The 72,089-nt window shown below is 44.4% G+C and overlaps 1 protein-coding gene across 2 annotated transcripts; it reads right to left on the bottom strand.

The window, feature by feature from the left end:
- Nucleotides 1–17,056: 17,056 nt before the first annotated feature.
- Nucleotides 17,057–49,014, bottom strand: LOC146868249 (keratin, type I cytoskeletal 12-like). 2 transcript variants are annotated; one of them, XM_085609563.1, is made up of 8 exons: nucleotides 48,325–49,014; nucleotides 47,253–47,335; nucleotides 44,507–44,663; nucleotides 28,715–28,876; nucleotides 27,204–27,329; nucleotides 25,001–25,218; nucleotides 23,871–23,920; nucleotides 17,057–17,476 (listed from the first exon to the last, which is right to left on the bottom strand). In XM_085609563.1, exons 1-8 carry the CDS (start codon nucleotides 48,952–48,954, stop codon nucleotides 17,373–17,375), a joined length of 1,530 nt encoding a protein of 509 aa, XP_085465689.1. In that variant the 5' UTR covers nucleotides 48,955–49,014; the 3' UTR covers nucleotides 17,057–17,372. The 2 variants fall into 2 exon arrangements, with proteins under 2 accessions (XP_085465689.1, XP_085465692.1); XM_085609566.1 differs by lacking the exon at nucleotides 23,871–23,920.
- Between the last annotated feature and the right edge of the window lie 23,075 nt (nucleotides 49,015–72,089).

Here is a 72,089-nt window from a genome sequence, read left to right as displayed (position 1 = left end):
AGAGACTACATCAAGAGCCTTCTTCATTTGGGATTCATAAACAAAAGGTATTAATCTATCCCTTCACTGCTTCTACTTTGACATCCCTACTTAACTTATTTCCCCAGGCAAGTCCCCAGAAAGGTGTCAGCGCGTGAAGACTTCCTAAGACGTGCACTCACGTTAAATGGGTTTAGTAGCATGAAGCTACGGAGCACAATCTAAGATGCTCTCTAGGTAAGGCAGAAGATTCCATACTCTGTCCCTAATCCCAATACAAGAATAGAAAATCACACCCCCAAATAGATCACATGACCACCTCATCTAACTAGGCACCTACTTGTAGGTAATTTTCCATGAAGCAATAGTATAACCAGGTTCTTGCTCGATGACCTTGGTTCCCAGGCCTTTTCCTGCCACAAAATCATCCTCCTACTTTAACAGCGCCGCTTGTTTAAAAGCATCCTTTGCTCCCTGTAAGTCTGGCTCCTAAAACAATGACATTATTCTTACTAATGGGGACAAATCCTTGCACCTGCAACAGAAATGTGAATAGAGGAAAATTCCAAAAGCACATGAATTCTTATTAATAAGCTTCAACAAAAGAGCAAACAGGGAGAGATGAAAGTTAGGCCTACCAATTCAGCTAACATAAGTATAATATATATGATTAAACACATGCATATATGAACCAGTAATATCCATACATTATATGAGCATTAATATCGAAAACGTTCATTAGTCATGAATACACTTTTACACGATTATGTTTCATCTAAACACGTAAAATGACTGTTATTGCTTTGGTTACATGAAATAAAATGTCTAACACCTCACTTACACATTATTACAATTCACGTTCTAATAACCTAATGTAAATACAACAACAGATTATATGTGGATGCGAACTAACTGTGATTATAAAGCACTCCTACAAATGGAAGAGCAAAATTGTGCTCTATCACTCTCGACAAGATTTTTGCAGGGAATTAAAAAAGTTTTTTTGAGTCTCGGCTTGGTTCGAAAAGCCAGAAAAAGAAGAGGCATTATTAAAGTTGACTATTAATAGGCTAGACAAATTAGTGAATTTCAGCAAAATAGCTGCCAAATAAGATGAACCAGTCAAAATCAAAGATCTAGTTCACACTCATTTTAATGAAACCAAGATAAGAAGTCCGCCTCTTGCCCTCCAATGACTCGAGTGAATAGCTGGTACAGAAAAAGAAGGAAAACAAACCATTTCAATAAAGATCCGAAGTAGTATCGATTGTCTACTGCAAGTACACACTATACAATTTAGATAAAATATCGAAAAAAGCCTTGTTTTCCAATGAGTTTGCAGTACCTGCAACGTTCCGGCTAAGTATCATTAAGGTATCAGAATTACCAGAGCTCTGTCGAGGATCACCAGGATTGGAGGGCAAACTCTTAGCAGCGAAACTGGGTAGATAATTATTGCTACCAAGAGAGCTAAAAGGGGCAAAACGATTAAAGGTATGAACATTTCCATCAGACAAAGACCGTGCAAAGGCAGCTGACGGAGCAACAGCGAGGTTGGCTGAATTAACACTGTACCCCTCCTGCCAGGGGGGGGGGAGGTTTATAAAAGAAAAGCCAAGAAAACACAGTAATACCAGTATATTGCTCACTACTAGGGGACAAATTACATATTAGGAATCCAGCACAGATTGTCAAAATTCCCAACGATGCAATCGCCCACTAGGGCCTTGGGTTGAGGCACTACCCATGCAGATGGTCAAAATTTTCAACTGTATTGTGGACCAACCCTGGAACATGAACCAGAACAATCACATATGGTGTAGTGGCGGGTGGAAAACTGAGGGGCACACCAGATGAACAATATTGATTATCAGCTGTAGGGGGCAATTTGCATGACTTCCATAAGTTTGAGTCAACAATTGTTGGAGCAAACTGACTGCCCCTTACAGAAGTAGATCCCAAGGTGCCAGGGCATGCAGATAACCTACTGGCCATGGTAAAAAGAATTGTGTTTAACAAAGGAAGACCCAGGCTGAAAGGATGTGCCTTGCCCCACAACTAAAGTGGCAGGGGAGCCAGAGTTGACCATCTTCAGAGTAGAATGAGTGGTTAGGGCACCCCGCCTCGGCGAGACATTATAAGAAGAAACGACAAGTTGATCCCCCAGCTTGTTTAAAATTTGTTCAATTTTAGTAAGTCTACGCTCACAAGATGAAAAAGAAGAGGCAATCAAGGCTTAAGAAATGAGAGGACGGATCTCACTAACGTCAGGGTAACAGTCCTGCAGACATGGAGAAGGAACTCCAATGTTAGAAACATGCACCTGGGTGACTGACTCAGAACCATTGCTAACTACTGTCTGTAATTGGGCCAGAGACCCTAGACCATGCTCCACCTCTATGGCACTGATTCTGTATGTTTATAGCCCACACTGCTAAAATGAGAAATGTCATAATGTTAGCCCCAGTGCGTGGGAGTTTAACATCGCCCAATGCAGAACTGAGTTTGTGCTAGCCCATGAAAAATCAGGATAACATCCGAAGACAAACAAGAGAAATAATTAAACCACACAGCCAAGAGGGAGGGCCTGGTCCCAATAGGGTGCAGATGGGCCGGCTTTTGGCCCAGTATACGCATTGGCATGCACCGCGGGTAATACAGAGCACTTATATGCACTGTGTTTGGCGTGTGCATGGCCCCTGGTCAAGAAGAACAGCAATAGATGCTGGGGGATGAAGTCCCACCCCAGCCAGGTAAGTTCAAAGCTACTGTGCAGAGGAGAATCCAGAGCACTTTAATGTGCTGTGTTCGGCGTGAGGGCGGCTTCTCAGCAAGAAGAACAGCAATGGACGCTGGGGGCCTAAGTCCCATCCCAGTCTGGGAAGTTCAAGGCTCCTGCACCACAGGGAAGGCAGAGCGCTTCAGTCTTGACCCTTGACCCGGTCACTCCACTCCGCACGGCCCCCGTGTGCCCAGATTCTGCTGCTGCTGCCTTCTTGGCCTCTCTTGCTGCCGCCTCTCCTTAAGGCCCCTGCTCTCCAGGCTTGCCCAGGCTTGCCCTCGCTCTCCCGCTCCGTCTTCCCGCTCTTTCCACCCCCCCTTCCGCTCCCCGCCGCTGCTCTCCTGCAGCCCCACCCCCTTCTCTTGGCACCCGCTCCCCATTCGCCACCCGCTCCCGCCTCCCAGCTGCTCCTCCCTCCCACTTGGCCATATATGGCGGGGACCGCGCGGCAGTGAGCAGTGACCCTTGACCCGGTCACTCCACTCCGCACGGCCCCCGTGTGCCCAGAGTCTGCTGCTGCTGCCTTCTTGGCCTCTCTTGCTGCCGCCTCTCCTTAAGGCCCCTGCTCTCCAGGCTTGCCCAGGCTTGCCCTCGCTCTCCCGCTCCGTCTTCCCGCTCTTTCCACCCCCCCCCTTCCGCTCCCCGCCGCTGCTCTCCTGCGGCCCGACCCCTTCTCTTGGCACCCGCTCCCCATTCGCCACCCCGCTCCCGCCTCCCAGCTGCTCCTCCCTCCCCCATGGCCATATATGGCGGGGACCGTGCATACGCGCAGCGGGAACGCGCAGCGGGCGCGCCGATTGCGCGCCGAAGGTGCGCCAAAGGCAAGCCCGTCTACGCCTGTCCACACCTGGACCGCGCCCAGCGCCAGAACCCCTGGACCCCGCCGGGGCCAGCCAACCCGACAGAGATACGACGCCGCCACCCTCCACGCTCTCAACACCGGCCGACTGCCAGCCTGCTAACAAGCCAACCCGAAACGCACCCACGGAGCAGTCACCTGCCACGCCTGCAACTTCACCTGCACCCGATCCTGCACCGCACCCACCAAGCCAGGCTCCAGCAACAACCACCTCAAGTGTATCTTGCTCAACACCCGCTCGATCCACAGGCACGCCGTCGAACTCTGGAACCTTCTCGACACAACATTACCAGACGTCGCCTTCCTCACAGAAACATGGATGAACGCCTCCTCAGCTCCCGACATCGCCATAGCCATCCCGGATGGCTACAAGATCGCCCGGAAGGACCGCGTCAACCAAGCCGGAGGAGGCATCGCCATCGTCCACAGAAACACCATCCGAATCACGAACAACTCCGACGACACCCTCACCGCCGCCGAACACCTTCACTTCCAGATACACACCGACCCCAAGACCACCCTCAGAGGCACCCTTGTCTACAGACCCCCGGGACCACGCACACAATTCAGCGAAGCCATCGCAGACTTCGTCAGCCCGCACGCCCTTACCTCCTCAGACTACATCCTCCTAGGAGACCTCAACTTCCACCTGGAGAACAACAATTACAGCAACACCGCCACCCTGCTGGACAACCTCCCCAACCTTGGACTCAAGCAACTGGAGAAAAAACACCCCCACCCACATCGCCGGCCACACGCTTGACCCCATCTTCTCCTCCAGCAAGCACATCTCCTTCAGCCACTCCACCGGACTGCACTGGACAGACCACAGCTGCGTCCACTTCAACTTCAGGAGAACCACGACCCACAACCACCCTCAACAGGTTCCCCGCAGAAGCTGGAGCAAGATCACCGCCGACCAGCTCACCACCTCCCTCAGCCAGAACCCCCCCACCAACACAACGGACCCCAACGAAGCAGCCCGCAACCTCACACAGTGGCTCACCAACTGCGCCGATGACCTCGCACCACTGAAGAACCCCCCCAGCAGACACGGCAGCAAGAAAGCCTCCTGGTTCACCAACGACCTCAAAAACTCCAAGAAAACCTGCCGTACCCTCGAGAAAGCCTGGCGCCATGACCAGACTACAGAAAACATGACAGCCCTCAAGAACGCCACCCGCAAACACCACCAACTGATCCGCACCACCAAAAGGACCACATTCAAAGAACGACTGGACAACAACTCCCACAACAGCAAGGAACTCTTCAGCATCGTCAAAGAGCTCTCCAGCCCCAGCGCCTGCAACAACGACATCACACCCTCGCAGGACCTCTGCAACTCACTCGCCTCGTTCTTTTACTGCAAGATTGCCGACATACACAACAGTTTCGGCGCACAGACCGCGCACCCTACCACCGATCCGGCGCCCCCCACCACCACCCTTCGCACCTGGACGACGGTCAGCACCTAAGATACCACCCACACGATGAACACCATCCACTCCGGCTGCCCAACCGACCCCTGCCCACACCACATCTTCAACAAAGCCGACTCCATCATCGCACCCCAACTCCGGAACATCATCAACAGCTCCTTCGCATCCGCCACCTTCCCAGAGAGCTGGAAACACGCCGAGCTCAGCGCCCCCCTGAAGAAACCCACCGCGTACCCAACGGACCTCAAGAACTTCCGCCCCATCTCGCTCCTCCCCTTTCCGGCCAAAGTCATCAAGAAGATCGTCAACAAACAACTCTCCGCCTTCCTCGAGACCAACGGATCCCTCGACCCCTCGCAGTCCGGCTTCTGAGCAAACCACAGCACCGAGAACGCCCTCATCGCAGCCACCGACGACATCAGGTCCCTGCTCGACAACGGGGAAACAGCTGCCCTCATCCTCCTGGACCTCTCGGCAGCCTTCGACACCGTATTCCACCGCACCCTGATACAGCGCCTCAGCAACATCTGAATCCAAGGAAAGGCCTTGGAATGGATCATCTCGTTCCTCGCCGGCAGAGCCCAGAGAGTCCGCCTTACCCCATTCCGGTCCGCAGCCACCGAAGTCATCTGCAGCGTCCCGCAAGGATCCTCGCTCAGCCCCACCCTCTTCAACGTCTACATGAGCCCCCTCGCAGCCATCGCACGCCAACACAACCTCAACATCATCTCCTACGCCGACGACACCCAGCTGATCCTCTCCCTCACCAACGACCCCGCCACAGCCAGAGCCAACCTCCAGGAAGGAATGAAAGACGTCGCGGAATGGATGAAGCTCAGCCGGCTGAAACTGAACTCAGATAAGATGAAAGTCCTTCCTGGGAACATCCCCCTCCGCCTGGGACGACTCCTGGTGGCCCCCTGCCCTGGGCTCCGCTCCAAAGCCAACGGACCATGCTCGCAACCTGGGCTTCATCCTGGACTCCTCCCTCACGATGACCAAGCAAGTCAACGCCGTCTCATCATCCTGCTTCAACACCCTGCGCATGCTCCAAAAGATCTTCCGATGGATCCCCACCGACACCAGGAAGACGGCCACCCAGGCCCTCGTCACCAGCCGACTGGACTACGGAAACACCCTCTATGCTGGAACCACAGCCAAACTACAGAAAAGACTCCAGCGCATACAGAACGCCTCTGCACAACTTATCCTGGACACCCCCTGCTTCAGCCACATCTCTCCCCAGCTGAGAGACCTGCACTGGCTCCCCATCAGCAAGAGGATCACGTTCAGACTCCTCACCCACGCACACAAGGCTCTCCACGACATGGGACCCACATACCTCAACAACCGCCTCACATTCTACACACCCACCCGCCACCTCCGCTCCGCCAGCCTCGCCCTCGCCACCATCCCGCGCATCCGCAAGACCACCGCCGGAGGAAGATCCTTCTCCTACCTGGCGGCCAAGACATGGAACTCCCTCCCCACCCACCTACGACTGACCCAGAACCATCTCTCCTTCAGGAAACAACTCAAGACCTGGCTCTTCGAGCAGTAGCGGATCCCCCTCCCCCAGCGCCTTGAGACCCTACGGGTGAGTAGCGCGCTTTACAAATTGATTGATTGATTGATTGATTGATTGCCTCATGGGAACAATCCAGCCCAAACTGCCAAGCCAGATTCTCCCTGGACCGGAAACACGCATCCTGGGACTGGTTTGAGGGCATCACCCTCATCAGCCAGGCTAGCTTGAATAGTGTGCTGGCAGCCCCTCAGCAAGAAGAACAGCAATGGATGCTGAGAGATGAAGTCTCACCCCAGCCAGATAAGCTCAAATCCCTGCAAACAACTAAAACACATGAAGGAGCCGGTTTCCACGTTCTAGATTTACTAGAACCCTAGGCCGATGTCTCTTTTTCTCTGTATGAAAGTGTGGAGGGGAGGAAAATCGTTAGCCAATCAATCATTACTGTTCCAATGAACTATGACTCAGAAGAATCAATTAAGTTTAGTTAATTTATTACAAGGCCAAGAACAATTAAACATACAGGCACCTCAAGATGAGGGTGTAGAAATACATTGGAACTGATAGAAAGCCAAACCTACGGGTGAAAATAATGCGGTGCAGCATGCACAGAATAACCAGTTCCAGAATCAGTATAAAGAAAATGATGGCTCCAACATCCAGAATCCCCTTCATTGGAGGTTTGCTAGTAAAAAGCATTAGGCTGTCTCTACACTACCACTAACATGACATCCCTACTTAGCCTTTCCCTAAGGCAAGTTCCAAAAAGGTGTCAGCACGTGAAGGCTTCCTAGAAAATCCACTCACGTTGGATGGGACAAGTACCATAAAGCTACAGAGCTCGTTCTGAGATGCTCTCTCTCTAAAGGCAAAGCAGAAGTCCCGGTGACACTGTCCCTACTTCAAAACATGGACTTGCATGTAGCATCCCAAGATGCAACGCAACCTCACACGATCCAAGCAAGCCACCTCCTTGTAGGTAACTTTCCATGCGGCGGAGATGCTCCCATACCTTGGCTCGACGCCCCTGATTCCCAGGATCTCTCTGATGGGAAAGTACAGCCATTCTGTATTATCAGCATCGCCATTCAATGTATCTTCTCCTCCCTAAGCCTAACTCCTAAAACAAAGACATTATTCTAACTAACAAGGATGAATTTCTCCACCTGCAACAGAAACATGAGAAAGAACAAATCCCACATGCACATGAAATTTACTACCGATTCTAATGCGAGAGCATCCAGGTGAAAAATACAATTCAGGCCTACAGAATTCTGTCAACATAAGAGATAGCGCATAATTTCATAAAAGCACACGTATAAATGAACATTATTACTGAACACCCCCAAATTAACATGTTACATAAGCACATTAATTGTGAGAATATTCATTAGCTGCAAAATACAAATTTTACACAGCAAGGTTTTCGTCTGACCACATATAATTGCAATGTTAATTTCTTCACGTTTACATTGAAATATACCTAACACTTTACTTTTCACGTTATTACAGTACACATTCTAATGACTTACTGTTAACAAAGTAATTGATTATATGTGGCGCAAACTACCCATGATTATAATGCACCCCTATGAATGGAAGAGCGAAATCGCGCTCCAACACACACTACTATAAAATACACATAAAATAACATGTAAAAACAAGATTATATACAACAATATTTTCTCTAATAATATTTTTACAACAATTTTAAAAGTTACACTTAATCCAATATTCTTACTTTCAATATTTCTGTTGACAATATTTTTGACATCCCGATATAATCACAATATTTTAATATCATAATATTTTTTTCTACATTTAGTCCAAACACACAGCACCACAGGTTAGGAAACGCGGAAAACAGCCACGTGCTGTAGAGCATGCAACAGTAACAGGCCCACTACTTTCCCCCAGAAAAACAATGCTCAGGGAGACACCCAGGTCTGTGAAGCCCATAATTGTTTGAGGCCACTCATATTTTATCAGCTATGCATGAATGTAAGGACCAAGGCAATTTGGGCAGAGCTATCTGGCCACTCCGAGCCATGTGTTTCTCTTTAGGGCTTAGCCTCTGTCTTCAAACAAGGTTGGTAACCAGCAGAACTCAAATGTCTTTATCCCGAGATTCTTCCAGCATGAGCTCTCAGTAGTCCCGCAATTTCCTCCTGACAATATGTTGAATTCTCCAGCCAGCAGCATATTATGGGGCAAGGCGTCTGCCCCAGTGTACGGCCACTTCGCGTTTAGCCAGAAACAATAGCATTATGGTCAGTTGTCTGGCCTCGGATGGAGGTAGAGGGACCTCTTTCAAGTAGCCTAGAAGGGCAACCTGGGGCGTCCGCTGTAGGCAATGACCGTAATCAGGGCAACAATTTTATAAACATCCATCCAAAATGCAATTTTTGCAGGGCAATTCCAGGCGAGGAGCAAAAAGGTGGCTGTAGGTGCTGTACATCTCAAACATCGCACATCTTCTGCGAGTCCTATCCTAAGTAGTTGGTCAGGTGTATGGTACGTTAGTTCAGTGTACAATTTAATTGAAACGTTGTCATATCCAAGAAAGATATGTGACTTTTTGGATCAAATAATATTGTCAGTTCAGATCATGTTCTCTCTACTATTGAAACCGTCTCCTGCATCCTTCAACCAAATCATCAGATCTGATGTTCATGTTTCTCAAAGGCATTTCCAAAATGCAAATGCCATGAAGTACATCTTTAAAACAATCTCAATCCACAGGTAAGAATGTACTATCTGTGATTGTCTCGAAGTAGGTTTCTATACATTGCTGGATTTGATCCCTAAAGGCGTCTTGCTGTACAAGAGGGCTGTCAAATCTCCATCGGGGGATTTTCCTCCCAGAAACACTAAACCTGATTTCTACTGACAATGATCAGAAAATACAGGAGGCTTACTATCAGCTGGGTTCATCCCTAATCCCTTTGTGACCACAAATTTCAGGCCTAGACTGTCCTGTGCTTGCCACTCCTGTAACTATATTAGCGCTTTAAAGGATGTTTCCCTTGCTATACAGCAATTAGTTTATAACCTCTCATTAGTTCACCTAGTTAGATCAAAACCAATTTTCCTAGAATTTCTATTCCAAATGCGGGACCTAGCTGAGTCTAGGTCTATTAAGATGACAAAGTCACTCCCAAAAATAATATTTGAAGGGTAAGAGGTAAGAGTAACTTTTAGCTGAATCAAGGATTGAGGATCAGTGGACTCTGCACCATATTAGGATAACAAGGTAAAAGATTGTCCTAGAATACATATGTGTGCCACTCGCCACCTACAAGCACCATCAGTCTCATATTTCACTATCTGCAAACCATGAAGCTGGCAAAATATAACTGCAGTTACTCTGAACTGTAATGGATACGACAAAAAAACTTTCTGGATCCAACTATAACTGATATTTCCATTTAAATCCTTCCTTACTAGCCATAATATACGTTTTTTATAACATAATTATTTATGCTTTAGAGTGTTTCAAACACTGAAAAAAAGCTCTATCTATATTTCCTTAAATTGGCCACGCCATTTACATTAAAAAAGGAAAATTTGCAAGCTAGAAATGTTTTCTTTGTAAGTCAAGGCAAGCATCTTTTGATTCTTTTTTTCCCGCTTTCTCCCATGGGATGACCCACCCATGGCATTCCTGCTTTCCCTTCGTTTGTTCTACCTTCACTGACTCCCAAGCAGTCAGAAGGAGATGAGACCTGAGACTTCCCACGATCACCTCATCATCTTCACTGTTTTTGTTTTTTGGGTTTGTCATTGGACTATAGTTTTTGATTGTAGTAACATTGCAGGAATAATACACTTAGCTATAGAGATAGTCTACCAGCTCTCTTTATCATTTGGTCTGTTATTGTGTCATTAACATGTTCCTCAACTCACTACAACAGATAACCTGAGCCAGTGGGTCAGCTCCATTCAGTCATTGGCTAACTTCACTGTAAGTGAAGAAGCACTTCCACACACAAACTAGTTTCCGTCAGTGCCTGGGACTACTATAGCAATGTGCAATTTCTGAGACCAAAAATATTTTTGCTTTTAGCCAATTTTTATTTTAGATTGATCAGGGCCAAGCAGCCTCCCCACCAATAAACATTTGCAAACATCATGGCCAAACAAACAGGCATAGGCAAATCCAAGAAGCTATCTGCCAGCCAATGCCAGACTGATTGGCTTCTCCAATGCTTGTTTTTATTATGCCCAGCTGGGCTTCGCTTGGTGCAGGATGCTGCCAAGAATAATCTGCGACCAGTCAGTGCCCCAAGAATGCAAATCAAAAATGTTCAAGCTTTTTGTACTTGCTGTAACATTTCAAATGAGCCCTGCCAACACCGATTAAGGTTGGAGATTGCAATGATAAAAGCTGCAGATTTCCCATCTTTACTCAGAATCAAAAGTACTCTAATTTCCTTACGTTTCTGGTCAGTGCACAAGGGAAATCAAGAAATATTGGGAAAGTATACCTGGATGTAGTCATGATACATCATTTTCCTGGCACAATATTTCCTTAAGTAAGAAGTGCTGAAAGAAAACCACAACATTTCTTGGAGGCCTTTCTGATTTTGAGATAATGAGTCAATGAGCATTGGCACTAGACAGATGTTCACGTGTAAATAAAGTCTCCTCTCCAAAAACATGCGGCTCTGTGTGTGGGTTGGGCCTTCAGACCCATCTATTATGACCACTATTTGCAACTTCTTGTGGTGATATCGATTTTGAAACTACTATAATTTTTTATCTAATACTGTGCTTCGGCGTTCCTGACGCAATTTCAGAATCAGCATTTTCTTCAAATTTAGTAACTTGGTCATCAATAGCCCCTCGGCTTTCAAAAAAGGCACTAATTTCAATGACAAATCATCTACTTTGTTGTTTACTTTTTTCGAATTTGCCATATGCGCTGTGTATGTGGACTTTATTTCTAACACGTCTATTAAGATCCTCTCTAGCAGACTCTTAGCTGAGGTTTGGCCTTAGGATTTTCATAGACCAGGACCGGTCTCTCTGCTTGATTCAACATGTGTTCTCTTTGCTCAAACCTAGTGCTTCATTTTCACAACTGGATTCTTCTATCCCAATTGTAGGTAAAGAGTGAGGACAATGCCTCCTTCTTTCTTGTAGAACATATATTTTAAGAAATTGGGTTATTAGTTGAGGCAGCTAACTACCCACCTAATTAATAATCACAACCCTTGTCAGGGTGAACCACTAAAGTCACTAAATAAACCTGAGCGCAACCCCCGGTAGCCATGGCACAGAGGAGACAGGCTTCACTAAGAGGCAATGTATAAAGTATTTATGCAGTACCATAACGGTAATAAAGTCGAAATGCAAAACAATACAAATCCCAAAATGACAAATATCCAATAGGGGTAAGCAAATGTACGCTTTTAAAAAGTTTTAAGTAGAAATAGCGCCAAAAAGCACAAAGTGCCAATTATAGTCAATGGCCGTGGTAGAACAGAATCTAGGCACAATTTGATGCTGACCTCGATGGAGCACGGGGCAGATACACTAAACAGAATCAATCAATCAATCAATCAAACAGAATTTGTGTAGTGCTGCACTGTCAGCTCTAAGGGTATCTGGGCGCTGAAGGTGCCATGTCTCAGTCGAAAAAGCAGGTTTTGAGTTTCTTTATGAAGTCTGCCAGGGAGGGTGCTGTTCGGAGGTGGAGGGGCAGGTCATTCCAGGTCTTAGCAGCGATGTAGGAGAAGGAGCAATCCCCATTGCAGCTGCGATGGAAGCGGGAGGGTGTGCAAGGTTGAGTGAGGAGGAGAGCAGGTGTCTCAAGGGCAGATGGAAGTTTAGTCAATGGTTGATGTAGGACAGTCCTTGATCATGTAGAGCTTTGTAGGCATGCATGAGGATCTTTAACTGGCATCTCTTCTGGATGGGGAGCCTGTGGAGGTTTCTGAGGTGGGGGTGATGTGGGTTTGTTTTTGGAGGTCCAGGATGAGTCTGGCTGCAGTGGTCTGTATGGTCTGGAGTCTTCTGAGGAGCTGGGTGGAAATTAGGGCATAGAGACCGTTGGGATCGTCCTGGTCAAAGATTTTACCTTCAGACTTTAGTCGTCTAGGTCCCAGTCAACCCCAGGATTACGCTTCTCAAGCCCTCCGCGTCACAAGGGAGGCACCTAAAGACTCTCAGTGTCACAGGCAGAGGCCAAAAAAAGAATTTAGTCCAGTTATAGTTGCTACTGCTTAGCTGGGCAGTTGCAGGAAAAGCTCTCTTTTAGCTGGTTGTGTTCCTCTAACTTTAACACAAGTTGAGCCTTATGAACATTGGAGTCTACTTCTTAGTCCTGGGGACAAGAGGGAAAGCAGGCCCAGTCCTCTAGGCTCTTCTCGGGTCTCAGGTGGTAGGTTTATTCCTCTTCTGATCTTCCACAGGTCCAGGAGTGTTTTGAAGTGGGTGTCTGGAGATGCCACATGTATGCCTGACACATGCTAGTGGGTGGGAATGACCCCTGGGGACACCATAATGAATGGGGTAAAGGTTAACGGGCTAACCCTACCCTCTTTGGGCATCTTTGGGATGGCCAAAGTCTTTGGCCACACTAAACAGGACTTTGAGGAATGGGTGTGTGTGGGTAGTGTACTTTGGCAATGCGAGTATCCACCCACATCTAACACTAAAATCCAGTCTTAGGCAGTCCCTATACCCCCAACAAACTCATAGACAGAAGTCTGGTAGAACATAGCTGAGTTTTTAGCAACCAGACAACGGATTTAAGCAAATTGTTTTGCCATCATGTTTCTCCCCTTTGAGAAACTCCAAGTATTGTATATAAACCCATCAGACCTGACAGACAGGCTCTGATACTGTAATATCAGAAGAGGCCTGCTGTCATTTAGTCCTTGACTGGCTTGGGGTATAAATGAAGGGCCATGCCCGAGTGTTGGCTAACATTTGCTTTGACAGGAAAGGCCTCTTTGAAATGAGCTGCAAATGTTCTATGGAAAGCTTCTGCAGTCGTGTCAAGCATTATGTGACATTCAAGTTGTAATTGAGTGTCAAAAATGAGTCTCTCAGTTTCCCCTGCATATTTATCTCTGCCCATTCAGCTCACCCTATTTTTTGCTTTTTGGAAGCAAGTTCACACTTCACTTGCCTATCTTAAATGCTAATTACTGGCTGGCCTAAACAGGACAGCAAAATGCAGATTTAGCTTCCAGAGACATCTGACAGGGCAAAGGCTGTTACTTTTCCGTAATATATAAAAAAAATCCAACTTCATCATTGAATTGGATTTTTAGTAAATATTAAAAATTGTTGTTTCATTATTTTCCTAGCTAGACCCATTGCAGAGATACAGGTTAGTACGTAATATTGCATCCCAGTGTTTTCCTACGCAACAGTCAGCCTTGCTGAAAATAGTAACTATAAGGACATGAGTAACATTAAACCTTTGTCCTACTTCTAAATACCATGCACACTGTCTTATGGACAAAAGGGCCTTCTTAGGGGTGACATAAATATTTAAAAGGATGGTTTTGGCATGTCAAAAGGGGATATTTTGACATGTTACATTTGCAATTAAAGCCTGCACAGCCAGGCAACTGCTGGCAGGCCTACAGTCATGTTTACATTATTGTAGTTGGATGACACAAATGGCGCTGAAGTCCACTTGTGGCATTTAACTTACAGACCCTGGATACACCTTGGTATCATAAGGACTTCTATGTACATTAAATATATCAATCAAGTAAACTGCAATTTAAATACTATGTTGAAAGGAGGAGCACAAGTACTTTACTACTGGTTAGCAAATATATTTAGATATATTTCCTGAAAAAACACAAAGATTAAAGTGACATTGGAGTTTGGTGTTGAAATGAGATAAGAACTAATGCTTAAAAAGCTAAAATCTCCTGAAATTTGCCAGTTATGGTTTAGTGAACAGACTATAGTTTGTGCCCCCATCATGCACTGCTTATGACCTCATATATTACATCACTCATGACATGTTAAATAACATCACTCATGACATCTTAAATTACATCGCTTATAGCATCATCCAGTGATTGTCATAGACGAATGTGAGCAGTGCTATCCTCCTTGCCCAGGTAGAGCCTAATGTGTTTTTATTACCTGGACTTTTCTGCGTTTATATATTTTTCTACTTGTTAGCTATACCTTAGCACTGTAAAGTTATTGCAAGATATCTTTATAAAACACTGAAATGAAAAAATTAATTGAATGAGTATAAGAAACAATTACAAGGGAAGGTATTAATAATGTTAGGTTGGTATAAAGAATTTGCTACTGTGTAAAGTCCCTACTGTGCCTTTCTCTAACACTGTTGTATCCCTTACTATTCCATATTTACAAATCAAATTCCTATGGCCTTCTATTGTTAAGTGTTTTAGTTGAAAGCATCTATTCTAGTTACCCTGGAGGTCTGAGTGGCTAGACTATAAGAATGATTGCTTGTGATGCAGATTGTGTTACTTGTGAGATTACTTTGAAGGTGAAGACCCACATCCCGCATTGCTTAGTCAGTAGGAGTTGCTTCATTCCTGTTTTTCAAGGTGTGAATAGATATGAATAATCTAGGTTGTGGTGGCTGGAGGAGGAGGTATAATTATTGCTTAGTTTAGATGCTACAATATTTACCTTAGTGCTCTCTTTTTAATCAACACAGGAGTTTCCAGTGTGAGATTTTCTTTGCCTGTAGAGTCCCAGTACCCCCGAACCCTATGCAATATTGTTTTTCAGGAGGGTTGTGATGTAGTAGCAACCATTTTCCCACAGATTGGAGCTGGTATGATTGTTTAGGGTGTTGAGCTGTCATGCTAGACTCCGAACAATAAAAAAGAGTGCCATTGAGACGGCTTCTAATATCTGTGATTATTAATTCATTTTGAGATGTGCACCATATGTGTGGTTTTAAAATAATTAGTATCATATAATGATTCACAAAGTGCCTGATGACACCTTTACACCAGACAGAAATATTAACTGTTGTATCTTAGGAGGAACTTGCAGAATGTACTCAGCATCCCATAGTGCATCCATCCCCAATATCACCTGTCACTCACTCATGTCCACAACCTAGTCTAGAAGTCAGACCCTGCCACACAACCACTACCAGGCGACGCTCTTCTAGTTGTACTTTTTTTTTATTGCAGATGATTTTGTCTTTTGCAATGATCTCTTTGCTTCACAACCTCCTGCCTATGGAGTCATCTCCTACCTTCATTGAGTAAGGAGCCTAGTCATCTGCTGTTAGTCCACATGGCTAGCACTTTTAGATTCTTTGAAGCACATCCCACTTCTGACACCAATCACCTCTCTGCAGCAGTGCAGCCAGGCAATTTAACAAGATAAACACTCTGGACTGAAATCGGTAGGTTTAAGGGGCTATTTAGGAACTCTACTACCAAGCACAAATAACTGCTTTGTGACATATTCAGTTTAGCATTATTTCAACCGGGTTCTCTCTATTCTGTAATCAGCTACACCCTGCCACCTCTTGCAACTTAACTGTGTGTCTCCCAGTGCAGCTCTTTGCGGGCCCCACACCATAAATTGCTGCTATTGTGCCATCATTAACACCTGTCAGCAGTCACACAAAAGGACAGTGTCAAGAGGCGTGATAATGTGTAGTTTAGACTTCAGGCAAAATGACATGACATTGCTTTGAACCTGATGACATCACATAGAATGGATATGAAAGTGATATGTAGATTGTTTAAAATGGTCACGCATGTATACAAAAAGCAAGTCATGGGGAACCTTTTGCGGGGTTTCATTGTTTCTCCCTCTGAAGATCTTCAGTGTGAATGCCATCGAATGCCTGTATTTGAGCTTCTTGTTTTGTGCGGTATGGCCTTTTGAATAAACATTGGCAAAGCCAGTAGGTTTGGCGCTTATAGTCGAATGCTATTTAAAACAATAACAAAATGCCTGCTGGGTTTGCAAAATGCAAAATAACTGAAAAAAATATTGCTTTGGTATACAGTACATGGATGAGACAAAGAATTAAATGTATGTTGACTTTGTATATATTCCAGCTGTAAAATAGCCCCTCATGCATTCCAGTGGTGGCAGAAGGATACATCCAAACACCCAATAGAAAGACGGTGAGGCTGAAACACGACTGCGGGTTGATTCAAAATGTGATTGAAAATTTCTCAAGCCAATGGCTTCCTGAGTCTAAAAAGCCAATGCCGAAAGAAGAGTGAACCAAAGTCCCTCCAAGTACATATATAATATACAATGTGCAGACCCATAAAAGAGAGATACAGTATTACTGTTGACCCCATAAATGTTGGAAATGCTGCTGGTACCTCAAGGAAGGATGTTACACTCCAGGCTCCCAGTTGGCTTGTTTCCACTCCATTTTGTGTTCTGTGTCCCTTTTACTATATCTTGACGAAAATGTGACCTATTTTTAAGTTCTAAGAATAACACGTGACATTAAGAAACAATTACACAAATTCTGCAAGAAAAATGTTTATTGTTGGACAACAGAAGAGAGTGTCATTCCAGATTCAAGAGGCAAAAAAGAAAGATTTAACAGACTATGCCTTCCCCAAGAATTAAAATCTAGTGTTTATGATTACATGTGGCTGCCCTCTGATATCCCATAAAATCTTTGATTCCAGATGAAACCACATCATCCTGAAAGGTCACTGGTCAGCCAGAGAAGAGTAGTCGGATCCTTGCACTAGTGATTCTCTGTTCTCCGGGGTTATTTCCCATCGTGGTGATGTTCGCTGGGGGCGGTCGTGCACCATGTCTCGTGAGTGTGCCTCAGTGCAGCTTCTGTTCCACCACGTTTTGTTTAGTGGATGAAACCAGTTTGCCATCGACCCTCTCTTCAACATAGGTTATCAACCTCTTCGTTCTAGATGAATCTACAAGACAAGATGGTCGAAGGATGTTACTCAATGGTGGCCCTTGTGATGCTCACGCCTTTTATTAATAAATCATACAAAACTAGGAAAGCTTTTGTCATGTCAAAATCGAAATAGCTGGCTGGCAACTTGAGAGTTTTTGCAACGTGAATGGGCTCCATGAAGCAAACTGAACAGGGGGTGAGACATGGGAATATCTCAACTCAAGAATGTATTACTTCCTAGCTGATACACCTTCACTTGATGCCAGCATCTGACATCCGACCTCTTTGTCCCAAGTAACGTCTAACCCTTCATCCCTCTTCCCTGCATGGTGTACCACCCTCTATTATTCCATTTTGGCTTTCTGTTTCGCTGTTTCACTCCAACTGCCTCATCTACTACTCTGTTTTACCCCTTGGTAGATATGATGGTTTTCCGTGTTGCTATTTTATTGGTACTTCAGCTGTACCTGTTTCAATGCACATATAGTGCTCCTTTTCTTTATTATCATATCATTGATACTATATCATTGCCTTTCTTATTATCCGGATATATTTATATCCTACCTAAATGTTGCCCCTTTCTTTGTATGCAAAGCGCTTTGCCATCTCTATGGGAATGCTGTTCCGATATAAAAAAAAAGAGAACAAATGAATGAAATAAATAAATAGATTTGTTTGTGTTTCTAGGTTTCATATTTTTAGAAGGTGTTTCTATAAGGCTAATTGTTGACAATGCCTGATTTGTACCTTTGGTTGCAAGTAGTGGGCACTAACACTAATTTAGGGACTGGAAAATAGTTTTTAATTATTAAACAGCAAGAGCGAGAGAAAGACAGAAAAGGGAGCAAGAAGGAGGTAGAGAAAGACAGGAAGAGGGAAACCCATGAGAGAGTAAGATATGGAAATGAACTTGTCAGACTGAGATATACAGGCAGAAAGCGTAGATTAGTGAAAGAAAGAGGCAGCAGGTGGAATAAGAAACAGGCACACATGTTATTCAGCTGCCCTACCATTCGGCACCTCCAGTGGTTGCCTCGTAAGAAAAACTTTGGACTCTGACATTTTTGTTTTTTTTAAAAATTAACCAACAAATATATTTGCCGACACCAGCTCTGCTGAAATTAATCATGTATACTCTTTAATCGAGCTAAAGTCCTGCGATAGATGCTTTGGAGGCCTCCACATTTGATTTGTATGGGTAGAAATCTCTAGTAAGGACTCTTTGACCCGTCTGATATTCCTGGAGACTTTTCCCCGATGCCTAGAGCTGTTAGGGCGTGCCGGAAAATACCAGTTAAGCGAGGGGGGAACAAAAAGGCAAAGAGAATCCAACTACCACCTAAAAGTATAATCGGGGGGGAGGAAACCCAAGAATTAGAGGGCCATGCTCAGTTGAATTCTGAGCAATTTAATTTGTTGGTTAGTCTTATTGATGCTAAGCTTGATAAGATCATTTTACCGTTGGTGGCCAAATTAGATCAGATTTCGGCTGAATTCACTAGATTGGGCCACCTTCTGGATACCTATACTGTTCGTATGGGTACTCCAACGACCACCGACTTAAGCCACACTATAAGGAAAGAGGTAGTAATTTCATCTGCGCAGGGGACCAAGGCTAACCAATTAGTCGTACCATCTGGCGAGGGGATTAGGGTTAACCAACCAGTTGTATCAGTCCAACTGCACTCTGAGAGTCAAGAGTATCAGGCTACGCAACGATGTGGTCATCCGCGGATTACAATGGGCGCCGGGCTGGGAGGACCGTATCTCTTTGTACGCTGACGATCTCCTCCTCTACCTCGCCTCCCCTAAGAGATCCCTTATTGTACTGTTCGACATCCTCAACGTCTTCGGGCGTTACTCTGGATTCCGGATCAATTGGCAGAAGTCTCTCATATATGTTTTAAGTGGGACCTCCCCTCAATTGCCTCGGAACTGCCCGATATCGGTGGCCGCAGACGGTTTCACGTACCTGGGCATATTTATCTCCCTAGATCCGACTTTCCGATATTCCCGCAATTTGGGCCCACCCTTGCAACGCCTCAAAAGCGACATCGTACATTGGAAAACGCTCCCTATTTCCTTGTTGGGCAAGGCAGCGCTGTTCAAAATGATGTCCCTCCCACGCTTTCTATACGCACTTCAGAACGCCGCGGACCCTGTGCCCAATTCATACTTTAGGGAGATCGAGAGCCTGCAGAGGGACCTCCTCTGGGATGGACGGCCACGTATAGCCTTCACAAAGCTCACACTTGGGTGGTATGACGGTGGAATTGGGCTGCCTGACATTAAAAAATACTATTGGGCGGCTCACCTCACAGCCATCAACCATGGCACTTATGGCCCCCCTGACGCCCCTGGATTTCGTATGGACCGCTGGCTACTCCCCGGCGGGACCTACAACCGTGCACTGTACTCCACACCTGGCAAGATCCCGCTTACGGGGCCCACCAACCACACGGTTAGGGTATGGCATACGGCGACAAAATCGCTGGGTTGGGCGAACAAACTTACGCTAGCCACCCCGCTCTGGGACTCACAAAAGTTAGGATACCTGGGCGACTCAAAAGGTTTTGATAAGTGGGACCTTATCGGTATTTCCACTATCGGAGATCTCTGGACGGCGGAGGGAGTGAAGTCGTTTAACACGCTCCAGACGCAACACTCAATGGCTGACTCAGAGTTGTTCAGATATCTTCAGGTCCGCCACGCGCTACAGGCCGCTTTGCCAAGGGACGCCGCCCTACCAGCTAACTCCCCGCTGGAGGACAGACTCCTTGATGGATATCTCCCAGAGCGTGCCATATCTCTGACTTACAGGAAGATAATTAATAACATGCCTGACCCCCTGACCCTACTGCGGGAAAAATGGACTGAGGACGGAATAGAACTAGACGACGAAGGGTGGCAGACGGCCATTTCATCCCCCAAAACGGTAGCAATCTCAGCCCGGCTCCGCCTGGTGCAATTAAAAATTCTACACAGAACATATATTACGGGGCCCCAATTGGTACATATGGGGGGACACACAGATGGGTCATGTAGACGTGGGTGTTCCCAGCCAGGTATCTTCACACACATCCTCTGGCACTGCAGGTTCATCCAGGAGTATTGGCACAAGATACATGCCATCATGAGTGAAACCCTCGAGATTGACATCCGGCCGGAAGCTCCTAGATGCCTCCTAAATATTTGGGAGCCCACAGACCTCAATGCCTACGCCATACACTGGGTGACACTTGCCTGTATGATAGCCAAGAGGAACATTGCGTAACACTGGGGGGCTGCCCAGGCACCTGCAATAAATGACTGGGAAAAGGACCTTGATTGGTGCATGCAACGAGAAAAATCTGTTTACATTGCAAGGGGCTGCCCCAGAAAATGGTCCAAAATCTGGACCCCCTGGAACTTATACCGAGGTGAAATATGTACCCCTCCCAGACTCTACGACGACGATGTCTCCCCTTCCCCGTAACTCCAACTGTATAAATGTGTTATGCATTGCTGAATCCTTGTGCTTGCCAATGCCTCTGCGGTGTTCTTATGAAACTATGCCTTGTTGTCGATGTTTCTTTAATAAAAAGAGTTATAAAAAAAAAAAGAGTATCAGGCTACCTCAGTAGCTGAAAGCAATGATGGTTGGACTGAGGTAAAGAGAAAGGATTCTGTTAACCTTCCGCCAGATTGTGCCCCTTACGTGGTGGTTTTAACTAACGTGCCACGGGTTGATTCATTTATGCCTCAGTCCCAGTTTGAATCCCATGACTCATTGAAAAATAAAACTGTTGCCTGGCTGCACAAGCAATGTGGATTTCCTACGGCCCTTTCAAATGATATATTAACCACAAGAAGGGTCAATTGGGTTGGTAATTCTAGAAAGATCTGTAATGGCACCTGTGTTATTGTTAATTTTAAATATCCTCAACACGTCGCCACAGTCTTGCTTAGATCAGCCTCCCTTCCACTTACTGATAATGGTGTTTGTGTACGCCCGCTTGGCTTTTTTTATAGCCATCTCATTAATATTCCCCCTAATGACTATAACTCTTCCTGGCTACCCCCGACAATCCAGCAGCGGGGTTTAACCATTCCTTTGCATAATCGTTTTAACGCCCTTAACAGTTTGGATTCTAATGACTGACTTAACCCGGAGAGCCCGATTCCCTTGGATAAGGATATGTATAAGCGGGGTACCGAAACTATTAATGTCAACTTAGTTACGGAGTCAACCAAGGTGGAGGTTTATCCTGATAATGATTGTAGGGGGCCAGTCAATGAAAACCAAAGGGAAGGAAATTATCCAACTGCTTTTATTACATCAGTTAGGGCTAATGCAAGGGGTAATGGAATAATCATAGCCAGTTGGAATGTTGCTGGGTTAAAATCAAAAGGGATTGTTTTGGGCTGGCAGAATTTCATCAATTCCCTTGATATCGCATGTTTTCAGTAAGGGTGGGCGTAGTGGGCGTAGTGGGGCTACGTGAAGCAGCACGTAGTGTGCCCAAATCTACGCACACTACGTGCTTCGCGTAGCCCCACTACGCGCCACCCGGCTCCCGCCCGCCCTCCTTTTAAATCAAACCCCCGCATTTACAATAAATACAAAATTAAAGAAACTTACCTGAAGCGCAGCGTCTCCGGGGCTCCCTCTTCCATTCCCAACTTCTTCTGACAAATGCGCAAGCGCGAACGCCCGCGCATGCGCATTTCTTGTGAGAAATGCGCATGCGCGGGCGTCCGCGCATGCGCATTTGTCAGAAGAAGTTGGAAAGGAGAATGTACCCCCAAATTTAGCGTGAAAAGAGGTATTAGACAGGGCTGCGTATTGGCCCCCCTTCTTTTTATCTTATTTATTAACGGAATCGACGCAATTTTAAAAACAACCCAAGCAGATGCCCCACGGATTAGAGGTTCTACTGTGCCAGTGTTGTTCTACGCTGATGACGCTGTCCTACTTTCTAGAACTCCATTAGGACTGCAGCGTCTGATTGATGGATTCTCTTCCTTTATTAAGGACAGGAGGTTGACCATTAACAAGAAGAAAACGTATATTATTATTTACGGGGCCAAAAGTAAAAAGAAAAGTAAACCTGCTAATTTTTCCTTTTTTATAGATAAGGATAAGGTGCTTCAGGTGGATACCTTTTGCTACCTTGGTATTACCTTCTCCAAAGACAGAAAATGGCTCAACGAATTTAAAAATATCCATATCAAAATGGCCAAAAATGCTCATGGTGTTTTTAGATTTGCTGCGAAGATCGGGGATCGACGCACCAGGGATATGCTCAAGATCTACCAAGCTAGGTGTGTTAGTATTGCCCTGTATGGGACTGGCGTTTGGGGTTATTTTCCTGCCCATTTCTTGCAGTTAGCGGGAAATGCCTTTTTCTAAAAACTTTTGTCATTACCGCCCACCGCTTGCACTGATCTCACCCATCGAGAGCTTGATATCAATTTTCTTACCGATCAACTATCCTTGAGGCCACTTATGATTTGGTGTTCTATCTGGCTCCAAGAAGAAAAAACTTTTAATAGATCGGTCATTGAGGACTGCCTCTCGTTGGATACATTTTTGAATATACCCTGGTTAAGATATGTCGTCAGTTGTTTTTCTGAGATTTTTAACTTAAACATCTTGGTGGACCCTAACGCAGCATCTTTAATAACGAAACAAGAGTTGAAAACAAACTTTCTGGCATTTCCCGCTAGGAAACGGGCCATTGCTAACGGTTCTCTGTCTACTGTTATGTTTTACAATAAGCATAACCTTGTTGAAGGTTTACCTACTTATTTAGTATGGGTAACGAGGCCATCCCATAAGTTTGTGCTGACTAGACTCAGGTTTGGTATCGTCCATCATTTAGTGGCACTGCCAACATTAAAGAAATATCCGCAGGGGCCCTGTATGTGTGATGGCGTTTCCAAACAGAGCACTGTGCACTTTCTCCTTATCTGCAAACTGTATACGAATTTTCGTATTGCCTATTTAAAACCTATGTTTTGTAAATATGGTACACGTACAGTTAACCAAGCCATGAGTTTAGTTTTTAACTTACAATACGTCGATATCTGTTTTTTTACTGCTATGTTTTTAACTCAATCTATCAAGGCCAGGAAAACTATGTGCTTTTAAATTTATTATTATTACATTTGTCATTTGTAGCTTTTGAATTGCAATCTGTTATATCTGTAATATTGAAATGTATTCTTATTTTATTATTGTTGTGCTTTTATGGTCATTTTATATGCACCGAATAAAGCTTCATGAATTGAATTGAATTGAATTGACTCTTTGACTCCCAACTCCAGTATACATGGCAGTGGCTTGTTTTGTGGTGGACTCATTATACTAAAAGACACAAATCCATGGACCCTAGACCAAATCAATTTTGTGCCAATCAAACACTTACCTTTGCCGGAGCTTGCGGAGGACGTTGCCGTGGTTGTTGTTGATGACACTCTGCAGGAAAAGAAATAAAAGAATCCAGTGGTTTCAGGTCATTTCCTGTCCAAAAGTGGCATATGACTTACTGCACTACCGATGCCATCCATTCAATCTCTCCCCTTTCTCCTTCTATATTGTGTGTGTGTATGTGTTATAGTGTCCATTTGGAAGGAAGACGACGATCTCAGGAATCACATCATGACCATGACCAAAAGTGGTCTTCACCATCAAAGTTCTCGGTATACCTCATCAAAGAGCCTTAAGGGACATTACTGGAAAAAGCCCTGTCAAACTCAGCCATGTTGCTCGGTACCCTACTATGTATCTCAGTTGCATTAGATCAGAATATTTAGGATTGTGTTGGTAATGGGGGACAAACAAACTGTGGCCACTGCATTATCTTTCCTTTCTAAAAAATCCATGAGGGGTCATTGTTTGACTTATAACTTATGATCTGTGTAAGAGACCCATGTGGCCATAACGCAAACTCCAGATCCACTCCAGTACATATGTATCACTGTACTAGCACTAGCCAATAGATGATCCTGCTCTTTGGCTAGCTATCTTTTCATTTGTTGTAGACCCAAAATCTTGAATGACTCTTTAGAGGGAGAGGAAAGATCAAAAAAAGGGATCATCAGAGAGTAAAAGAAGGGAAAATGTAGCAGGAATAGAGGGAATGAGGAAGGAGTCCAGTTGGAGTGGTCATTCTCAAAATACAAATATGACATTGAAAATACCTATAGTACTTTTCGTGTAGCAGGTCTGCACTATCCCTATACAATCTAACTGGTGCAGACCGACAAGAGACTTACAGTCTAACTTAGTTTTGGGTAATTGTGGAAAATCTACTGATTTGTGGTGGAAATACTAAATCTGGACAATAGTCCGCTAACAGAATTTCCTTCACCATACGGATCAAATCATGTGAGCATCATATGGTGGAGGAATGTTGTGGCTTCTACTGAGGATTAGTGACCTCAACAAAGAGGATTAGCCTTCTCAACCAACATCACCATCCAACTCGTGACTTGCAACCTCCTGTATGGCCATCTTCCTTTAGCTCTCTTTGGTCTTTAGCACTGAAGACCTTACCCTCCCTCTCCATCCAGTAAGCGCCGGTAGGTCTGGATCTCCATCTCCAGCCGGCTCTTGATGTCCAAGAGCTGATTGTAATCAGCGCTCTGGCTCTCCATGTCCATGCGGATCTGGTTGAGTTGCTCCTCAAGGCTGCTGATAGTGGTCTGGATCAGTGCCAGCTGCGAGCAGTACCGCCCCTCTGTCTCTGCCAGTGTTTCTTCAAGGGATCTTCTCTGGGGTGAGATCAAATATAAAATGTTTAGGAGCAAGTAACAGGAGCGTCACAATTGAGTCCTTATTGGTCATGAAGAGGCCATCTCATGCTATTTTGGCACATTAGGTGAACCGTACAGGTGAGCTGGGCATCTGGTTTCCCCCACCTCTTTTTGCCAGTGGTGTAGCAAAAAAAACATGCATAACTTTGCTAACTTGTACATTTTGCCTTAGAACTTTGTGAAGGTTGCAAGGTATAAAACGTTGCAAGTTCTCACAAACCCAGTCAGAATGCTAGCTGAGACAAACCTGGGGAGTTCAGGGAGACCTGAGCCGTCGGAATCTGTTAGCCACCTGTATCCTTTCAGTGGCCCTGGAACAAAAGAGTAGCCGGAAATCGACCCCACCCACTCCCAAAACCATCCTCTAATGACACCAAGCAAAGCAATAAAACCCAACGCTCCTTAAAATTTCCTTCAAACCATTCATCCTCCGCCCATCCATCTACCCTTTTATCTATTCCCCCTTCCATCTATACATCCGTCCTGCTGTCCATCTCTTCACCTTTACAACCACCCACCCGTCCTCATCCAAACATACTTCTTATTATTCACCCATCGTCCCACCCATCCTTTCATTTTTTTACTTATATTATTGTATCCATCCTTCCAGATTCGCATCCGCCCATTCACTCTTGTTCACCTGTCCATTCTTCCATTCTCCCTTTTACTTGATGATCCTTTCCCTCCAAATCTTCTCCATTAATCTAGCCATCCTTTCACTCTTCATTCCCTTCATTTTGTTCACCCATATGTCCTTTCTTTCACTTTTCCTCTTTGCCTTTACATTTCCTTCCTTGCTGTCACCGTTCCTTCCTCCTCCCATTCTTACTTTGCCCTTTCTATCTATCCATAATTTTTCTCTCACCCTTACTTTTTCTTTCTCATCTTTCCCTCTCATCCTCATTGTTTTCCAATAGTCCCTCTCCCAATGTGTTTCACTAATCCCCATCATTCCACCTTCTTTGTTTCTGTCACTGTGCATTTGAGCCCACACCCCTGTTGGCATGGTTTTACCTAGACGTCTTATTAGCATTTGTCTGCAAGCTTGTAGGCAGAAGGGGCTAATGAGCAGCTAATTGCAGTTTCTGTAGGACCCAGTTCACCAGCCCTCTGGGCCCAGTGGCAGCCCCCGCTTACGCTTCTGAAGCCCCTGTTGTGTGAACCAGCCCTCTGGGCCTAGTGGAAGCCCCCACTTACACTGCTGAAGCCCCTAGCATGTGAACCAACTCTCTGGCCCAGTGACAGCCCCCGCTTACGCTGCTGGAGTCCCTGGTGTGTGAACCAGCCCTCAGGGCCAAGTGGAAGCCCCTGCTTACGCTGCTGGAACCCCTGGATTGTGAACCAACCCTCTGGCCCAGTGGCAGCCCCTGCTTACGCTGCTGGAGTCCCTGGCGTGTGAACCAGCCCTCTTGGCCCAGTGGCAGCACCGCTTATGCTGCTGGAGCGCCTGGCATGTGAATCAACCCTCTGGCCCAGTGGCAGCCCCAGCTTATGCTGCTGGAGCCCCATGCGTGTGAACCAACCCTCTGGCCCAGTGGCAGCCTCCGCTTACGCTGCTGGAGCCCCTGGCATGTTAACCAACCCTCTGGCCCAGTGGCAGCCCCCGCTTACGCTGCTGGAGCCCCTGGCGTGTGAACCAGCCCTCTTGGCTCAGTGGCAGCACCGCTTACGCTGCTGGAGCCCTGGAGTGTGAACCAGCCCACTGGCCCAGTGGCAGCCCCCGGTTACGCTGCTGGAGCCCCTGGCGTGTGAACCAGCCCTCTTGGCCCAGTGGCAGCACCGCTTACGCTGCTGGAGCCCTGGAGTGTGAACCATCCCACTGGCCCAGTGGCAGCCCCCGCTTACGCTGCTGGAGCCCCTGGTGTGAGAACCAACCCTCTGCCCAGTGGCAGCCCCCGCTTATGCTGCTGGAGCCTCTAGCGTGTGAACCAGCTCTTTCATACCATGGCAAGGGCCGACTGCAGCTCGATCTCCAAGCTCTGCATTGACCGCCTCAGTTCGCTAAGCTCAGACTTGGTGGACTGCACTTGTTCCACCCCTGTGGCGAGCTCCTTCTTTAGTTGTTTGCTCTACAAGAACAGAAAGGGATGAAAAACACAACGATCATTTGCTGGGTCCTCCCATGTTTCGATTAGCAGCAATCCCACCGACTGGTGGACACCCACCTCAAGAACCTGCTCAGCAGACTCCTGCATGGGCGCCCAGCCCAACGATGCACCCAGAAGACATCTTGGTTCTCGCTAAACTCAAACATGCAACTAACAAGCATTGTGCTGTGTTGTTGTGTATAAGGTTGCCAGCATGCTGTAGTGTATACCATTGGTTCGGTGCTGCAGTGCATCGTTCTGGGATCTCTCAATTATCTGAGTCACGGTGGGATTGTATTCATGAGTATTGGCACTGTGTTGTCTGTTGATGAGTTACTCTGTAACTGAGAGCATATGCCACATAGATTTGCTGTTTAGTTAGTATAAGTCTGTTAATTCCATTGAACTGCATTGTTTTTAATTTATTTACCCTCACAGTTCTGTTGGATGAGTTTTGAGATGGTTTATTTAGAGTCTCCTGGTGATTCTGTGAGGTTTTTTAGGGCTGGAATGTGATATTGCTGTGGTAATGCCTAGCCAGCAAGCTGTATGGCTTTGGTGCACAGTTACATTATCCTTCATTGTGCATTGGTGGTAACGTGAGGAATGGATGTGCTGCTCAGGCAGCAAAGCTTTGCTAACTAAATTGCTTTGGGGCCCTGTTTAGAACATGAGTGAGTTGTGAGGCCTCAGCCACAGCCTCAAGGCCCTACGATATGAACAGGATTGAACGAGGCCTCATGACTAGGGCAGGGGACCTTAAGACAGAACTAGGTGGCATCTTGACAGGACCAGGAGACCTCATGACAAGACCAGGAAACCTTATGATGTGGCTAGGAGGTCTCATGACGGGGCCGAAAGGCTTCATGACGTGGCCGGGTGGCCTCCTTACAGGGCTTGGAGGACTCATGACTGAGCCAAGTAGCCTCATAACTGAGTCGAGAGGCCTCAGGATGTGGATGGGAGGCATCTTGATAGAACCTGGAGCCCTGATGACAGAGCCAGAGGGCTAGACGACAGGGCAGGGAGGCATCATAACTGAGCCAAGCAGCCTCAAGGCATAACCGAGAGGTCTCAGAATAGACCTAGCTGTGAGGCATCTCGACAGGGCCATGGGGTCGCTCAAACTCGTACTTTAGGTGCTGAGAGTTTCTGAATGTCTCTGGGCCATTGCACAGACATGCACTCTCAGCTAGAAAGTAGTCAGTGCTGTTGGGAGCCCAGATGATCTCTCCATGACATGTCTCAGCAGTGCCAGATATATGATATATGATGTCCCTAAAGTGTTACCTTGGATGTTGGAATATGTCATGGATTAGTGCCAGATATTGCTGGTATCTTCTTGATAGCCGACCACCATCGCTCACCTGCTCCTGGAAATTTGCATCTGCTTTTTCGCGGTTCCTATTAGCGACCTCCTCATACTGCCTCCTCATGTCATCCAGAATCTTGAGGAGGTTGATACCCGGTGCCGCGTTCATCTCCACAGTCAATTCTCCGGCGCTTCCACCAGCGAGAGCCTTCATCTCCTGGGCAGGGGGAAAAGACAACAAACAGGTTATAAATACCTAATGGCTGAGCACTGTCAGCTTCATTCACTGTAAAGGAGCTCTATTTGGACTTAGAAATGTCACTGCATGGCAGCTCTTGCTAAGTGTAGACCTTTGACTGTAAAGGAGCTCTCCATAAGAGCAGAACATTAATTGCACAGGAACTCTTACGAAGAGTAGAGCTTTGCCGAATTTTCACTGTATAGGAACTAACCAGAGCGACAATCTTGCACTGAGTTTGGAACTCTCACTGCACTCGAGAATTGCTATGTACATGAACCATGATTGCAAAGGAGCTCTTTTGAGTGTAACACTTTCATTGAGCATAGAACTTTCCCTACAAAAGAACTCTCACTAAGTGTGATACTTTCACTTCAGAGGAGCTGCCAACGAGTGTACACGTTTCACTGCGGAGGTAGTACATTTCATTTCCACTGCTAAGGAGGATTTACTACTGGAAGGAATCTCACTGTAAATGAACCATCATTGAAAAGGGGAACTCTCCCTAAGAGCAGAGTTAACTGCTAAGGCGCTCTCAATGACTGTAGAACTTTACCTGCACAGGGGAATCTCATCTTAAAGGATCCCTCGTTGAAAAAGATCCCTATGTGAGATTAGAACTGTCACTACACACCTAGCTACTTCCTGAGTTACCTTGGGCATTGGTGTCCTGAGGGGGGCACATACTGGAGCCACAGAGGAAACTGGCGGTCATCTACAGCTGATAATCATGAAGTTTGTGTGTATATATATATATATATATGTATATATATATATATATATATATATATATATATATTATTTTTATTTATTTATTTGCTCTACATTTATCATACACATATCAATTCAATTTAAATTATTATTTAGCATAAAATGTTTTACTCAATTCTTTTGAGTTAAACTTTTTTTTACTTTTCACCTTTACTTTTTCACAGTGAGATTCCACTGTAAGGGTGGAGGTCTCCCCATCATAAAGTGTAGGGACATTGAAAAGAAATGGTTATATATTATAATAAATTAGTAAAAATATTTGCATGTGAAATATTGATGTTAATTAATATATGTTTATTTTGAATGTAGAACAAATAAAGAAAATGTGCCAATGTTATTACCCTAATTTTGAATTAAATCTTTAAAGAATTTAAAAATATTAAATTACATCAAAATCGTTCTTCGGAAGTGTAAATTAAAAATAAATTCCTACCTAAAATAAACAAATATTTTGTATTATGCATTCATTATTATTAAAAGTGCTTCACATAATTAATTAAAAGTACATCAATAATATTTAAATAAAAGTTATTGGTACATTATTGTTTACATTCTAAAAGGACATTAAAATATTTTATAATTGAATAGTAAATATTTTTTATTTTTATATATTTTAAATTAAACTATATATCTTTATATTTCTAACTATTTGAAATATTTTTTTTAACATTATTTCCTATGGAGTTTTATTTTGAGTTCATAACTCCATTATTTTCTATGGGATGGGCTGCAGTACTAGTGGTTTGTCATGTGTGGCACAGGACTTATTACTTTTTCTATTTCGGCAGAAGTAACTTATACTCATAAATGTGACCCCATCTCCTTTGTCAGGGGAGCGGTAACGTGTAAGTCTATGCTTTCGAGTAACTTTACACTCAGATTTAATGAATATGGAAAGTAGTAAAGTCACTCAAAAGTGTAGGAGCAAATTGCACATGTAAATTACTACTCACAAGTCTAATTTATATGTGTGATTTCCCCCGAAGGTCAATTAATCATTTTTAGCAGTTTAGCAGACTTTGACTTAGACATTACCAAGGTCTGTGGAAGAGGTACTGGTCTTCGGAGTATCTCCCTTTCTCTTCCTCACCCCACATTCTTCTACAGTCTCTCAGTTAGATGCTTTTCTGAAACACTCCATGTGCACTTCTCACACCTCTTCTGTTTCTTTTTCAGCGCCTACCTTTCACTCTCTGCCAAGCATACTTCCTTGCATCTCATTCACTTCACCAAGCCCACCCTTCTGCCCGTCCACACACAACACCCACTCACCTGTAATTATTTAACTTTTAGACTGCTGGAGCAGAGTTTTCAGTTTGAAAATTCTGGGGCTTTTGAAGCTCTGGCATGTCTATTCGTTGTACTAAAGTAATAATAATTATTAATTAATTATTTGTCTTGTGCAAGTGTGTTTATATTAATCAATCCGTTTGTCCTAACAGGAGAAGAGAGAGTTACACGTGAGTGTGCATAAATGTGCTGACTAAAATTAACGTGCATGTTTTCATGTTTAAACGTTGCTATGTGCTGTTTATTTTTGAGCACAAAACGCTTTTGAATTAATGCTTTCTATGTTGCGAGAGCTAGATAAATGCATACACATAAGGGTATTAGTGGGGTTAACACTGTTTAATCATTATGCTGTAGTAACGTTGTTTTTTATTTCTTTTAATTGAGATGGTCTATTGTGGCCTATGGAGGCCTAGTCCATGATGGCTGATTTTGTGAGCCTGGCCTCGAGTGAATATGTGAAAACTGAGACGAGGGAGACCCCTGCTGGAAATGGTCCTGAAGTTAACTGACCATGGTCCTTGTCGAGAAACTTTCCATGAGGACAGCAGCAGTTTTTGGGAGTTCTCCAAGAGAAGTGAAAGTGTCCTTGGCAATCTTGAAAAACAAAGGAGCCTTAGAGGGAAACTCTGAACTGTGGCTCGATAGCCGAGGAGAAGCCGGATTAATGTGATACATGTTTTATTTTCTTGGTTCCTGTTCCGTAGTTTTCGCTATGTGTATTTTTCCTGAGCCGAGGTTCACAAATGTTGCAATGTTACATCTTTTCCTTCTCGCTCTGCTCAGCAAGTCCGGCGGACATTATGATTTTTCCTATGTTCCAATGTATCTTTCCTTTGTTCAATTTATTATAAAAACTGTTAGCTTAGAGAGGGTTTTTTGCCACCCCATTTGCCACTTGCCATTTTGCCTTTGCTGCGTGATGAACTTGCGTTGCTGAGGATTGATGCTGACGGGACTTCGTCTTGAGAGACATTTACCGAGAGACTTGTCCTGACCCGTTCTGACATTTAGCTAGAATAGGTAACTATGAGAAATGATTTACTCTGATTGATTTTCTTTGACTAATTTTAGATAAAGCAATATAATTTTAAACATGGTGTTGGATATTCATTTTTGTCAATTATTGGGTTTGCATTATTGATTATTGTTGTATATATTGTATAGACTATACTTAGGGACAGTCACAAAACCAGGTCTTATCGGCCTCGATATAGATGCAGGGTGTTTAGGAGTGTTTTCTTTCCACAGGTTTATTGCTGGTAGAGTATTTGAGCGTATGTTAGTGAAATGGGCCCTAGCGTATGATGTATGCATGTGCGTGTAACTGTGAGATTACTCTATCCGTGGTAGTGGGAATATTATATACACCCTGATCTCTATCAATTTCCTGGTAGCAGAGGATGGTTTTGATGATTGTCTTGATTAGATAAGATTGTTTTTATTGATTATTGATTATTGGTTCATGTTGGTATATGTACTAATACTATATGTTGGAGTCGTAATGTTGAGTTATATGTAGTGCTTCTGGAACTTGGAAGCTGTAGCAGTTCCGTAGTAGGGCAGAGGGAAGTATATGCTGCTCTCGGGAAAGACGGAATTGTAAGGAATAACGTGTGACAATTGAAGTTGCGCGTCACATTGTCTGGGTTCGGAATCAGTGACATCGTCGTATGTTACTATTAGATATTTCTGGTATATAAGGAGTGTGAATGATAGTGAAGGTTATCTGTGAAACTCTGGTCTTAAGTCCCAGGGATCCGTAAGGATTTCCGTTAAAGCTTATCGCGGGAGGAGTAATAGGTATTCTCTGAGCTTATTTGAAGAACTGGGCAAAAGAGAAAGCTTGCTTAGTTAATGTGTGTTATAATTCTGTAGTGGAGCAGATTGTCTGTTCTCGGGAAGCAGGATTCTGTGTGTATGTACTATATTTCCTTTGTATGAATGTGCGTGAGTGTTTGTACATTTAGTTGATTGTAAGACTCTTTGGACAAGTCCTAGAGGAAACAGTTAATGAATGTATGTTAGTAGGGCAGAGTAGAAGAAGTGCTACTGTGTCAATGAAAGGTTTCCTATGAAATGGACTCTTTTTACTATTCTGTGGTTAGCGAAGCGGACAATGGAGATGTTTTTATGTTGTAACTAATAGATTTTGTAGAAATTTTTGACACGAAGTCTACTGAAAAATTTTTGTAAAGGAGGGGTAGACCAGTGACAGAAGACAGAGACAAACTGCAGTGACTGTTGACGTCAGAAAGACCGCGCTCTGATTGGGTGGTAGATCAGAATAGTGCTCGCGCTAGGATTGGTGCGTTAGTGTGAGCCGCGCAAGGATTGGAAGAGCTATTTAATGACGTAAACGTTCCAGGATTGGTGCGTTAGTGTGAGTCGCGCTGCAATTGGTTGAAAATTCGTATTGTATATTTATAATACGGAAAGAGTAGAGGGTTCTTTGTAAACGATAAAATGTATTATCAAGAAGAGAAGAAGAAAAAAACATTTTTTGGTAGAGTTAAAAAGTGGTTTAGCAAGGATAAAGATGTTAAAACAAGAGAGGGCGAGTTGTTACCTCCACCGAAAACACCTGCATCCTTCATGGCTGCGAGACATGGGTTTCATACTTGTATATGGTTGGAGAATTGGGTTAGGTATACTAAAGAAGATGGTGTTCTAGCATTTCCAGAACATGGTTCATTTAATTTGGCCGTGTTGAGAAATTTACGGGAAAAGATGTTATGTCTTGACCCGAAGCCGAGACCTACACAGTTCGAGGCTTTAGTGGAATGGGAAGAAGAAGTACATGAGAGAGAGAAACAAAGATCAGGAGGGTACTATAGGTACATGTTTGGGAGGAGACATGATCGTGAGACTCATCATGATCGAATGAAAAGGTGGCGAGATGTTAGTATGTCAGAGGGATTATATCCGATGAGAACAGTTGAAGGAGGAGCAGAAAGGGTTCCTGAGTCAGAAATAAGAAGATATGGAGTTAATGAGTATGAGGATGAGGTCTTGAATGACATGATTTACAAAAGACCACCTCCATATAGACCAGAACCGGACAAAAGTACACCAGTTGTTTCTCCGATAAGAGATACAGTTTGTGTTAGTGAGACAGAAAATGAGACACCTGAGGTAAGGAGTGATCATTACCTTGATAAAAATGCCAGACAATTAGCCAGAACTACAACAGAGTTGACTGAGAAGATTAGGGAGTTAACGAAGAATCTAGAAGCTGTTACGGTGCCTGTAACAATAGGTCCAGTTATGCCTGTGTTTGACAAACAGAGAGCAGGTGAGAATGGACTGGTGATTCCATATGTTGGGAATAATCTGACAAATTCAGTTGGTCCTTCAGGAGATTCAGGCAAAAGAGCAGAAAGAAATGACCTGAGACAATCAAGACATGACACATGTAGTGAAATATTGGATGCTAGTGAAGCTAGTTGTTCAGGGATGCCGATTTTAGAACCGCAAAAGAGAGTGGTTCCAGTGAGAAAAACTGCTGAAATAACAGTTGATGATTTGAATGATTGGATGAAGGTTCTACAGAAAAAGGATAAAGGTTCACAAGTAATTGATGTAGCTAAGTTACGTGTAGAACTAGAAGAGCTTGTTACAGGAACAGTTCCAACAGAGATTCTGAAGAGTCATCATGATGGTGAACTAATGTTTATGTGTAAGAGTGTTACCTGGAGAGCAAGGAATACACATGACAGGCTAAGAGCAATAGCAAATGAACAAGGAGTTGACATTGATAAAGTGAAAGCTTTACAGAGAACTTACAGGATGGATTTTACAGAGAAGGACATTGAAAATTTGAATGCTACTGGTAGAACAGGACAGATTAAGGAAATGGTAGCATTATTGCGAAGATGGGGTGATGTGGAAAAGTGGAAGGATAGGTGGTATAAGAAAAGAGATGAGACTGAAGATAGAACAACTTATTCAGTATTTCCAGTGAGAGAAAAGGAGAAACCAGTGGATAATTATCCTATGAGAGAAATACCTGGAGGAGGATATGTACATGTTCCATGGACCAGACAGGATATTTTATCATTTACGAATGATTTCCCTCGATTGAGAGAAAAGCCCGTCGAGTGGTATAGGCAGGTAGATAGGTTTGTGAAATTGTCAAAAGTGCTGTGGGTTGACCTGAATAGTCTGTTTGATATAATTGTTCCAGCAGACTTGTGGACTGAGTGTAAAATAGTTGTGAGTTGGCCTACTGAGGAATATCCAAGAGACTCAAGAACAGGGGCACCAGATCCAGAGGTAATGAGAAAGTATGATCAGGTGATGGTATACCTGAAGAGTAAAGTACCTGCAAAAGAGACAGACTGGGTAAAAATAGATCGAACACAACAGGAAGCGAAAGAATCAGTTCATGCTTTTTACGAGAGGCTGATACTGGCATTTAAACAATTCAGTGGAGATGAACACCTGGGTGACAAAGATTTGAGTCACTTTGTATACAGATTTGTATATGGCCTTAGACCTGAAATTGGTGAGAGAATTCGTGAGCACACAGTGGATTGGCAGAGTAAGAAAGTAGATGAGATCCTGAGACATGCAAAATACTTCAGTGATGAAATTGAAGCAAAACAAAGAAAGCTGAAAGAGAAAGCAATGTGGGCACAAGTGAAAGTTGCGGAGAGACAGGAAGCACAGTTAGTGGAACAGGCGAATAATCCAGGAAATAATGCAGGAAATAGACCTAGATATGCAGGAAAAGGAAAAGGAAGTCTTGAGGAAGCGAAGAAAAAGTTCCCTTGTCACAACTGTGGCCAATTGGGGCATTGGAGATCAGAGTGTCCTAATCCACCATTAGTGAGTAATGAGAGTAAACCTTTAAATCAACAGGTGCAGAACCAGAACGAAGGAAATAATCAACAACAGCAACAACAGAAAGTTGTGAGACAGCAGAATCAAGAGCCAAAACCACCCTTGCCGCAGAATAGAGGGTTACAAAAGTATAATCAGGATTCAGGATTCTACAATGATGAGCAGGTAAACAAACCAAGACGTTCTAACAAAGTACAGCAGTACTTGTTAAAGAGTGAAGGGAGTGAGTCTGAGGGTGATTATTGACGGTGCCGAGGAGAGGAAGAAGAGTGCATACTTGGTGCAACTCTAGAAATAGACCAGGCAGGACCATTTGTGGATGGGAAAATAAATGAGGAGAGTGTTACTTTTTTGGTAGACACAGGTGCGACAAGATCAACTGTCAGGTCAACAGATGTTAGAAATCTTCCTCTCTCGGATGAAGCAATCCAAGTAGTTGGTGTAGCCAATACACAGATCAGAACACGTCTTACTGAACCTGTAAGAGTACAGATAGGGAAATTTTCAGACATGCATAGATTCATTGTCTGTGACACGAGTCCAGTGAACCTACTGGGTAGGGACTTATTGTGTAAGATGAACTGTACAATTTTTTGTACACCGGATGGAATAGCCTTTGAGACACCAGATGAAGATGCTTTGTACCGAGTGACTCTAGAAAATAGAGAAAGTGAGTTAATTGGTGCATTTGCTGTGTTTAATCCGGAGGATTTGCCTCAAGAGCTGAGAGACACAGTGAAAAGGACAGTTTGGGATTTTACTGGAGAGGATGTGGGATTGATGAATAATGTAGATCCAGTGAAAATTGCAGTAAAAGAGGGAATCACATATCCTAACATTCCTCAGTACAAAATGACACCAGAAATAATTGAAGGGATAACTCCTATAATTGAGAAAATGATTCAGCAAGGAGTCCTGAGAGAACTACTGAGTAGTCCGTGTAATTCACCGATAATGGGACTAAAAAAGCCCAATGGGAAATTTAGGATCGTACAGGATTTGAGAAAAGTTAATCAAATTGTGGTGGCATGTTGTCCTATTGTGCCAAATCCATCAGTGATCCTGTATCAAATTCCACATGATGCTGAGTGGTATACAGTGATTGATTTGTGTCATGCGTTCTTTTCAATTCCATTGCATCATGATAGCCAGCCGATTTTTGCATTTAGGTTTGGCCAGCGTATTTTAGCATGGTGTCGAATCCCACAGGGGTATACGGAGAGTCCTTCGATATTCAATCAGTTATTGAAGAAATCGTTGGAAAGTTTGATCATGCCCGAAAGTTCAGTGCTAGTGCAGTACATTGATGACCTGCTGGTGGCATCAAAGACACGTGAAGCTTGTGAAGTAGATACCATAGCTTTACTGAATCATCTGGCAGATGGAGGGTTAAAGGTATCTCCAGACAAATTGCAATTTTGCAAGAAAGAGGTGCATTATCTTGGACACAATATTGAAAAGGGTCTGAGAAAAGTGACTACTGACAGGATCAGAATAATCAGAGAAATGAAAGTTCCAAAAACCCAGAGAGAAGTGAGAATGTTCCTGGGTATGGTGGGTTATTGTCGTCAGTGGATAATTAATTTTTCCCTGATAGCAAAGCCACTGATTAAACTGACAAAAAGTGAAATGACGGATCCATTGGATCTAGATGCAGAACAAATGGCAGCATTTGAAGAGCTCAAAAGTAAAATGTGTGAGGCTCCAGCTTTGGGTATGCCTGACTATGAGAAAGAATTTGAGCTGTACTGCAGTGAAAGAAATGGATGTGCACTCTCAGTGTTAATTCAGAAACATGGATTACTGAGAAGGCCTATTGCGTACTTCTCATCGACACTTGACCCTGTAGCTGTGGGTTTACCAGGTTGTCTGAAATCTGTGGCTGCAACATGCAGGAGTCTGGAACAAAGTGAGGGAATCATAATGGGATATCCTGTAAGGGTATTCGTACCTCACAATGTGGCAATTCTCTTGACAAGAAGCAGAACTCAGTACATGTCACATAGTCGTTTGACCAAATATGAAAAAGTGATTCTGGGAGCATCAAATGTGACACTTGAGAGACGTGTGAATGTGAATCCAGCGACGCTTTTGCCAGACATTGAAAATGTGGGTGTGAAGATGGAAGATGATCATGATTGTTTGGATGTGCTTGAGTACTGTACAAAACCAAGACCAGACATAAGGGATTTACCCTTGAATGAGAGTGATCATGTGTTGTTTGTGGATGGATCATGTCTGAGAAATGATGATGGTGTGCTATGTGCAGCATATGCGGTATGCAAAGTTTCAGAGGTCATGGAAGCATCACCATTGAAAGGAGTGAAATCTGCGCAAGTTGCTGAATTGATAGCATTGACAAAAGCTTGCGAAATTGGGAGAGATTTGAGGACGACTGTGTTGACTGATAGTCAGTATGGATTTGGAGTGGTGCATGACTTTGGCCAACTTTGGCTACAAAGAGGTTTCTTGACATCAAGTGGAACTCCAATAAAGAATGCTGAAATGATTGGTAAATTGCTTGAGGCGATACAGCTGCCTAAGGAGTTAGCAGTTGTAAAATGTGCTGCCCATGGTCCAGGGGAGGATTTTATAACGGTTGGAAACAGATATGCCAACGATGTTGCGCAATACTGTGCCAAAACAAATCAGTCCATTAACAGGGACAGAGAAAGGGAAATGTCTTTTCTATCTGTGATGTTTACTAATGTCCTAGAGACCTGGGATGAAGTGAAACAGTTACAAGATGAGGCAGGAGAGGAAGAGAAAAGGGATTGGATTAAGGCAGGATGTGCTCCAAGAGAAACAGACAATGTTTGGGTCTACAGAGATGGCAGACCAGTGATGCCGAACTCCATCTTGTCGTCAATGGCAAGGATGAATCATGGCCAGGGACATTTGGGGAGGGACGCGATGGTTAGGTCGTTCAAGCAGACCTGGTACAATGCAAAGTTCAGGACAATTGCAGAAAGCATCTGTCAGAGGTGTTTAGTTTGTCAGCAATTTAACACTGGGAAAAAGACAGTGGTGAGTCTGGGAACAATAGGCAGAGAAGGAGGTCCTTTTACAAGAATGCAGATCGATTTCATTGAAATGCCCCAAGTAAACAGACTGAGGTATGTTCTAGTGGTAGTCTGTTTGTTTTCAAGGTGGGTGGAAGCTTACCCGACTAGAAGAAATGATGGATTAACAGTGGCAAAGTTACTGTTAAGGGAGTTGATTCCTAGGTACGGGTTTCCAGTAACAGTTGAGTCTGATAGAGGTAGACATTTTCAAAATGAGCTCATGGGTTTGATTTGTGAAGCATTGAAAATACAGCAGAAGCTACATTGTGCATACCGACCAGAAGCTTCTGGTGTGGTTGAGCAGATTAATGGCACAATCAAGAATAGGATTGGAAAAATGTGCTTAGCCACTGGCATGAAATGGCCAGATGTTTTGCCTCTAGTTCTGATGACAATGAGATCTACTCCAGATAGAACTACTGGTTTGAGCCCGCACGAGATAATCATGGGACGTGCTATGCGCCATGCATTCGTGCCTGTCAATAAGTTGGTGACAATAACTGATGACATGATTTTGGATTACTGTAAAGGCCTGGCTGACGCAGTTCATTCTGTGTTTCACCAGGTTGGAGAAGAAGCTACTACACTTGAGAAGAAGCAAGCCCATGATCTGAGTCCAGGAGACTGGGTGAGGATAAAAGTTCACAGAAGAAGAAATTGCTTGATTCCAAGGTGGGGAAGGCCAAGACAAGTTATTCTGACTACGACGACTGCAGTAAAGTGTGCTGGAGTGAAGCACTGGGTACATGCAAGTCATACTCTGAGAGTTCCAAACCCGAAAGAAGGGACTGGTAAAGAGTATTTTGAAGAGACAGATTCCAGCGATGATGAAGATACAGAATCAGTGGGGAAAGAAGTAGGAAGAGCTTCGAATGAACCACTGCGAGTATCAGAGAGGAGATCGAATTCTGTAAGAGAGCCTGAAGTTTCAAACAGCAGTGAAGGAAAAAGAAAAGAAAAGAGAAATCACACAGAGATTACTCCTGAATCAGAAGAGGAGGAGATTGAAGAACCACTTGAGATTATACTTGAAGAAGTAGGGTCAGAAAAAGATAGAGAGGGACAGATTGCGGAAGACCCCCGAGGAGGTGTAGGGAACATTCTTGATGAGTCAGGTGAAGGGACAAGTAGACAGCAAGAAGATTGCGTGTCGGAGACCCGAGGAGGGACAGGAGTAGGGAAGTCTCAAACAGTGGTGAAAAAATCTGTGGAGAAGAAGAGAGCTGCTGGAAAACGGAAACAAGAGGCACTTGAAACAGATGATGAGGATGAACAAACAGAGGGTCGAGTTCTGAGAAAGAGAACTTGGATTGGAGAAAGAAGTAATAAAGAAATAAAGCCGAAAAAGGTGTTAAGAGGAGATCGTTGGCCTAACAACAGAGTTAAGAGGCTGAGATACAAAATAATAAGAGCAAATACATCGAAAGCTGAACAAGTGAATGAAGTTTCAAGTCAAAGTTCAAAAGCTGAAGAAGAAGAATCAAAGGAGTCAAACGAACCAGTGGAAATAAAAAGAGTAAGAAGACCCAACCAAAAGTACAGATCACCGGAATGGTCTTATGTGGCACTGTCTGAAGGAGAAAAAGAAGAAACAGTGACTCGAGATAATCCGGAAGTGGTCTTGAGAGAAGTGGTTGAGGAAGATACTGGTGAAATTCTGAAAGTACTCTTGACTGACATTGGAGAAGAGTCGAGTACTGAGGATTTTGATGTTGGAGATCTGATACAATTTGATGTTGAAGAAATTGAAGTGAAGAATGACAAGTATCCAAACTGAGTGAAAGAAGAATTCACTTGGATCAAGTGAACGGAGAGATCATTTGGATAAACTGAAAGCTGAAAAATTGCTGGAGGATTGAAATTGAAAAGTTCAAACAGTAGTGGAGTAGTAGAGGCTAAACTAAAATGGCTAACATAGAGGATAATAGAAATAGATGTGCCTTCTTTAAGAGGTGGTGTAGGATGTGCTGCTGTTGTACTGGATTATTAATGCTTCTATGGGGTGTTTTAGTGTTATTAGTTACTTTTAAAGTAGAGTTTGAGATGCATACAGAGAATGTGACAAATGTAGAGAAGAATTCACAAAAAGTAGTTCCAATTAGAATTAGTAATGCTTACACACACAAAGATAGGTCAATTAATAACTTTTCTAGTAATGTTTTTTCGAAATTGTTATATGAATATGTGAAGACAATGGAAGTAAGGGATTGCTACGTCTGTATGCAATTACCTGCATCCGTTTCAGAGGGTGTTACTTATCATCATTTACCAGCTACATATGGTATTTCCTGTAGTATTTTAAGTAGTGTTTTTTATTTGTTAGGGAAAGTAGATTATAAGATGTCTAACAGAGATAGTATTTTGGGCACTTGCCAATGAACAAAGAGCTGAATCCAGCTAAAGAAGCTAACACTTTTGGTGAGATTTTTATTGAAGAAAAAGGATTAACATTAGATTAAATTTTTAAGAATAATTTAACTTGCAGTTTGAAAGGAGAGGAGAAAGCTTTCCTGGATATGGTAGAAGAAAGGAGATTGAACATGCATGAGAAAGTAGGGAAATATGAAGTGAGTGAGACAATTTGGGACATTGAGATGGGAAAAGAGTTGAAGAATGGGGCTAGTCCAACTTTAGCTCTAGATGCACCACAGAAGGGTAAACTTTGTATTACAAGAAGGAAATCCCAATATGATACATATTTTGTCGGGACTAGTGAGTGCCATGATACATACTTCATTGCAACAGGTTGGGGTTTCAGAGGTGGAGAAGATACGATTTTTCCAGGAGTATATTATGTTTGTGGGAATAAGGCTTATTACAAGTTGCCTGACCATTGGTATGGCACGTGTTATGTGGGCCTAGTTTTTCCAAATATTTTTCATATAGATAAAGTAACAGATGTGGAAGATGTTAACTTACTAATGCGTTTTAAGAGAGAAACTTGGTCTGAAATAGTGGGTGATATTTTTGGGGTTTTGATTCCAGCAGTGGGAATTTCTTTGAATGCTTATGGAATTCGGAAACTGTCCACAGTGGTTGATCGCTTATCGACAAATACCGCTGGAGGGTTTCTTTTGGTAAATACGGAATTAAGTGCCGTACGTGCCATGTCTATGCAAAATCGACTTGCCCTTGATATTCTATTGGCCAAGGAGGGTGGAGTTTGTGGAATGCTGAAAGTTCAACATTGTTGCACTTACATTCCAGACGAAAGTAGAGACCTAAAGGTCTATATCAAAAATATTACTGATTTGCATGAAGAATTAGTACCACTTGAAGCTGAGAGTTTGTGGACTAAAATAGCTAATAAAATGATAGCTGTTAAGGATTTTATTGCAAAGATAGGTAGTACTATTATAAGTAGAATATTGTTTCCCTTGTCTTGTATAATTGTGGCTTTATTAATAATAAGATTGGTGTGTGTGTGTTGTAAAAACAGGGGAGGGAGGAAGAAATTGAATAAAGAAAAGAAAAATAAGAGGTTGAAGAGAGAACCTCAAGAAATTGAATTAGAAGAATTGAGGGAGAGTGTTTACTTAGAGACAAAAAGGGATGATGAAAGAGTGACTGGTGTTTAATGTTGTGTAAAGGGGAAAAGACATTTCTGATTTCTCCTAAAATAGGGACTAAATTTTCACTAATTTTTTTGGGGGGTTTATTTGGTGATAAAATCACCAAAGGGGGGATTGCTGGAGTAGAGTTTTCAGTTTGAAAATTCTGGGGCTTTTGAAGCTCTGGCATGTCTATTCGTTGTACTAAAGTAATAATAATTAATAATTAATTATTTGTCTTGTGCAAGTGTGTTTATATTAATCAATCCGTTTGTCCTAACAAGAGAAGAGAGAGTTACACGTGAGTGTGCATAAATGTGCTGACTAAAATTAACGTGCATGTTTTCATGTTTAAACGTTGCTATGTGCTGTTTATTTTTGAGCACAAAACGCTTTTGAATTAATGCTTTCTATGTTGCGAGAGCTAGATAAATGCATACACATAAGGGTATTAGTGGGGTTAACACTGTTTAATCATTATGCTGTAGTAACGTTGTTTTTTATTTCTTTTAATTGAGATGGTCTATTGTGGCCTATGGAGGCCTAGTCCATGATGGCTGATTTTGTGAGCCTGGCCTCGAGTGAATATGTGAAAACTGAGACGAGGGAGACCCCTGCTGGAAATGGTCCTGAAGTTAACTGACCATGGTCCTTGTCGAGAAACTTTCCATGAGGACAGCAGCAGTTTTTGGGAGTTCTCCAAGAGAAGTGAAAGTGTCCTTGGCAATCTTGAAAAACAAAGGAGCCTTAGAGGGAAACTCTGAACTGTGGCTCGATAGCCGAGGAGAAGCCGGATTAATGTGATACATGTTTTATTTTCTTGGTTCCTGTTCCGTAGTTTTCGTTATGTGTATTTTTCCTGAGCGGAGGTTCACAAATGTTGCAATGTTACATCTTTTCCTTCTCGCTCTGCTCAGCAAGTCCGGCGGACATTATGATTTTTCCTATGTTCCAATTTATCTTTCCTTTGTTCAATTTATTATAAAAACTGTTAGCTTAGAGAGGGTTTTTTGCCACCCCATTTGCCACTTGCCATTTTGCCTTTGCTGCGTGATGAACTTGCGTTGCTGAGGATTGATGCTGACGGGACTTCGTCTTGAGAGACATTTACCGAGAGACTTGTCCTGACCCGTTCTGACATTTAGCTAGAATAGGTAATTATGAAATGGTTTACTCTGATTGATTTTCTTTGACTAATTTTAGATAAAGCAATATAATTTTAAACATGGTGTTGGATATTCATTTTTGTCAATTATTGGGTTTGCATTATTGATTATTGTTGTATATATTGTATAGACTATACTTAGGGACAGTCACAAAACCAGGTCTTATCGGCCTCGATATAGATGCAGGGTGTTTAGGAGTGTTTTCTTTCCACAGGTTTATTGCTGGTAGAGTATTTGAGCGTATGTTAGTGAAATGGGCCCTAGCGTATGATGTATGCATGTGCGTGTAACTGTGAGATTACTCTATCCGTGGTAGTGGGAATATTATATACACCCTGATCTCTATCAAGACTATTGATGTTTAGACAGCTGTGTACCTTCACACACATTTCCATGGAATCACACCTTCAGTTGGTACACCTGGCCATTGCTCTGTGTGCTCTTTGGATGATAAGCAGGTATTGTCAACCCGTTTCTCACCCATTGACTGACACTGTAAAAAAGTTGCACAGCCTGCAGCCTGAACTCACAGCCCTCAAAAGTGTCCTGTTATTAACACCCACCCACAACCTTAACTCACTCTTTTTACAGTACACAATATACATAGGTGATACAACAGAAAGACCACATCCTAGAAAAAGCAGATACTCTTAGGGAATAAAGAAGTAAGTAAAACGTGAAGTGTAAACAGGAACAGCATCGCTGCTTCCTTGCTGAGAGGGAAGTGCCTGTCGTCTCCAGCTGCGGTTGTCTCCCATTGGTGGACAGAAGGGCTGAGGGGAGCAGGACTCTTTAAGATTGGCCACCTGCATTACGCAATCAAAAGCACTAACTCTGGGCACTTTGTGTTAGAACCACACACGTGAATGACACCTTGCCTAGATTAGGTATGGCAGGCTATGCATATCGTTCATACGGTACCTCTTCATGGTTCTTCTTCAGGTAGGCCAATTCCTCACTTAGGGTTTCGATCTGGACCTCTAGGTCAGACTTGGACAGGGTCAGCTCATCCAGGACACGGCGTAGTCCATTGATGTCAGCCTCCACGCTCTGGCGTAGTAGAAGCTCGTTCTCATACCTAGAGCGTAAACGTGGAGTCATAGATTAAAAGAAAGCATCCATCCATCTTTCTTTCCTTCCTTTCTCCCTCCCCCTTCCTTCCATCTTTCCTTTCGGCAAAAGGGAGATGGGAAATAAGCCACATTTATATAGTCCACCACGGGTGGCACAGGATCTTCCATCAGCCTACCAGTGGGCACCATGAGAGAAACCACTGTGGGGAGAACTCTTCTGTCCATGGAAATTCCAAGACCTTCTAAAGGTAAATGTACACACACATGAAATCACATTGTCATTTTTATCACACATCTAGGGTGTTCCACTGCATTTTGCTGAGATTCAGCCTTTATGTTGGTCAATCATAGGCGGGTAACACCATTCACAATCTAACTTCTCAGTCACTACAGAGAGGCAAACCAGCACTATCAGAATCATTTTCAAAATCCTGTCCCGAACTATTGGCTTCGCCAATGTTTGTTGGCAGTGGCATGCATGAAGACCTATGCGCAGACATGGCCGATAATCTAAGGAAATGTCTATTAAACAAAACCCATTTCAAAGAAAATGCGTGGGTAGATGGAAGGCGGAAAAAAGTTGGGATATAGGGTTGGGAAAAATTTGGGATATAGCGTAACCACTTGACAAGTATTTTAGTGATCAAACCAGTATTTTAGTGGCAAGTTTGATGAAAAGATGATGAGGAAAATCATTAAAATCTCGTGTTTTTCCCCTTCCATATATAAACTGCAAGCAAAAAGTGCAAGATGAAAACACGTCAAAAGCTGTTATTCCAGTAGCAGCTTCTGGCCCTACCGGAATCCCAAAACACACACAATTCGACCTTTCTCTGAGAAAGGTGGCAACCCTGGTGGGAGAGCAAGAAAACACATGCACTCCCTTGGAGGGCTGAATAGCAAAAAATATGAAGCATTGGCAAAGCCAATATGTCTGTTTTTAATGCTTTAAAGATGTATTTTCTCCATAGAATGCCTATAGGAGGTAAAGAATTAACTGTGACAGACAGAGTGATGTACTCTTCAGATGCAATATAGTCCCTCCTGCATTTCAATGGCAACATTTCCTGGCAGGTGGAAAGATACACCAAACAGCCCTTAGGTGAGAGGGTATTAGGTGAAAGAATACTAATCCTCCATGTGGAGCCAAAGAGTACCCTATGTGTAGTTTAAAGAATTGGTAACAACATGCCTTTGAGACACCACACTGTCAATTCAGACCTAAAAAACAATTCAAATGTCCCCTGACAAGTAAACAATGGAAGGATGCAACTCAGCCAATCAGAATACGGTGAGACGGGTGTGCTACTGAGCAGGAAAAACAGAAGAACAGGAAGGAGAATCATCACATTTTCAACTGAGACCTAACAAAGGAGTGGGGGGGGGGGCTATAGTAACCAACCATTCCTATGACGCTCACTACCACGGACGGTCTCATTGGTTGACTACCATTTGGAATCCACGCATTGCACCTTCTCAGAACTTGAAACCCTGACATTTATGGGGCGGGACTATAGGCAGTGACGAGTTGGAGAAAACCGCCTGCGATCACGAAGGGTGAAATGTATCTGACTTTGCGGGTGATGCATACGTTTTACGTACCCAAAGTTGTGGCTAGTCTCACTTGTTCTTTTTCTGCATAGTTGGTTCTTGTCTGGGCTTTGCTATCTCCATGTTGAGGGGTAGTGAGTTTGGTTAGTAAAGTTTTTAATTCTCTGGGAAAAGAAGACCTAAGTTCAAATATTGGCCTCTTGGCCGGAGTGATGTGACCTTGGAAACTCACTTTATACTCCCTAGTCTCTCTTAACAATCAGCCACCCGCTCCCCGCGCAGCTCCTTGCATGGGTGGGGACAGGCAAATTCAGCACCCCTTTTCTTTTCGGAAAGCATTAAAAGAATGTTTATTCTACTAAGCACCTGGTTCAATCTCTAGCTAGCGCTTAGTTGACCCTTAATAGTAATAGCGCTATATACATTACAATTCAATGCGATGTAACCAGTAGGAGAGGTTAGAGTAAAAGCTCTCCCTTGTAGCAGTGCCCCTCACGTTCTATAGAGTTTGTGTAGGGTACTGGGTCATTACACTGTGTACCCACGGATCCGTTGTATCCCTCAGTGTAACAGTAAAGAGCGCTGCTCTTGCCCCAGGCTAAGAAACCTCTTGAAAAGGTTTGCATTTTTTCTCATTTGACAGATTTATGTTTTCAATGCCTTTCAGAAGCACACAACTAAGCTTTTTCACGTGCTACAAAATGTTGGTCAACATCTCATAAATGTAAAAAAAAATGGTACATAATTTCTTACCTAAAGGAGCAACTTCCCGCACAAATAAATGAGACGCTACTACACAGCACACGTCTCTTTTTCTTTACATTGCAAATATTCACACATTTCAGACACAAAGTGATAAAACGATATGCGCAGAATCACACATGCTGTCAGCTGCTGAGGCTGAAATTAAAATGGAGGTAGTACATATCATCCATCTATCCATTCATTGAATTCATCTCCCCTTCATTCATTGGTCTATCTGTTCAGAGCGCCCGACGTGCCTATTTTCTGCATGCCATGGCCCGAACATCTGTGTCACTCACTTGAGTTTGAAGTCGTCTGCGGCCAGCCTGGCATTGTCAATTTGCAGGACCACCTTGGCGTTGTCAACCGTGGCGCTCATGATCTGGGAAAGAAGTTTCGAGAACTTAGAACAGGTTTTAGGGGCACTCGGACAGAATCAAGGAATTGGTCCCAGCCTGCTGGTATTTTGAATCTGCCAAATGCTAGTGGGCACACCGGGCGTCAGAATGTTTCCCTTATCATTGAGACCTTTGAAGAGACCACTAAGCATGGTTATTGGTGACGCCTAGAGGAGCCTTTTGGAAACAGAAGCGCTTTACTGGTGAGCTTTGAGCACATTGTGGAGGTTGGGTCAGTTAGTGGTACCTGTGGACTCAAACACCTGTGAAAAATGGAGCTTATTTTCCCCACGATCCCTTTATTGATGCTGAAGCTGTTCCTGTGCTTCAAATGTGAAAGGCCAGCCCTGACCTGAAGCACACACATGAGGCAAGCCCACGGTGACGTGTGTACCTCATCTTTTTCAGCTACCCAAAGACTTCAGCAATACCTAGAACCACAGTCCGGCGTCCACGTGCAGCATATTCATTCTTATAAGGAAGAATTTCTCTCAGAGGTCTTCATTCTTCCCTCTTTTACTAAATGAGTTCCCAAAGTAGCTTCACTCAGTGGAGTAAAGCTCGCACAAACAGACCCAGATTTTGATTTTACTCCCACTATAACATAAGGTGTATTTGTAAAGAGCACTTTCAGCCGTAGGTATCTTGGTGCTGAGCAACAGATCTTTATCGTTACCCATCTCAATGGCACTCATTTTATCGGCCTCAGAGGGACAAAAGGCTGAGTGGACCTTCTGGGATTTGAACCTGTGACCATGAGGTCAAAGAAAGGCCATTCAGTGGACGCATTAGTCCTGTGAGCCACTAGACTCGGCCATGCCCATGTCTTTTTCCTGATCTCAGGGGCATTGTATTCAGAGGCCTGCCTGGCTGGCTGCTGCACTGCTATGAGGCCTGCCTCTTTCAGCCTAGCAACACCTACTATCCCTGCTGGGTGTGTGGTTGCAGACAGATGCACCCTGTTAATTCTCACCTTGTGCTGCAGGTCTTCGATGGTGACGTAGTACTTGCTGTAATCACGGGTACCCACACCCGGGGTTCGATGCTTATCGTACCACTCACGGATCTTGCGTTCCAACTCAGTGTTGGCTTCCTCCAGGGCCCTCACCTTGTCCAGGTAGGAGGCCAGGCGGTCATTGAGGTTCTGCATGGTCTGCTTCTCAGTGCCGCCAGAGAGAAGACCCTCGCTTAGCCCACCTCCAAAGCCACCTCCACCAAAACCTGCGGCTCCACTGCCAGCAAAGCCTCCGCCACCACCTCCATAGCCACCACCACCGCTCCCGCCTCCAAAGCCACCACCGCCTCCATAGCCACCTTGGCCTCCAATTCCAAAGCCAATGTCATAACCATTAGCAAACTCAGCACCACCATCGCTATAACCAAAGCTGCCGCTTTCCAAGCCTCCTCCAAAGCCAGAGTCGTAGCCCCCACCAAAGCCACGCCCGCCAGCACCCCCACCGAAGCCACCCCCGCCAGCACCCCCACTGAAGCCACCCCCGCCAGCACCCCCATATTGGTAGGACTTCACTGATTTTTGGACAGAGAAACTGCTGCCCCCAAGGCTGGGGGCACCTACAGATCGAGCAGCACTGAAGGTACTCATCGCGGCCAATAAAGCGGAAGTGGGTGACCCTTGGGAAGGTAGCAAGAGCAGGAAATCAGCAACCCAGCATGGTGCAACCACCCTTATATACAGAATCCTCTGGGTGCTCCAGCCCAAACTGCCACCTATTTTTCGTTAACAAGCAGTTTTCGTGCCAGCTCCAAATTAAGTAATTTATGGAATTCATAAGTGTTCATTTCTGTGAAATATGATGCCCTGAGGGTGCCCGTATTCTGGGAATAGCGCTAAATGGGTGGGTGGAACTAATTTTTCATTAAATGGTTGGAGAATCTTTTGATTATTATAAATGTTCACAGGCAAGATTCCTTCTACCGTCCCTCCCTTCCCTATAGTCTTCTCAAAGGGCGGGAAGGGCGGGGTGGGACTAGTCTTGCACCAGCGAACACTTGCCCAAGGGAGCGACTAATGTGATTTTTGGCAGATGTGCCAGAGATGTCTCACCAGCGCCTCAGACTCATTTTGCAATACACCTTGGCTCAGCTCACTGTTCAGTGAAACCTCCGTTCTTGTGCAAAGCAGCCCCCTCCTTATACCTTTTAATGGACACCAAGGACATAGCATGGTTTCCAGTGCTTGCGACAGGCTTTTCTTTGAAGCTTTAGGGATTACCTACCAGTATCAAAGCTTGCTTATGCTCCCTGCTGACCTGCATGCGGTATACCAGGCCTCCAAGGGCATGGCTCTCTGGGGTTTATTCATAGAGGAGACAAGGCTCATGGGAGGTGTGTGAAGTCAGATGCATTACACTCACAGCCACTGGACCACACTTCCAGAAGAAGTCTACACACAATCTAGAGAACACACCTCCCTGTTCAACCACATGCCACTGACACTAAACCACAAAACACCCTCTGATCACAACCAGACATTCGAACAACAGGTACACAAGATAAAGTCAGCAACCTTTACTTGATAAAATGAGGATGTGGCCGAACGTCTAGGGTGGTCGACTTTGCAGGTGGGGAACCAGGTTAGAGTCTCGGCAGGGACGCTCAACATCCTGTAATTCTGGGCAAATCACTTAATCTCCCCGTGCCTAACAAAAAAAAATAATGTGTCCTTCTGCAACGCAACTGTTGCTCATGTAAAGCACTCTGATACCTTTGGGTCAAATTAATGCTATTTAAAACTCCCCACCCCCCCCAAAAAAAACCTGCAAGCGCTTTGCCAAATCCCCAATATCTTCCCAATCACCTTAACATTGCTTTGCTTCAATTAGATCCACATTAATATTCCATTGCTTTGCTTTAATTAGACCCACCTTAACATTCAATTTCTTTGCTTTAATTAGACCCACCTTAACATTCCATTGCTTTGCTTCAATTAGATCCACCTTAACATTCCATTGTTTTGCTTTAATTAGATCAACATTAACATTCCATTGCTTTGCTTTAATTAGATCCACATTAACATTCCATTGCTTTGCTTCAATTAGATCCACCTTAACATTCCATTGCTTTGCTTTAATTAGAACCACTGACTGGTAAAGGAAGACTTGATGTTACCATACAGCTGCCCTCGGTACTCTTATCCACTGCAATGCACTATCACTGCCTTGTCTCTTAATGCCCAGCAGCTCTAGCGCCGCGAGGCAGTGGGGTATGGTAGCGAGAGCCTCACAAAGTAAATTCACACTTATAAAAGTAATATTATGAATTCTCCGCCGTTGCCTTGACAATACGCCCAAGCTGTACACTGTGCATCTGGGGTCTTCTCGCCCACCCAGCGGGGGGGGGGCAGACAAGACGCGTGGAGCATGAGGCCGCAGCCATCTACATGGACAAGGGTGACAGCAGCTTGCTTGCTTGAGTTTGCGGATGCAGCTGTTCCTGGGAAAGCAGGCGGAGAGTAGACAGCTGGGAACACATGCACACCGAGCCGCTGGTGTGTTAACGAAGCTCACACATATATCTGCTCTCGCCAGGGCAAACCTGCTGCATATGTGATGTGCTGCCCATGCCCCAGAGCTGTGCATGTCTGTCTTACTTCCGTGGTTGTAGCATCTGCTGCTTCTTGGTTTTGAATGTCTGGCCATCCTAGTTGGTGGTGAGGGGAGGGCTTCCATGATCTATTCATATAAAGAAGGCTTGCATCCACTCGCTCCCCCCGTGATTTGTGGCATTAGTAAACCACTCAACCTCCCTACACCTGAAAGGGCCGCCAGTCATGAGCATGTTCAGCTTAGAAACATTCACTCTAGCCTCTCAGGTAGCCACCCATAGCTTTTTACTTATGGAATATGATATATCTTGGCGATCAAACAGTAACAGTCACATCATTACTACATTACAATAACCCTCAGGTGGAAAAACACAAATCCTGGTCTATTGACAAAAGTCCCTCTATTAAAATAAAGCACATCCTGTAGGCAACAATCTGGGTAAGAGATATTCCACACATCAAGCGGCTGTGGAAATGAATAACACTTCCCTGAAAACATAGCAAAAAGTACTCCATCCTCACAGTTTCTTCCACATGGATGTGCATGCCCAGGGGTGGTGAAACATGACACCTACATTTTACATGGGGTAACCAGGGGGGGGGGGGGGGGGCATCCATTAATGGTAGCATCCCGGTGCATCCCACCTGGCTATCTCAAAATAGGAATACGTTTAGGTCAATCGTAATCCATCTAGCTCCCGTTTCAAAACTCACCACCAGAGACTTAAAGGCTGTCTCTGGTCTGGCCTGCGATAGGTCATTGATCTGTATTCCATCAATGTATTGATGCCACTGCAGACCCTGCTTAGGGAAGGTTGCTCCTAGCGGTGTCCTATGAACCTGTTAGGTCCCACAGATGCTCATAGTGTACCATGTTCCTCTGTATTGAAGGCCGCTGCTTAGTCAAACATGAGAAGGGCAGACATACAGCTTGTATCCATCACTATATACAAGTAATCCAACACAAAGACCAGGAAGAACTTGTGGCCTGATTTAGAATTTGGCTGGGGGATTGTCCATCCGCTATTGCAGCAATTTCCTTTATCCGACATGCAGCAGGGAGTGCTCTGGCAAATTAAAGGTAATCTACCTAGTCGTTAGCGGTTTCTCTATAAAGTTGCATCTGTAGGAGCCATCTTGGTGGAGAATTATCGTGCCATAATTTTCACCAATGTCCGGGAGTGCTAGAAGAGAGTCTGCTAGAAAATGTGAACACTGGACACATGCTTCCACGTGTGACATACAGTTCCTTTGCCCTAATAGTTAGTCTTTTCACCTGCTGGAGATGTTGCACATGATGCTATTTTTACCCTTCAGGAAGAACTGACCACACTTTGCATGGTGGATCATCTACAGATGTAGCTTTGCTAGACATGATGGTTGATCAGCCATTCTAGAGCAGGTGCTCTCTCCATCACCATTTCTGGTGGATTTACTTTTGGTCACTGGCAGAGTAGATGGTGGAAGTGAAGGAGTCACCAATGGTGGAACACTCGCCATTCACCACACTATAAAAAAGAGTGAATGTGCCACCAGAGGCATGGACTTAAATCCATTCTTTCAGTAAAATTAAAAAAGACAGCCCTTCACTGGCTTCTAAAGGTCCTAAATGCAGCTAGTCACCTAAGTTCCATTTTTTAGTAAAAATAAAATTGCTCTTCTTTGGTGTGGTCATGTATTATCTGATATATAAGCGGACATAAAAAATCATGCAACACAACTCGATCTAGTAGAAATGATTTGATGACTGGTCAACTGGAATGTAGATTTATGTTTAGTAAGGCCATAAAATGCTGCCATTTGCAGTTGTAGACAATATGTGCTATGCACCTTTCACTCCATAAACCATCACTCAATTCCCACAGAGAAAAGTCTTAGCGTGTAGTTTTGACACCGGAATGGCTTTCGGTAACTTTCCTCGCTAGTCTCTGTCACTCAAAGATTACTCAGAGGATCCATAAACGTTAAGGTTGTGTGCCTGCACCAACAAGTTCATCATCTGTTGTTTCGTCTTGGGGAAGTTGATCCTTAAATTGCCTGCCGCCTGGGGTATGGGTGCCCCCCTGACCTTAGAAAACTATTCTATGCCAGGCTATGAGAAGTTTCTTCAGCCTTCTGCACTTCAGTAAGTGGCATCTCTGCCAACTCTCTTTATTTTACACACATTGGCAGAAGCTGGTGCTCCTTTGTCAAAGTTATCTTTAACAGTATAACACAGCTGTTTTGGGATTGTGGCTTCACTTTGATCATTGAATAACTCACATATCCAATGAAGTATTGAGATTTACAACCACATCCTCAATCTCAACTCCATCCCCCGCTACAGTGAATGTGACCGCGTCTTCATGCTCATTAATGCCTCATCTGTTGTTCCCCATGCTAGAGTTCGGCATGGCGGCTCAAAGCCTCCATGGCTGTAATTTGTGTTCCATCTTATGATCACAGATTTGAATCCTTCTGAGGTCTATTGAGTTGGGTAATAAACACATTGGTTATTCAGTGCCGCAATACCCCAATTTCCGATGTTATTTTAAATGCTGATTGCATAACAAATCATGACATAGATACAGTCTTCGTTACTGAAGCTTGGCCAATCACCACTTCTCCTACATGCAAAGAACTTATCCCCAAGGTGCTGATAATATATGGAGCTGCCTTACAGCATCATCCTAAATGGCCACTGTAGCATACCAGGTTTCAGCAAGTGCTCTGAAATATGGGGTTTTGCTATGGGACGATGATCCCTAGTAAGTGTCTACTAGTAGATGTTGACTCTGCAGAGCTGTAGAAAGTCATTCTATTTCACACGACAAAGGAAAGTGAGGCTATTCAACCAGCGCCTTCAGTCTGGACTGCAAGAGAGAGGGCACAAGCACCTACAGGGTAGAATAAGGGTGCCATGTTACCAAGGTAACCTAAAACACTGATGGGAATAGTTGTCGGTATGTGCCTGGGACGGACTGCAAAAACAAGAGAGTAGACAAAGAAGCAAAAACTTGCCAGAAAATAGTGGCTGCGACTTGGTAGTTACGAGTGGTGGCCGTTCAGAGCATGCATAAAATATGAGAAGAACTTCATGCTGTCTTTTTTCACACTTGTAACTCAATCACATGTCGTAACCATTCTTGGAAGCTTCTACTGACACCCCAACACCAGTGCTTAATTTGAGCTGATGGTTTCCGGTGCTCGGAACCGGCACTTAATTGGTAGCAACAGCTCTAGTGACAGTCGACAGCATGGTGGCGCTGTCAGTCCAAATTTGATATAAGAACAAGAGTGTTTAATAAGTTAATATACATTAAAAATTAATAACACCGGTCACTCACATCATTAATATAGCTTTGGGGTGCCTGAAATAGTTTGAATTGTCACACTTGCAGGAGTGCAGTGGTTAGTACTTGTGTTGGTTCAGTCATTGGCAGCGCTGGCAGGGTCTGTGGGTGTTGCAGGTTGCAGTGGCCTTCTGAGAAGGGCCATGGCACTTAATCCCTTGGCACTTACTTTTTACAAATCAAGCACCACCCAACACTAAGGTCGATGTGTTTACATCTCTTGCTGGAGCTTGCTGTGTGAAATGAAGAGTTCTACATCATGTTATGGTTTTGTGGAGGCAGTAAGTCCCAACAGGCCATGTTTAAATTTGCATCAGAACACCATTTTATTGATTGATAGAAGAAACTGAAATTCACAAAGTACAGCCAACCAGATCCCATTTACAGAGTTCAGTTGACTGCGACTCAGAAAAATTATCTTGTAATACAAAGGCCTTCAGAGAAACAATTCAAGGCACTGAGATTAGAGGTGAATAACACATACAAAATGGAAGTAGACTTACTAGAAACAATCCTGCTGGTTAGACAACCTGTATGAGAAACATTCTCTAACCAATTAAAGAGTAAATCATCTCAGAAGCATAGTGTTAGGTGGCAGCAGGAATCTACCAAGATGGCAAAGAGGTAATCATGCATTAGAACACTCTGAACGTTTCAAGAATGCTACCTTTTTCATCAGCACAATTTTCCCCCAAATATGACATATTTATTTAAAAGAAAAGGGGGTTTCTCTCGGTTTCCTTTTTTATTGCCTTTATGCCAGACAAATAATCTTTCAAGATATAGGAGGAAAAAAGTATTAGAACAGATTGCAAGAAATTAAGTTCTATTGCGCCCCATGAACGTGTAACAAAGTGGTCTGCATAAGTGTGCTCTTTCGTCTTCAGTCCTTTATTTAGGTGCTTCATTCAGATTCCAGAAATCATTGTTGTTGTTCATCTTACTTGTTGTGATGTGGTCTGGATTTTAAAAACAATCAGAACAAATTAAAATATGAGCTTGGGATAATGGTGTGGTTGAGAATCAGAACACCAGGGAAGGGAGGGCCTAATACAATGTGATTTACTCATAAGTGGTTTGGAAACAAGTTATTCAAATGCTTTTGAATTTTACGAGGACCAACCTGATGCTGGCGTATTCTAACCGAAACATGTCACTTCACAGTACGAAAAGTCTCTCCGATGATAAAATTATCACCTCTAGCCTTTCCCATCTATATTCAAGACTTTAGCATCCTGCCGATAATTCGACTTATAAGGTTTTGGAGTTTGGGGTGAAATCTTCTTGTGAAGTACATTTGAGCTGGGTACTTTAATAAGGCTGAGGTTGAGTCAACAATTATCAAGGTGGACTTTGATCTCCGTTGGCCTGCAAACGTGCTTTTAACATTAGGTGATACTAAATGACCAAAGTTATATTTCACAAATCCTGTTTTGTGATTGTTTTGTGATGATGTTTTAAACAACGAGGCATATATTTACAAAGAAGTGATGGAGCGCAGCGTTAGCCTTCTTAGCTTAATGCAGTGCTCTGCAACTTCTGAAACGCAGGGCTTCACCGTATTACAACAATATGGTGCAGCCCGGTTTTCCCCTGCGCAGGTGCTAATTTCAGCTGCCTAGCCCCAGCCTGCGTTGTGGGGAATGATTCATTATATGCAGAAAGGCAGAGGCGCAACTAGAGCCAAATTTTGGGGTGGGCTAATACAAAGTTTGGGGCGAGGGCTAATTCTTCCATCAATCGGCAGATTGAAGATGCAGGGACTCCAAGAAGGAGTGAAAACACAGCAAAGCCTCGTTAACAAATAAATGGTCTTTTAAAGACCTGTGAAGTACTCGGGTGTGGCTGCAATAAGACGGTCACCAGCCTGGGAAGCTGTCTCAGCCCGGGCTGACACAAACAAAGGGGAGGGGGAGGCGGGCTGAAGCCCTGGAGCCCAATGGGCGTTGCGCGCCTGCAGGAAGGTGTCCCTTCCTGCACATAACAATCTTAAATGGCTATTTGGAACTTCTATGTGTGCTGCTTTTTTCAGCACATATAGAAGTTGCAACTCATTTTTTTTAAATCATTGATTGTGTGCTGGAAGGGACACAATCATGCATGGGGTTTTCCTGTTTTTATGTGTGCTGCACAATGCAGCACATATAAAAACAGCAAAGACGAGGAGAAAGAAATTATTTCCCCTCATTACGCCCTGTTAAGGCCAGGTTTTCCCTGGTCTTAATTTTGGCGCAGCCCCATATTTACGTCACTCTTGTAAATATGAGACAGCATCAAAATCAATGGGTGTCGCGGTGGAACACTCACCGGAAAATCCATTGCCCACCCCTTTCACGCTAAATGTAGCATGAAAGGGTGCCTTATTTACACGGCAGCGTTGAGCCACGTTAAGTGGCTTTACACTGCCTTGTAAATAAGGCTAAGCCTGTATCGCCACCACAACATCACAAAGTGACGTTCTGGTGGCGATATAGGCTTGTAAATATGCCTCAACATATTTTTGGCTGGTTGGGGTAGTGCACCATTCCTGGAGGTACTGCAATACCTGCTTGATGGGTGGATTGGAAAACGTTCAATGTGGTCCTTATCACCTGTTTTCCTTATTTTAGTTTATAAAATGTGTTCAGGGATGTGGTCTTTTTAAACCATACTGCTTACGTTTTGTAAGGATATAAGCAATGAACATTAAAACAGGTCCCTTCCAGGCCCTGTAGTTATGAACTCACGAATTATGCCATAGCACTTACTGAGGTAATGATCTTACATTTCAACCATGGGGTTAATTGGATAACTAACGTCAGTAAATTAATGACAGCTCTTGGTCTTAAGGACTCCTGGGATAACCAAAACCCCCTTGTAAGGCAGACCTTAAACGCTTCTATTTTGGACTGGATCGATACCTGGGAGCTTAGTAATCCAAATGCGGGAAGGCTAACGGAAGAATTCTACCAGTTCAAGCAACGTAGAAGCCTTGAACAATATCTGGATATAATCCAGACACCAAGAGAGAGGGCGCTCTATATGCAAGTTAGACTTGGAACGCTTCCGGTCCATGAACTAACTGCAAAATGGCGCTCCCCAAAACAGACAACAGAAGATTGTCCTTGTTGCAGGGCACCGAAGGAGAGGGTTGCCCACCTTATGTTTGAATGTCCAGCGTACAAAACAACAAGGTCCAAATGGTTAAAACCAATCTGTAGACAATTGGGCACTCTTAACCATCGTGTTGCTTTACGCATCTTGAAATCTGATGCAAGAACCCTTTTTGTTTGCGGAGTGGCCAAGTTTCTAAGTTGTGCCCGGATAGTTAGGCATAAAGCCTTGCGAAGGGCAACTTAATCTTATACCATAGGCCCCATGGAGAATATATCTGAGCACAAGTGATCAACAAAACATTGCAGAAACTAATTCTTATGCATTGTCACTTCTATAAGTTATATTGTGTACCATTGTTTTAATTATATATTTTAACTCCTGTTTTTATTCAAAATGAATATTTTTATTATCGAATCCCTAGGATCTGTGCTACATAGTCTTGGCAATAATTGTTTTTAAGTGAAATAACAATGTGTTATGTTCTGGTCGAGTAGACGGCAGTTATGTTTTTTATGATAACTTTTATTGGCACAAATTCTATTTTTTATAAAGGATTGTCTGGTGCTTTTATGATATTTGTCATCGAAATAAAGCAATTTGACCTGACTTGACCTTTACTTTTCAGGCAAAAACACTCATTGATTTCTGAATAATGAGTGTAAAAAAAACGTTAAGGTAATAATGTTGTTCCTTCTTACATTTCACATGCTTTACTTGATCTAGCATACCCTATGAGTAATTGATTTTTCCAAGATGTTATTACTTTTTTTTCAGGCAGCATATTACTCTTGTTTATACAGCAGCCCAATTGGGTTATAGCTGAAGGCAGTGTGAGTTTCTCCCAGTGGGGTAGTATGGTGTTCAGTGGGGGAGAGGATGTGGCACTATGGCTAGAGCTGCCAAATTTGGAACTAGGGAACCAGGTTCAGCCTTCATGACCAGTCCACCATACCACTCTCCTGTGAGAGCACATTCCCATGCTACACCTTGGAAGGCCCCAATAGACCTTAGAAGCCCTGATGTCTTAGCATCAGCAGGTGGACCTTAGCAGTGGCTAGTGAGGGTTAACCTTGAAGGCTTGCCCACCACAATCCATACTGAAGTTCACCTCAATCTTGCGGGCAGGCCTACGAAACAGCGCCCCTAGAGCGAGTGACCCTGTCACCGAGGTCACAGGACCCTTGAGACCAGTCCCCCTCACCCATTGGTACCTCCATTGCACTTGTTTAAGCAGTAGTAGCTTCCACTCACCAGGGATCAGCAATGCAGGATTTGCACACACACCAAACTAAGTTCGCAGACTTTCTGCCTCATGCACAAACACTTTTAACATGTGCTGTCTGCTTTGGGGCCAGTAGAATTATACAGCAGTAGAAAACAAAATTATGCTGCAGTGTTGACTATATTATTCAGCAAAAAAAAGGATGCATCATAATGTGGTATATTTTCTGATACTTTATTATTTTGACATTTTTATACATAATAACAGTCTCTACAAATATTTTGCCTCATTAGTACCAGTGTAACATACAAATGCAGCAGTGAGAAAGGTTACCAGTCAACCTTTGCAAAGGGCCCGCCACCTCGCAGCAACACAAGTCACATTTTTAACTAACTTTTGATCCGTTTGAGCTCCAAACAATTTATCAGTTAAAATCGACAGATTATGCAGCAGACGATGTATTATGTGGCAAATTTGGCAGAGACAAAATTATGTGGAAAACATTTTCAAACTAGGATATTTTGCCATTCTTGTTTGAACTGCTCTTGTGGAAAAAGGGAGGAAAAGTGCTGATGACAGAAACTGCATGGCTCAGAGACAGATGGCTTGTGGTTCCACTTTTAAGCATATTCGGGACATCCTGTGATTGGAAACGTATCCCACTTTGTGAATATATTTTAATGTCAATAACTCACATTAAACCTTTAACAAACATGTGTATCCCTTGGTTGAATTAAATAATGTAATAAGTTGTAACTGGTCAGTGAAATGCTAAACAAATACTAAAAATTGGGATGGTTTGCTCTTTCTGGCCATACCTCTGACCCCGCCCACTGACCCAATGCACGGGTTATTCCCTCCCTCTGATTCTCCACCGACAGTTCCCCCTACTTTTTTCCCCTCACTTCGACCACTGCATCACATGCCCACACTATGCAAAGGTGCACGCTCAGGAAGCACAGGTGAAAGTATGCAAAATATACAGCGCATACTGACTGGTACCCCATGAATCAATGGATGAATGAATGTAGTCGTGGAGATGTGTGACGAGTGGAACTCGTTGTTGGTGAATCTGCACAGCAGACAGGTCTTGCCTACACCGGAGTTCCCTTTGAGGAGCAGCCTGAACAGGACGTCGTACTGCTTGGCCATGCTGCCTCGAGGAGCCTGCTCATAGAGGGGGAGGGCAGGTAGAGGAGCCTCATTGGCAGCAGTGGCTCCGCACACCCATGGCTGGCTGGGCCCCAGCGCTGCCTTCCGGCAGTGCTGACACCGGAGGGACCAGGTCTTCCCAGGCCAGGGGAGAGGGCTCCTCTGCAGCTGCTGTGCAAGAGCTTCTCTGTTGCTGCGCGCAAGATCTGCTCGGCTCGAGGCATGCTGCTCTGCTGTCGTGGGAGGGATGCCCTTCTACTGTGGTGTGAGGGCTACAATAACAGAAAGCACCTGTAAACCGCCATGGCGCTGTCCTGAGGTGGAAGCCAAGAGTCCCGACTCCTGACCCACTGCTCTTCAGGCGGGGAGGCGATTACTAATCCTCTGGGCCTTTCTGGCAAGCACTGCAGCCAAGCGAATGTATTATTTTAAAATTTTAGAATGGCGCCGCCTTGGACACAAGCAGGAACTGAGGTAGCCAATAGCGGGCAAGAAGGAGGAGTCGCAGACCTTAGTTGCGTCTGGGCTGTTGTTTATTGGGATGGGCAATCATGCGGCAGATCGTGGAGTTTTTTGCGGAACTCTATGCTCCAAGCGAAGCGCGGAGTGACCAAAATTCAGTGAACTCAGCTGGCAGAGCAGAGTTTACCGCCCACACTTAGTTATGATCTGGCAAAAATCGAGGGTGCCGCTCAACTCTACTGTCCTGTGTAAATGCATGTGACACATAAAAATAGTCTAAATAAGCTTGAGACTTATGCAGCACTGACTAATATGCATATTCATGTTCAGTAGGAATTTTCTTATACCATATATCAACCAAGCCCTGATCTCAACATAAGGCTTTCAGTGATTGATATACTCTGGGTTTCCGCCCCGTGTAAGTTTGGTGTCTTCCCATAGGCCAACTACTGGGTATCCCCATACAATATGATTGGCAAGGGCCAGATTGCCAGCTCATTAGAAAACCAGTCAAAGACACATGGGTCATCTGATATGCATCCATACACTGAACATAATGTGAATTGTAATCCATTACAGGACTGGCATTCTGCCATGACCCATTTGCCATGTTTATCCACCTGCACTTGTTTAAACAGCATACTAGCATTTCAAACCAGAAATGCAACCCTTCCGGTGTGTGCACCTTGAGAGGTACCCCCAATCAATCTTTACCCAAATGAATTTAAAACATCCCTCCGTGCCCCTTCAATATGAGTCTCATTCAGCCCACAGATATTAATAGTAGCAATCCACAGCTTCTCCTTCCCTACCATCAGGCCATAATAAATTCCAAACCCTGCATATGCCTTCTATATCCCATATATAAGGTAAAGAACATATCTCTGAGCCTTTCAATCTGTAACATCCAAATCTCCATCTCATTACCCCAACAACATGTGAAAATGTGCAATGTGCAACATGTGCAAAGTCATCCTGTGCCCGGGGCATCCCCCAACTTTTTGCTGAATGGTACTGGTGGTAACTGACTCTGACTGACCCCGGGCTCTGCCTAACCAGCCCAGGCCAGTGCTATGCTGAAAGAGACACATTTAGAATACAGTGAAAACACCTACCTACACTAGGGTACACTCTGGTATGGGGACCCCTGTGATTGGCATGACCTACCCCCTAGGGCCCTAGTGCATATTAAGGCAGGGGGATTGAAACTACCTATCAGCCCCTAGTATAAATAGGGCATGGCCGTTTGGAGGCCAGCAGCTTTTCTGCAATTGCATGTGTGCACTGCTGAAGCCTGTGGTCAGTTTTAAAAGTGGCCCTGGGTGGCAGGACATCTTTTAAAAAGTAAATTATGCTCAAACTCGACTTTGGGCTTTGGGGTACTTATAACATGGATAACCTACAATGTTGTGGCATATTAGGAAACCCCAGGGTCTACCCTGGGGGGTCAGGTAGTTATAAGGTAGACCCTTATAAAATGAGTTTTATGTGCCCTGGGGTAAGTGACATTTCACATTTCACTCCCCACATTGTAATAAAGTGCTGCCCAAATTTGACTTTGATGCTAGGAGCCCTGTGGAGGGAGGATCTGCAATATTTCTACAGATTCAGAACCCCTAAAGTCTCCCCTAGTTGTCCCATGGGGTGGGGATCCTGTAGATATAAGACATTATGAAGTATGTTTTTGTAAGTCCTAGTGCATTTTTCTCATTGCAAATCCCCGGCTGCATAGGTTAACATGGTAGGAAATTATTGATTAATAACTCTTGATAGGAGAGGGCTAGAAGAACCATTCAAAGACTTCCAAGAATGTTATTGGTAAACTCAAGAATATGGTATTGTTGAATTTCTCCTAAAGTGTACATACAAGAAGTTATAAGATTTTCTTGTATGTAAGTCCAGATTCAGCCTTCCAGTGGTCATCCTGATTGGTCAGAGTTAAGTGGATTAGCCAGGCTGCCTTGAAGAGGTGATTAAGGGCCCCTGGGGTTAACCAGGCAGTGTCCTGCTACACAGGAATTCCAGAGCAGGGGGAGGAGTCGTAAACCATGGTCTTCAAAGGGAAGAGGAGGCCTTAGTGTCATTTGCAACTCTAAACTCTTCACCTCAGCTAGAGCCAGGCTTGTGGAAGGAATGCACAGATGCAAGGGGGAGTGTTTAGGGAAAATAAACCATCCTAGGGGTGTGTTTAGCCAGCTCTTACCTCCCTGCTGCAAAATCAGCCATTGTGAATTTGGAGGATTTGGTGCACTCTGGGATAAAATAATACCACACTCTACAGGATGTGGTCATATTTTTGAGGAGTTGGCCTGCTGTAATTGGTCAGCAGTGACCTCCTGCTTGAATCAGGGAACTGGGAATAAGTATCTGAGAGGGGCAGAGGCTCTCAGATCTGCTGATTGAAACTTAAGGAAGCAAGATGTTGCCATGCTGAGAAGTTGGGGTGCAAAGTTCCAAGGTCTGTCCTCTGAAGACTGTACCAGCTCAAACTACAGCCCTGTAAATTACTTTGCTGCAAAAGAACTAGATCCACGTTAACATTCCATTGCTTTGCTTTAATTAGACCCACGGACTGGTAAAGGAAAACTTGATGTTACCATACGGCTGCCCTCGGTACTCTTATCCACTGCAATGCACTATCACTGCCTTGTCTCTTAATGCCCAGCAGCTCTAGCGCCGCGAGGCAGTGGGGTATGGTAGCGAGAGCCTCACAAAGTAAATTCACTCCTATAAAAGTAATATTATGAATTCTCCGCCGTTGCCTTGACAATACGCCCAAGCTGTACACTGTGCATCTGGGGTCTCTCGCCCATCCAGCGGTGGGGAGCTGGCAAGACGTGAGGAGCATGGGGCCGCAACCATCTACATGGACAAGGGAGACAGCAGCTTGCTTGCTTGAGTTCGTGGTTGCAGCTGTTCCTGGAAAAGCAGGCAGAGAGTAGGCAGCTGAGAACACATGCACACCGAGCCGCTGGGGTGTTAACGAAGTTCACACATCTATCTGCTCTCGCCAGGGCAAACCTGCTGCATATGTGATGTGCTGCCCATGCCCCAGAGCTGTGCATGTCTGTCTTACTTCCGTGGTTGTAGCATCTGCTGCTTCTTGGTTTTGAATGTCTGGCCATCCTAGTTGGTGGTGAGGGGAGGGCTTCCATGATCTATTCATATAAAGAAGGCTTGCATCCACTCGCTCCCCCCGTGATTTGTGGCATTAGTAAACCACTCAACCTTCCTACACCCGAAAGGGCCACCAGTCATGAGCATGTTCAGCTTAGAAACATTCACTCTAGCCTCCCAGGTAGCCACCCATAGCTTTTTACTTATGGAATATGATATTTCTTGGGGATGCAAACAGTAACAGTCACATCATTACTACATTACAATAACCCTCAGGTGGAAAAACACAAATCCTGGTCTATCGACAAAAGTCCCTCTATTAAAGTAAAACACAACCTGTAGGCAACAATCTGGGTAACAGATATTCCACACATCAAGCGGCTATGGAAATGGTTAACACTGCCCTGAAAACATAGCAAAAAGTACTCCATCCTCACAGTTTCTTCCACATGGATGTGCATGCCCAGGGGTGGTGAAACATGATACCTACATTTTGATATGGGATAACCGAGGGTGGGCCATCCATTAATGGTATCATCCCAGTGCATCCCACGAGGGTCTCTGATCGGGAATAAGTTTAGGTCAATCGTAATCCATCTAGCTCCCGTTTCAAAACTCACCACCCGAGACTTAAAGGCTGTCTCTGGTCCACCATGCAATAGGTCATTGATCTGTATTCCATCACTGTATTGATGCCACTGCGGACCCTCCTTAAGGAAGGGTGCTCCTAGCGGTGTCCTGTGTACCTGTTAGGTCCCACAGATGCTCATAGTGCACCATGTTGCTCTGTATTGAAGGCCGCTGCTTAGTCAAACATGGGAAGGGCAGACATACAACTTGCATCCATCACTATATACAAGTAATCCAACACAAAGACCAGGAAAAACTTGTGGCCTGATTTAGAATTTGGCTGGGGGATTTTCCATCCGCTATTGCAGCAATTTCCTTTATTCGACATGCAGCAGGGGGTGTTCTGGCAAATTAAAGGTAATCCACCTAGTCGTTAGTGGTTTCTCTATAAAGTGGCAACTGTAGGAGCTATCTTGGTGGAGAAATATCGTGCCATGAATTTCACCAATGTCTGCTAGAAAATGTGAACACTGGACACATGCTTCCACATGTGACATACATTTCCTTTGCCCTAATAGTTAGTCTTTTCACCTGCTGGAGATGTTGCACATGATGCTATATTTACCCTTCACGAAGAACTGGCCACCCTTTGCTTGGTGGATCATCTACAGATGTAGCTTTCCCAGACATGGTGGTCGATCAGCCATTCTAGAGCAGGTTCTCTCTCCATCACCATTTCTGGTGGATTTACTTTTGGTCACTGGCAGGGTAGATGATGGAAGTGAAGGAGTCAACAATGGTGGAATACTCGCAATTCACCTCACTATAAAAAGAATAAATGTGCCACCAGAGGCATGGACTTAAATCCATTGTTTCAGTAAAGTTAAAAAAGACAGCCCTTCACTGGATTCTTAAGGGCCTAAATGCAGCTAGTCACCTAAGTTCCATTTTTAGTAAAAATGAAATTGCTCTTGTTTGGTGTGGTCATGTATTATCTGATATATAAGCGGGCATAAAACATCATGCAACACAACTCGATCTAGTAGAAATGATTTGATGACTGGTCAACTGGAATTTAGACTTATGTTTAGAAAGGCCATAAAGTGCTGCCATTTGCAGTTGTAGGCTATCTGTTCTATGCACCTTTCACTCAATAAACCATCACTCAATTCCCACAGAGAAAAGTCTTAGCGTGTACTTTTGGCACCGGAATGGCTTTCGGTAATTTTCCTCGCTAGTCTCTGTCACTCAAAGATTACTCAGAGGATCCATATACGTTAAGGTTGTGTGCCTGCACCAAAAAGTTCATCATCTGTTGTTTCGTCTTGGGGAAGTTGATCCTTTAAATTGCCTGCCGCCTGGGGTATGGGTGCCCTGCCCTTAGAAAACTATTCTATGCCAGGCTATGAGAAGTTTCTTCAGCCTTATACACATCAGTAAGTGGCATCTCTGCCAACTCTCTTTATTTTCCACACATTGGCAGAAGCTGGTGCTCCTTCATCAAAGTTATCTTTGACAGTAGAAAGAAACAGCTGTTTTGTGGTTTTGGCTTCACTTTGATCATTGAATAACTCACATATCCAATGAAGTATTGAGATTTACAACCACACCCTCAATCTCAACTCCAGCCCCCGCTACAGTGAATGTTGACCGCGTCTTCATGCTCATTAATGCCTCATCTGTTGTTCCCCATGCTAGAGTTCAGCATGGTGGCTCAAAGCCTCCATGCCTGTAATTTGTGTTCCATCTTATGATCACAGATTTGAATCCTTCTGAGGTCTATTGAGTGTAATAAACACATTGGTTATTCAGTGCCACGATACCCCAATTTGCGATGTTATTTTAAATGCCGATTGCATAACAAATCATGACATAGATACAATCTTCGTTACTGAAGCTTGGTCAATCACCACTTCTCCTACATGCAAAGAACTTATCCCAAAGTTGCTGATAATATATGGAGCTGCCTTACAGCATCATCCTAAATGGCCACTGTAACTACAAGGTTGCAGCAATTGCTCTGAAATATGGGGTTTTGTTGTGGGACGATGATCCCAAGTAAGTGTCTACTAGTAGATGCTGACTCTGCAAAGGTGGAGAAAGCAATTCTATTTCACACGACAAAGGAAAGTGAGGCTATTCAACCAGTGCCTTCAGGCTGGACTGCGAGAGAGAGGGCACAAGCACCTTACAGGGTAGAATAAGGGTGCCATGTTACCAAGGTAACTTATAACACTGATGGGAATAGGTGTCGGTATATGCCTGGGACGGACTGCAAAAAGAAGAGAGTAGACAAAGGAGAAAAATCTTGCCAGAAAATAGTGGCTGCGACTTGGTAGTTAGGAGTGGTGGCTGTTCAGAGCATGCATAAAATATAAGAAGGACTTCATTCTGTCTCTCTTCACTCTTGTAACTCAATTACAAGTCGTCACAATTCTTGGAAGCTCCTACTGACACCGCAACACCAGTGCTTAATTTGAGCTGATGGTTTCCGGTGCTCGGAACCTGCACTTAATTGGTAGCACCAGCTCTAGTGACAGTCGACAGCATGGTGGCGCTGTCAGTCCAAATTTGATATAAGAACTAGGCCTGGGCCAAAATTCCGTTCCGTTTGCGGAAATTGCGATATTTTGGCATTTTCACGTTCCGCGGAAAGCGCGAAAATGTCAAAATTTCCGCATTCCGCAGCTTAGCGATAATTTCTTTCTTGCTCGCGCTGTAAAATAATACATTCTCGCGCGCACGCGATCGCCTTACCTGAATCCCTGCGTTCTCCGACAAGTTTTCTTGACCCGGTCGCGTTCTCCACGAGATATTGGATTTTGGTAGCCACTTTGCGCTGTCTCGCGAGAGTTCGCGGCCGCATTAACGTCATTTTTCACGCGATCACGTCATTTGTCGCGCGATCACGTCTTTCTTCTCGCGATCATGCACCGCGCGAGTATGAGAAGATTGAGATCTCGAACATGTCCTTCTACATCGCGAGCCAGAGGATGAGGACGCGGGCACGTGAAATCGAACGCGAACAGGAGAAAGAGACCGCGAACACGTCATATCCAACGCGACAGGGACAAAGAAGAGAACGCGATCATATCGTTTTCGACACGCCGGCGGAAGTAATGTGAAGCTCGAGAACTCAACAACGTAAAATTTACAATTTGGAGAGGAATATCGGCTCTAGCCGCATGAAACCATCTGCAAATACTGATTTTGGATGAAAAGAATTCCTTACATTGACATTTGGCTTTCCTTTTTTGTGCAAGGAGTCATTTTTTTACAAGGTGGAGAGAGGGCGGAAGTGACACAGAATCTCCAACTTCCTGTTCCTGTCCAGCAGGCTCCTCCCAGTGCTTTGTCCATCTCCTGCTCATTCTGCCTTTGGATTTGGAGCTGGAAAGATCACTCTTTTTGTCTGCTGCATCATTGCAATTGGATTTCAGGATTTTTGGAATAGGATATTTTACAAGTAAGTGGTTGTTGTGTTTGATTGTGGGCATTGCAGTTGTTTTTGAGAATTAATTAATTATCATCATTCCTTTTTTATTTTTTTTATTTTGTGGGTTGTAGTAGTAGGCCCGAGCTAGCCATGGGCATGGCCTCATGGGTGTGTGTGTGCATGATGAAGCAACTGTTCCTTTTGTTTTTTGAATAAATTTCATTTTCAAGCACATTTAGGGCATGGATGGCATTGGATTGAGTTGGGGAAGTGTGTTTTTTGGGGTGGCCTTTGTGATGTTGTTGGGCCTGGCCATGTGGCTGGTGGCCATTTTGAGGCCTAGGCCTGCTAGCTTGCCTGGCCTTGTCTGCCAACAGGCCTGCTTTCATCCACTAGGACCAGAGCAGGTAGCCACAGCTTTAGTAATCTACTGTTTTCTGTGTGCTCTGTTGAATTTAGACATCATTTAGGGCATGGATGGCATTGGATTGAGTTGGGGAAGTGTGTTTTTTGGGGTGGCCTTTGTGATGTTGTTGGGCCTGGCCATGTGGCTGGTGGCCATTTTGAGGCCTAGGCCTGCTAGCTTGCCTGGCCTTGTCTGCCAACAGGCCTGCTTTCATCCACTAGGACCAGAGCAGGTAGCCACAGCTTTAGTAATCTACTGGTTTCTGTGTGCTCTGTTGAATTTAGACATCATTTAGGGCATGGATGGCATTGGATTGAGTTGGGGAAGTGTGTTTTTTGGGGTGGCCTTGCTGATGTTGTTGGGCCTGGCCATGTGGCTGGTGGCCATTTTGAGGCCTAGGCCTGCAAGCTTGCCTGGCCTTGTCTGCCAACAGGCCTGCTTTCATCCACTAGGACCAGAGCAGGTAGCCACAGCTTTAGTAATCTACTGTTTCCTGTGTGCTCTGTTGAATTTAGACATCATTTAGGGCATGGATGGCATTGGATTGAGTTGGGGAAGTGTGTTTTTTGGGGTGGCCTTGCTGATGTTGTTGGGCCTGGCCATGTGGCTGGTGGCCATTTTGAGGCCTAGGCCTGCAAGCTTGCCTGGCCTTGTCTGCCAACAGGCCTGCTTTCATCCACTAGGACCAGAGCAGGTAGCCACAGCTTTAGTAATCTACTGTTTTCTGTGTGCTCTGTTGAATTTAGACATCATTTAGGGCATGGATGGCATTGGATTGAGTTGGGGAAGTGTGTTTTTTGGGGTGGCCTTGCTGATGTTGTTGGGCCTGGCCATGTGGCTGGTGGCCATTTTGAGGCCTAGGCCTGCAAGCTTGCCTGGCCTTGTCTGCCAACAGGCCTGCTTTCATCCACTAGGACCAGAGCAGGTAGCCACAGCTTTAGTTATCTACTGTTTTCTGTGTGCTCTGTTGAATTTAGACATCATTTAGGGCATGGATGGCATTGGATTGAGTTGGGGAAGTGTGTTTTTTGGGGTGGCCTTGCTGATGTTGTTGGGCCTGGCCATGTGGCTGGTGGCCATTTTGAGGCCTAGGCCTGCAAGCTTGCCTGGCCTTGTCTGCCAACAGGCCTGCTTTCATCCACTAGGACCAGAGCAGGTAGCCACAGCTTTAGTAATCTACTGTTTTCTGTGTGCTCTGTTGAATTTAGACATCATTTAGGGAATGGATGGCATTGGATTGAGTTGGGGAAGTGTGTTTTTTGGGGTGGCCTTGCTGATGTTGTTGGGCCTGGCCATGTGGCAGGTGGCCATTTTGAGGCCTAGGCCTGCAAGCTTGCCTGGCCTTGTCTGCCAACAGGCCTGCTTTCATCCACTAGGACCAGAGCAGGTAGCCACAGCTTTATTAATCTACTGTTTTCTGTGTGCTCTGTTGAATTTAGACATCATTTAGGGCATGGATGGCATTGGATTGAGTTGGGGAAGTGTGTTTTTTGGGATGGCCTTGCTGATGTTGTTGGGCCTGGCCATGTGGCTGGTGGCCATTTTGAGGCCTAGGCCTGCAAGCTTGCCTGGCCTTGTCTGCCAACAGGCCTGCTTTCATCCACTAGGACCAGAGCAGGTAGCCACAGCTTTAGTAATCTACTGTTTTCTGTGTGCTCTGTTGAATGTAGACATCATTTAGGGCATGGATGGCATTGGATTGAGTTGGGGACATGTGTTTTTTTGGGGTGGGCTTTCTGATGTTGGTTGTCTTAGACATGCTTTTGTTGTGTGTGTCTGGTGAGTGTTGGTGTGCGATGCATGCTCCCTGCAGACCTTTTTGGGGCCTGTGAATGTTCGTATTTGCATTTTGTTGCATTAAAAAGGCAGAGCAGTGTGCTTCAGCATGCATCCTTTACCTGACTTTCATAGGCCTTTTGTCAGCTCCTGGTGTTTCCCAGGCCCCCTGCTTGTTAGTGATTTGTGAGTGTCCATGTGGCTGGTGGCCTTTTTTTGTGTTGGGGGTTATTAGTGTCCTGCTTTTGCCATATAGGCCTGCGTGGTTTTCCTATTGGCTTACTGCTTCCATCCATCCACCCCCTTTTCCAGCAGCAGCTCCATGGATGCTGAGATGCTCAAATAATGCAATGGTCCACCCCACTTCCATTAGTTTTTTATTTTGTTGTTTATTATTAACTTTCCTATCCTTCCTGAGAGTGTAGTGTGTGGCTGTACACAGTACTAGTAGTATAACATAGCTCTAGTTAAAAAAAATAGTCATAAATGGCTAGACTATCTTTTGTTTGCACTAGTACAGTACTAAGTAACTGAACCACAAAAACAAATGCAACATTTCACTGATGTTCTTCTCCTGTCTTCTTTGCTTTTAGGTGCACAAAAGACAGAGTAGGAGGTGTCATCGGCATCACCTGGCTACCCGTTGTACTGCCAGCCAGACAGAAGTCCTGCTGCGCATCACGCCCACGTGTGACCAAAACTTGTTGTGCATCTGCCTCCTGCCTGACATCTGAAGAAGATGGCCCCAAAGAAAGGTACCAGGTCCAGTACCAAGAAAGTTGCCGGTGAGAAGAAGGAACAGAAAAAGGAAGTGCCATTAACCACGACTGGTGGTGTGCCGGCCAATGTTTTTTTTGGCACCAAAGCGTTGTCCGGGAACCAAGCTGGGAGCAGCACAGCGGTCCAACCCCACCAACCTAGGCCCAAGGGCTTTAGTGTCGCAGAGGTAGCCAGTCTACTAACGAGCAGCGATGTTGAAGAAATGTCATTACCGCAAAGTAGTACACAATCAAGTTCAACGCAGGCGCAAACTCAGCAGATCAGTGTCAAGCCGCCGCAACCAGAACAGCAGCAGCCGCCGCAACCAGAACAGCAGCAGCCGCCGCAACCAGAACAGCAGCAGCCGCCGCAACCAGAACAGCAGCAGCCGCCTCAACAGCCCACCATAGTAGTTGTTGCTCCTGACGTAGGGGCATTTCAGGAAATCGAGCTTCCTGCAGACAAAGTGGAGCGAAGTCAAACCACTGTTTCAGAAGATCAATTGTCTTCCAGACCACCAGCAAAGAAAAGGAGGCTTAGTCCATCATCTTCTTCTTCAAGCCCCGCTTCTGATGATCGTACTGACACTTGGGTCCCACCAGCTCGGTCTGAGAGTGAAGTACGCCACAAGACATTGCTTCTGAAAAGGAAGGTCCCAGAAAAACTTAGAGTTATGGAGGTAGATGTAGAAGAGGGGGGTGATGATGTTGATGAAGGCGAGCCAGTCATCACGCACATTACTCCGGCCCCAAAGGGATTGGAGACCGACATTCTCACCCTATCCAGAAAGGCTGCTACTGAGCGGGATGTAGCACGGATCTCACCAACACAGGTTACACCACCACTACCTCCAGCTGCCATATTTTCCAAGGCCCGGCAGGGACCTACATCCAGCTCAACCATCTCAGTAGGAAGTGGTAGTAAAAGTCACAGTGTAGGTGGACAGGGTCACATATTTTCAAGCACCCCCTCAAGTTCATCTGGTGTTGAAAGTGGCACATCCAGCAGTGCCAGAAAGTTCTCCTCCCTAGTTTGGGACTTCTTTTCTGTTAGCGCCAAGGAGGAGAACGTTGCTATATGCGCAATTTGTCGGCAAGGTGTTCGGCGTGGTAAGCTTGGTACAAACTATGGTACCGGAGGACAAGCAAGTCATCTAAAAATACACCACAATATCGTGTGGGAGGATCACCTACGTAAGTTAAAAGAAAGTAGAAAAACTAAACCCTTTGAAGTTGGTCAGGAATCAGGGAGCGATATTATTGTGGTGGCAGGTGAAGAACAGGGAGGCATTTCTAGCCCTGTCTCCAGTAGTGCAGTCACTGCAGTGGTAACGCCCACATCCTCCTCAGTAACATCAGAGTGGCACCGCAGTAAGAGCCATACTCAGAGTGTGGGTGAGACACCAAGGCGACCGGCGAGTACCTCAATGAGACAATCTGTGTCGTTGAGCCTTAGTGGGTTAATGAAAACAGCACCACTAAGGAAAGTAAGCCAGCCTACCATTGACAGCATGTTTAGGTTGGAGGGGCAGTTCCAACGCAACCACCCAACGGCACGATTGTACAATGCGAAGCTGGCTAAAATGTTAGCGCTGGACCTTCTTCCTTTTTCATTTGTGGAAGGGGTGGGTTTCCTTGAATTTGTGTCTGCCATCTGCCCGAAATGGAAAGTTCCCAGCCGGTCCTATTTCGCAAGAATTTCTGTTCCGGCACTACATCATGATGTGCTGGAATTGGTTGGTCATGGTTTGCGGCAGAGTGCTGTGCACAATATCCACCTGACAACAGACATGTGGAGCAGTTGCCAAGCCACAGATTACATGTGCATCACTGCACACTGGATCTC

This window comes from Triturus cristatus, chromosome 1_2, assembly GCF_964204655.1.
Source record: "Triturus cristatus chromosome 1_2, aTriCri1.1, whole genome shotgun sequence".
Classification (NCBI taxonomy): domain Eukaryota; kingdom Metazoa; phylum Chordata; class Amphibia; order Caudata; family Salamandridae; genus Triturus; species Triturus cristatus.
Note: the sequence above shows the minus strand (reverse complement) of the source record. Positions and strands in the feature narration are given on the sequence as shown.

Coding starts and splice junctions, on each gene's coding strand:
- LOC146868249 (XM_085609563.1), bottom strand. CDS start 48,954: ATGAGTACCTTCAGTGCTGCTCGATCTGTAGGTGCCCCCAGCCTTGGG. Junction 28,877..44,506: donor TGAAGAAGAACCATGAAGAG/GTACCGTATGAA, acceptor CCCCCTGCCCAG/GAGATGAAGGCTCTCGCTGG. Junction 25,219..27,203: donor TGCAGTCGGCCCTTGCCATG/GTATGAAAGAGC, acceptor ATCTCACCCCAG/AGAAGATCCCTTGAAGAAAC.